This window comes from Pelecanus crispus, chromosome W (genome assembly GCF_030463565.1).
Source record: "Pelecanus crispus isolate bPelCri1 chromosome W, bPelCri1.pri, whole genome shotgun sequence".
NCBI classification, from domain to species: domain Eukaryota; kingdom Metazoa; phylum Chordata; class Aves; order Pelecaniformes; family Pelecanidae; genus Pelecanus; species Pelecanus crispus.
The window spans coordinates 6,440,837-6,512,925 of NC_134675.1; the positions used below are offsets into that span (position 1 = coordinate 6,440,837).

Consider the following 72,089-nt stretch of genomic DNA (forward strand, 5'->3'; position numbering starts at 1 on the left):
GCGTGCCAGCACACCATGAGATCCACTTGCAGTGGCAGTTTGCAGCTCTCCTAGACAGTCATGCAGTGAGAACAGCATGGGGGGGGACCGGACTGCTCTCACTCCCCAGAGAATTCCCCCACCCAAGGAAATCCCCCATTCATCAAGCTGTTTTATCAGGTGCAACGGAAGTGTACCAGAAGTACTAGTAATATTACTAGTATGACTAGTAATAACTAGAACTATTAAGATAATTTAATACTGTTACTATCTGTGATGATTTTATATGAAAATATGTGGGCAGGAAAATATACATTTTAAAATATAAAAAGCTTTATCTGCTTACAATGCTATTTCTATTCAAGTTACATTACAGAATTTCCCAATTCCTTTTAAACATTTTTTCAACTTACTCCTTGTATAGTTTTTTCTTTAATTAATCAGTAGAAGACTATTATGTAACATTTGGTTCAGTATATTTCCACTGTCTATTAATAATGATTTTATTTTGGCATACAGACATAGTTTAGTAATATCCAACTTCCTGGGTTGTTTTTCCTGAAAAATTTTATGTGTCAAAAGCATGACAGCTGAACAAAAATTAAGCAAAAAAGCAACAAGAAAGGTTTCCCATAGCCAAATTTAATAATAACAGTACAATATAATAATAACAGTAATAATAATATACAAAGCAAGTGATGCACAATGCAGTTGCTCACCACCCGCCGACCAATTCCCAGACAGCTCCCGAGCAGCGATCGCTGCTCCCCGGCCAACCCCCCCCAGTTTCTATACTGAGCATGACGTCACATGGTATGGAATAGCCCTTGGGGCAGTTTGGATCAACTATTCTGGCTGTGCCCCCTCCCAGCTTCTTGTGCACCTGGCAGAGCATGGGAAGCTGAAAAGTCCTTGACTAGCATAAGCAGTACTTAGCAACAACTAAACCATCAGTGTGTTATCAACATTATTGTCATCCTAAATCCAAAACACAGCACTATGCCAGCTACTAGGAAGAAAATTAACTCTATCCCAGCCGAAACCAGGACAACGCCAGCTTCAGCTCCTTCCTGATCATGGTCACTGTGATCTGCAACATCCTGGTGTGCGTGGCCCTAATTTGCATGCACCACCAGTTCATGCAGCACACGTCCTTGGGGACAGACACCACCTCCAGCCGTTTATCTGACTTTTGCAGACGCCGGAGCTTCCATCAGATGGCTGGAGCAGAGATCCAGATGGTTATTCTGCTCATTGCCACTTCCCTGGTGGTGGTGATCTGCTCTATTCCTCTGGTGGTGAGTAATGTTGTACAACCCTTCTTTTCCATCATCCGCACCACTGAGTCTTTTCTACTCCTAGTCTGTGCCTGTAGGACAGAATCCTATTTAGCTGGTGCTGCAAACTGTTGTAATAATTTAAATGCATTTAGCATACATACATGGTGAGATAAAGTTGTATCGATTTATATTTACAAGAAAAGAAACACTCTTATCCCAAGTCCTGGGCTCCTTTGGTTAAAATACAGCGCCAAAAATTCTTAATTAATTTTTCCACTGTTTAACTGGAATCCACAAAGCAAAAATCTTACCGAGAGCTAAAGGCACTTTAAAGTTCACTTCCAAAATGAATTTGTGATTGTGTACGGAAGGGTTAAAAGATGGAATTTTGGTCCGTGGATGGACACTGGGTGAGAAGTAGATAGCCGAGGAATGCAGTTAGCACAGGAGACAGATAATTTATTGTTTGAAATGCTGACCATAGAGATAAAAAGCTGAGAAATGTTAGGGAGGATGTGCAGCTGTAAAGATACAAGGCACAGCTCACGATTTTGCTTGCTTTGCAAGTATCCTGTTATTGGCTTGAGCATAGTCGATATGTGACTGCTGGATTATGGTAATATGCCGCGTGAACAAAGCCCATGAACCAATAGATGGGATGACTATGTCGTGTGCAGCGCGCCTGGCCAGCGGGCGCATGTGCCATAGTCTCCCTTTGTTGCAACTGAGGCGTGTTTCGGCACTCACTGGCCATGTGTGTCAAAACCCGTTTCCTCTGCCATATAAATACCGGGATTTCCTTGAAGAGGGGTGGGCCGGTGTACAGCGAGGTCACCGTTGCCTCTGTGGGGACGCCCACGTAAAGCTGGCACCTACCGACCGCTGGGCTGAGCTCGCAGCGCAAGACGGCACAAGACTGTACGGATGGACCATCTTCCTCACAGTCCTCGGGTTGGTAAGACTATTGATTTGCTGAATGCTTGTAGGGTAGTTAATAAAGTCTTTTGTGCTGCTAGATAGGCTGTGTGTGCGTGCCATTCTTTCCCCGGGAATCCTTGAAACCACTCTAAAACAGTGATAAGCGAGGTTTGGGTCTGGCCTGCACTTCTGGATGTTTCTTTTGTTTTTAAAATGTGCATGCTGTTGCTGAAGGGTACAGCAGTCCTTGATACGCTGAAGGAGGAGAGAGCTCTGTTCACTTGGTACCAGCAATGTGCAGAATGGTTCGCACCCAAAACCTGAGCTTCCCTTCCTGAAGGATTCACTGTCTTTGGGGTAGATTCCACATTCTTAGCATCCCTCAAGCAGCTCCCTGGTGTGGGAGGAGTAAACTCAGTGGAACCACTCATCGGTATAATTTTCAGTTAAATTAGAGTTGGAGGAATCTGGCCCACATAAACCTAGACATCATACCAAAATGTCAGACAACATTACCGCTAACCGTTTGCTAATTTTCTGAAATGGCTGATACAATTATTGTCATTGAATTGAACATGCAGGATCCACTTATTTCTATTCTTCCACCTTATCTCCAAGGAAGACAAAAAAACCCCACCAGCTCAAGGCTCAGTTCTTGCTTGCCGCCCACCATAATAAAACTTGGCAAACTTCTCTTCTGGCTCAGACATTAAACAAACAGTTGGCTTGCCTTATTTGCCACCTTCCAAAACACAGTGTAGGGAGCCAAGCAGTAGTTGCTAGACAAAAAGTGGGTTTAGAAGGATTGTTTTAAGGGGGTTTATTGTAGGTAGGGTGATCCCTCTGTTGTAGAGGGGTTACAATGTGTGTGAAATACAACTGGCCAGCTGGGGATGTGAAACAAATAGCATATACTGCAGTAAGGAAGTTTAGAGAAATACATATGGACAGGACTCAGAGAGGTCAGCGAGTCCATCCCCCTGCTTCAGAGGAGGGTGTAATCACAAGAGTCAGGCCAGTTTTGCCACGTTTCACTGGCTTCTGTTTATGTTAGTAGTGTGGCTTTGCTAGAGTACCAGCATGCTGGCTGTCAACGAAGGCAGTCTCCTGTCCTTCAGTGCTGTTACTTCACATTGTGCCGTGGCATAAATGAGCACAGTGCCATGTATTTGCTTGTCATCTAAAGGAAGTCAAAATGTGCTGTTTGAGTTGCACACAGGGTGTCTCTGAGAGGTGCACATGCATTGGACCTAGGAACCACACACAACCTGCCCTGCAGTCCAGCACCAGAAACTTAATGGTTAAGCAGACTTGCCGCACCAGGAGGCATCAGGTCATAGAGTGGCCAAAACTCCAACAGTACCTGTGGATTGACAGTACTTAATTTGATTAATCTAATATTATAACAGCTACTTCACAGAAGAACGATATTGCGATTTCAAAAGAGATGCTGGTAAATGCAGAGAACAGGTTCTGGGAATTAAATACAATGTTGTAACATGATATAGGGTATCAACTGATGGATTTCAGCAGTTTCAGAAAAAAAGCCAAAACCTTATCCTGTGGAGGAGCAGCTAGAGTAAGGCTGAGAAGTCTAATGTAAAATGCAAAATTAAATTGTTCATATCCATTTGGAGCTAGGGAGTCTTTTACAGAATATTAAAAAACAAAAAAAAAGGGAAAAATCAAGAGGGAGGGGTTACCAGAAAGGGAACTAGATTCTTGACAGTTAAAATTAATGAACCTGGGTGGGATAAAAGGTTTATTTTTTAAACAGTAGCTAGTGAAAAACTTGTACGTAGCAGAAGGTATGTGAATGTGCAGGCGCTGAAGTTGTGTAGCTCTTTCTGACCTTGATTTCGCTATTTACAAAGGCACAGTGTTACCTTGGGAGTGTTCACGTAAGTTAGCTTTTCCCAGCTAAAGCAGCACATCTTTTCTATATGTAAAATGAGGTAAAAGACTGTCATTTCACTTAGATGTGCGACTAAGAATAAAAGGAAGCTTTTTTTTTTATTAAAAAAAAAAACCCCAAACAAAACACACACATCATTAAAGTGTCCAGTATGGCTAAATTGCTTCATTATAAAAGTAGCTTTTATAAGTCATTTGCCTCCCCCTGTGGGAATAAGCTATAGCCATATATGCTTCTTTATATCGTGATGTACTGCTGTGTATACCGCTGTATTAAGCCCTCTGGTTGCATATAGACTGAGGTTAAGAATTCAGATATAAACTCAGAGAAGTGACACCTTTATGCTATAAATCCCTAGAAAGAGCCACTAGCAGAGATAGGTAAATCACTAATATACATGTACATTTTTATGACTCAGAGGAGTTCCTCAGAATTAAACTAGGGAGCTCTCACTGAGCAAGAGGCTCATTTATAACAGGATAGCCTGGCAGACATCAAGAACATGCAAGTGGTAAGGTGGTGGTGGCAGCATGATTCAGATACACAAAGCAGGCTCAGAGGGTGCTTTGTGACTGAAATTTTCTGATGAGCTGACTTCCTACTGATGATTTCAGCTGAATAAACCATCACTTGAGTCAAAGCAAAGCAACTCCTGAGAGAGACATAAACCTCTAACTTTTTAGAATGAATGCTTTCACAAGATAATAAAATAGCAGACAGAGGCAGTCCAGCAGGCTATATTTATTAGGGTTCAACAAAAATTTTCAAGTCTTAAAATATTAAATAGCCTTGAAATAATAAGCAAAGGCTTGTCTTGATTTAAAAAGCGGTTAAAGAACAGCAAGCTGAGTCACAGAGAACAGCAGTTTTTAATAATGAGATGCTCCAGCACTCTGTTTACAAGCAGGGTTGTTTAGTGCTTTAATGATTTATTTATAAAATCAGCAAAATTTTACAGTGACAACAAGTGCTATAATAACATTATGGAGGATTGTGTAAAATGCTGATGAACTTGACAACTGAAGGCTGATCAAAATTATCAAGGAAAGAAAAGTTGAATGAAAAACATTACTGAAAGTAAACTTTCAGTATAACCTGATGTGTTCTCAATGTGCAGAAAGTGATGTGAAAGGCATGAAGAAAAATCTGACAATAGCTTAAAAATTAAATACAGAGAAAAAAAAAACATAAATTGTGTGCTGACTCTTATCTGCACTCCACGCTGCTTATCTCATCTTTTAAAAAACTGTGAGTTTTTAGAAAATAGAATTGGATAGAGTTAAAAATAGGAAATAAGTTATATTAGGAGGGATTTTGTCAAGAATACAGTAGAAACTATTATCCAGCCTTTAACAAAAAACCCCAAACTCTTTCAAGAGTAAATAGGCACACACTACTTAAACTCTGTAATTCACTCCAGCAGTCTGTCAGATACTCTTAGACTTCTGAAGTGCATGACTTTTTTTTTTTTCCGATCCTGACGACTGAACATTATTGTTAAATTATGGTGAAATGGAAAATAAAATATCATGTTTCAGGGTATACATCTGGTTGAACACATGAAATAATCAGGAGTTTCTAACTTAATGTTTAATTGATCTAAAAGTTTGGAGGTTGGTTTTGACTTTTCTCTTAAGTATCAGGGACTGTCCACAGCAAACAGCAAGGTGGCAGACATGATTTTTGAGCAATGGAGCAGACATCAAGCCCTTGAAGGGCAAAGGTTATTGGCTTGTAGAGCTGAAAAACTTGTTCCTGCTTACTACTGTTGGTTTTTAAATTTATCCTATCACTATGTGGGGAGATTTTGAAGGCAGGTAGAAGCTATGAAGACAATTACCACTGTGACAGTAACTATACAAGTCACTTTATAGTATTTCATAGGAATAGAAATCATGATTTGCATTTGTATTTAGTAACAAGGAAAAGCACCAAACAGCACACAGGACTGGTCCTACAAGTACCTATCACTTGAGCATAAACTGAACACACCTTGGAGCTATGTGCTTCTTAACACAATTGCAAAACCAAACAGCTAATAATTTTAAGATCTGTTGCCTGAATTCTATAGCTACAAAGGTAACATACAAAACTCATTATTTTGAGATTTGAATTGTTCTAGTTTGCTTCTTTTTTTTAATTAGGATTTCAAATTGCACAAATTCAACCATCAGATTAGCTAACTTAGTAATGGATTCCACTTACTTGGCACTTACTTAGAAGATCATAGGATCACAGAATCATAGAATCGTTTAGGTTGGAAAAGACCTTTAAGATCATCCAGTCCAACTGTTAACCTAGCACTTCCAAGTCCACCAATAAACCATGTCCCTAAGCACCATGTCTACACGTCTTTTAAATACCTCCAGGGATGGTGACTCAACTACTTCCCTGGGCAGCCTGTTCCAATGCTTGACAGCCCTTTCCATAAAGAAATTTTTCCTAATATCCAATCTAAACCTCCCCTGACGCAGCTTGAGCCCATTTCCTCTTGTCCAATCGCTAGTTACTTGGGAGAAGAGACCAACACCCACCTCACTACGACCTCCTTTCAGGGAGTTGTAGAGAGCAATAAGGTCTCCCCTCAGCCTCCTCTTCTCCAGACTAAACAACCCCAGTTCCCTCAGCCGCTCCTCATAAGACCTGTGCTCCAGACTCTTCACCAGCTCCGTTGCCCTTCTCTGAACACACTCCAGCACCTCAATGTCCTTCTTGTAGTAAGGGGCCCAAAACTGAAAACAGTTGTGGTGGGTTGACTCTGGCTAGATGCCAGGTGCCCACCAAAGCTGCTCTATCACTCCCCTTCTCAACTGGACAGGGGAGAAAAAATATAACAAAAAGCTTGTGGGTCGAGATAAGGACAGGGAGATCACTCAACCAATTACCGTCACAGGCAAAACAGACTTCACTTGGGGAAAATCAGTTTAATTTATTGCCAATCAAATCAGAGTAGGATAATGAGAAATAAAAACCAAATCTTAAAACACCTTCCCCCCACCCCTCCCTTCTGCCCGGGCTCAACTTCACTCCTCATTTTCTCTACCTCCTCTCCCCCCGAGCAGCGCAGGGGGACAGGGAATGGGGGTTGCAGTCAGTTCATCACACATCGTCTCTGCTGCTCCTTCCTCCTCAAGGGGAGGACTCCTTACACTCTTCCCCTGCTCCAGTGTGGGGGCCTTCACACAGGAGACAGTCCTCCATGAACTTCTCCAATGTGGGTCCTTCCCATGGGCTACAGTTCTTCACGAACTGCTCCAGCGTGGGTCCCTTCCACGGGCTGCAGTCCTTCAGGAATAGACTGCTCCAGCGTGGGTCCCCCATGGGGTCACAGGTCCTGCCAGCAAACCTGCTCCAGTGTGGGCTTCCCAAGGGGTCACAGCCTCCTTCGGGCACATCCACTTGCTCTGGCATGGGGTCCTCCACAGGCTGCAGGTGGATATCTGCTCCACTGTGGACCTCCATGGGCTGCAGGGGGACAGCCTGCCTCACCATGGTCTTCACCACGGGCTGCAGGGGCATCTCTGCTCCGGTTCCTGGAGCACCTCCTCCCCCTCCTTCTTCACTGACCTTGGTGTCTGCAGAGTTGTTCCTCTCACATATTCTCACTCCTCACTCCAGCTGCAGTTTATGCCCCATTGGTTCCCCCCCCGCCTTCTTAAATATGTTATCACAGAGGTGCTACCAACATCACTGATTGGCTCGGCTTTGGCCAGTAGCGGGTCTGTCTTGGAGCCGGCTGGCTCTTTCAGATATAGGGGAAGCTTCTAGCAGCTTCTCACAGAAGCCACCCCTGTAGCCCCACTGCTACCAAAACCTTGCCATGCAAACCCAATACAACAGTATTCGAGATGCGGCCTCACCAGTGCCAAGCACAAAGGGACGATCACTTCCCTAGTCCTGCTGGCCACACTATTTCTGATACAAGCCAGGATGCCAGTGGCTTGGTGAGCTTCTTGTGCACCTGGCAGAGCCTGGGAAGCTGAAAAGTCCTTGACTAGCATAAGCAGTACTTAGCAACAACTAAACCATCAGTGTGTTATCAGCATTCTTCTCATCCTAAATCCAAAACACAGCACTATGCCTGCTACTAGGAAGAAAATTAACTCTACCCCAGCCAAAGCCAGGACACTTCCCTTGCACTTAATTACAAAATCCAATTGTGTAGGGCTTTTAGATCACCCTTATGGAAGCATCAACATTCCCCATGCAACATGTCAACAGCCTAACAGAATTTTAGACTTTATTCTGGGAGCCAGGAATAAAAGCTAAGTTTGTAGACTCCCAGATTCTCTACTGAATCAGTCCTTTTAACTTTTAAAATACATTTTTGCTTTAAATGAGATCAATCAGCAGACAGCAATAGGAAGAAGTCGAAGCAAAGACTGCCCATTTTTGCATCACACTCTGTACCCAAAGCATTCCATCAAAAATATATGGACTAGTAAAACACAATGAAAAATAAATTCAAGAAACAAGTTTCCCACCGGCTGAGAAGGGTTCCATACCAATGACCTGTACAGCCAAATTCAAGTTTTGGGAACTACCTTCTGTATTCTAAATGCACCTGTAGTTTTAATGGGATATAAACACAGAATGGCTGAGATTGGAAGGGACCTCTGGAGATCATCTAGTCCAAACCTTCTGCTCAAAGCAGGGTTAACTAAAGCAGGCTGCTTCGGACACTGTCAAGTCAGGTTCTGAGTATCAACAAGGATGGAAAGTCCACACCACCTTCTAGGCAACCTGTCATCTATCAGGTTGGTCAAGCAGGATTCCCCCTTCACTAATCAATGCCAGCTACTCCCAATAAGCTTTCATGGCCTTTCAAATACAGTTGAAGAGAACTTGCAATGACATCAACCAGCTCCCTCAGCATTCATGGATGCACCCCATCAGGTCCCATGGAGTCGTGCATGTCAGGTTTGTCTAAACATTTCCTTGTCTGATCCTCCTCCACCAAGGGTAAGTCTTCCTTTTTCCAGACTTTCCCTCTGGTCTCAGGGGCCTGAGGTTCCTGAAGGCAAGTCTTATCAATAAAGACAGAGGCAAAGGCAGCACTGAGTACTTCAGCCTGTTCTGCATCCTTTGCCACCAGATCCTCTGCCCCATTCAGCAGAGGACTCACATTTTTCCTAGTCTTCCTTTTGCTGATGATACACCTGTAAAAGCTGCTCTTGTTGCCCTTCACATCCCTTGGCAGATTCAGCTCCAGGTAGGCTTTGGCTTTCCTAACCCTATACCTACATACTCAGACAGGGTCTCTATAGTCCTCCTGGGTCACATGACCCTGCTTCCACCTCTTGTACATATCCATTTTTTGTTTGGATTTTGTCAGGAGCTCCCTGTGATAGGAGTCCTGCATAGATGTACCTCTTCTTCATTTCCTCCTCATTCTTGTGCTTGGAGGAGATAACTGGAAAAAAATATGCAACCAGCTCTCCTGAACCTCTCTTCTCTCTAACGTCCCCATGTCTCATCTACTGTGTAATGTAATTAAGCCTATTAAACTGCTGGAATGTTTCTGCCAAAGACAGCTGTTGGATCTTCTGAGAAACCTCTTTATTAACACTATAAATAACATCAATTTTATTGAATGAAAATTGAAAGGTAATGTGGACACAACAATCTTTGCCCTTTGCTATGTTAGTTGCATCAAAATGTATTATCAAGATAATCCGAAAGCAACTTTATTACTTTAGCACTTTCCTAACTCATTAGTAACCAAGTGCTTATCAAAATCTAAACCTGAACGACATGGGTAAATTGAACAGATACAAACATTATAAAAACATGACAGAAAGGCTTTTTTAACTGTTTAAAATAGGTATTATTCTTCTGCTCCATCTGCTAAATAGATTTTTATTTATTTATTTTATAACACTTACCTTACCACTACACTAAACACTTTTTAAAGGACTGTGCCTCTCATCATCTTACACTGACACCTTACTGTGTCTAGTGAGGAAGACAAACTCAATTACAGCTTAGGAATCCTTATAGCTAAGGATTCATAGGCTACACATGTTGAAGTGATGCTAGCATATTAGCATCAGGAGGAAAAAAAAAAAAGTCAATGTAAAATGTGGATGAAGTAGCATTTCACAAAAGTTGGATTTTTTTTTATATAATAGATTGGAAAATTAAATTGAGTAATTCTCAAAGATTTATTTCCCTAGAAAAGTAAACCACTTCATGAAGATTGACCTATTATCTAGTCTGTTCATAGCACTTTGATGTGTCCTTGTTTAATTTGCTGCTGCAAAAGCTAAAGGAAAGAGTAAAACCTTATAATCAGTCTAATTTACATATCAAGTGACAAAGTGACATCAACTATTTATTTTAACATAGGTGAATCTCTATAAGCTCAGCCAAAACAGAGCATTCCAGTTGAAACTATGATCTTCCCAAACAAGTACCAGCTTTAGAGAGGGAGATTTTTTTAGTGCAATATGGAATAATAAATAAGTATCATCAGAAGTGAGAGCAGTATTAACTTTTATTTAGAAAAATCAAAAAATTAAATGCAAATCAATAAGAACTTAAAACCAATAATGTCTATTTGCAAAAGAAAATGAAGTATTTGGATGAGCATTTTTTGCACATCTTCAGGGTATATTGAAGAGAACTCTATCTCCACCTACTGGATCAGCTACAAAAATGTTTGTAGCTTGAAAACAGCACGGGGGGGATTGCCAAACCATCTATATGAATATGTAAATCAATTATATTGAAGATACTAGTCTGACACAGAAGTTTTCCTCTCCTTGCTCTTAGCTCTTTATATACCACATGTTTGAAGACATTATACTCCAATATTTCATCTTGCCTAAAGCCATTCTTAAATGGACAAAGGCTACCTACCTACCAGTCAAAATACACTGTAATTGCAAACTGCTGTGTTCAAAATACTGAGGCTGAGCACATGAACCTTTATCCTTTTGGATTGTGCTGTATTTAAAACAGTATAGGACTATCAACAAAAAACTAACCTGGGTTATGTTGGGGTTTTTTTATTCCAGTGTTTGTGGGCACATCCATGCTGATATCTCAATTTGGATAATACGCCAGCATTATAAGTTTCATATAAGTAAAAACAATTTATCCTCTGGAATATTCTCGATTCTTTCCACCAACAGACAATATTCTGTTTCCCAAAAGAGTGTGTATGTTTGTACATGTATGTTTAATTGCTCCTTCCCACACATCCCAAGAGCATACAAATGTGACACTTCTTCCACATATCTGCCTTTTCTTTCTGTTCCGACAGCAAGATCACTCATTCACAAGTCATGTTCATAACTGCCTACTGATCAAGCTTCTAGGTCAGAATTTCCTAAACCATGTCTTTCACAACATTAGACCCACTGGGATAATCAACCTAGTTCAACACCTGTTTCTGGCAGTCTCCCCATCTTCCTTCCTATCCCACAAAAAGACTAAAATATAGATCAGAAATTGTTCTCCTCAGCACCTTTTTTCCTCTTTTTCTCTCTCAGCTTAAGAGGTTGTCCTGGTTTCAGCTGGGATAGAGTTAATTTTCTTCCTAGCAGCAGGCACAGTGCTGTGTTTTGGATTTAGTAGGAGAAGAATGTTGATAACACACTGATGTTTTTAGTTGTTGCTGAGAACTGCTTATGCTAGTCAAGGACTTTTCAGCTTCCCATGCTCTGCCAGGTGCACAAGAAGCTGGGAGGGGGCACAGCCAGAATAGTTGATCCAAACTGCCCAAAGGGCTATTCCATACCATGTGACGTCATGCTCAGTATAGAAACTGGGGGGGGGTTGGCCGGGGAGGAGCGATCGCTGCTCGGGAACTGTCTGGGTATTGGTCAGTGGGTGGTGAGCAATTGCATTGTGCATCACTTGCTTTGTATATTATTATATTGTTATTATTATCATTACTATTTTACTTTATTTCAATTATTAAACTGTTCTTATCTCAACCCAGGAGTGTTTCTCACTCTTACTCCTCCGATTCTCTCCCCCATCCCATCGGGGCAGGGGGAGTGAGCAAGCGGCTGTGTGGTGCTTAGTTGCTGGCTGGGGCTAAACCACAACAGAGGCTTAATGCACGCACATTACACTGGGTACATATAAACACTCCCCAAGCAGCTCCCACAAAAGCTGAAAACCCATAGAGGGTTGCCACCTCCAAAACAATTCACCCATGCCACACCTGAGTTCACCAGTGGGCAAAGAAAACAGGCTGTACAAATTCTTCCCCCTAAGCAGCCCATTATTCTTCCTCCCCAAGAAGCACTGAGACTCATTTTACAAGCAGAAGTCAGTCAGATCTCATTCATCCACAGAAACAGACTTACTGCATATGCAGAGACTAACAAAACCATGGTGGGGATGTAACACCATTACTGCCTTCCCTTACCAGAAAAAAAAACCTAATGGACTAACCAAACATAAAGGTGATAATTACTATTCTAGCTAAGTAATAGAGGATCCACTTGTAAAATTCATCTTTCATTGTATTAGTTTTGCCATGCACATTAACTTTGAGTCTCTTTTCTACAAAAAGTGAAGTTGAGTTTATTACTTAATCCTCTCTTATTTAGCCTCTTGCTCCTTCCCAAGTCTGTTTCCTTCCAGGATCCCCTTCTTCACAAGTAACACCAACTAAGACAACACCTTGATTTCCCTCTAGTGCTCAGTCTTTGTTTTTCTTCTTCTGAGTTTCTTCAATGCAATAAATACCATCCTTTTACCTGAATGCTACACCATCCACAACAAATCTTTCTTTAACTATTATTATGCTTTGATATTCCAGGAAACACTCTACATTAAGTATTTGATTCCTCACATGAGTCCGCTTATGTTGTATAAATCACAGAATCATAGAATCATTTAGGTTGGAAAAGACCTTTAAGATCATCCAGTCCAACCATTAACCTACACTACCAAGTCTACTCTAAGCCAATCAAGGGTAGACTACACTAAACCATGTCCCAAAGTGCCACATCTACCCATTTTTTGAACACTTCCAGGGATGGGGACTCCACCACCTCTCTGGGCAGCCTGTTCCAATTCTTGACAGCCCTTTCCGTAAAGAAATTTTTCCTAATTTCCAACCTAAACCTCCCCTGATGCAGCTTGAGCCCATTTCCTCTCGTCCTATCGCTAACTACATGGGAGGAGAGACCAACAGCCACCTCACTACAACCTCCCTTCAGGGAGTTGTAGAGAGCGATAAGGTCTCCCCTCAGCCTCCTCTTCTCCAGGCTAAACAACCCCAGTTCCCTCAGCCGCTCCTTATAAGGCCTGTGCTCCAGACCCTTCACCAGCTTCGTTGCCCTTCTCTGAACACGCTCCAGCACCTCAGTGTCCTTCCTGTATTGAGGGGCCCAAAACTGGACACAGTATTCCAGGTGCGGCCTCACCAGCGCCGAGTACAGGGGCACAATCACCTCCCTGCTCCTGCTGGCCGCACTATTCCTGATACAAGCCAGGATGCTGTTGGCCTTTTTGGCCAACACTTTCACTTTGAGTTGTTGGAACTCTCGGCACAGTTTTTCCACAGCCGAGACACAGGCCCGTAGGGAGGAAGAAATACTTTCTTCGTATTCCCAGAGTAGTCTAGCCACTTCATCCACCGTTGGTGCCTCGTCATCTTTCCAGGCCAGTATTGCCAATGAGTTGGCATACGATGCTGGTGCACTCTGTACCACCTTCCGCCACATGGATTGTGTGCACCTGACTTCATCTGGATCTTTGGGTAACTGCTCATCATTCAGGTCACTATAAATCACCTCCAGCACGCCTAATTCCCTCAGGTACTGGATACCTCTCTCCATGGTGGTCCATTTGCCTGGGCAATATATAACATCCTCCTTGAAGGGATACCTTTCCTTCATGCCTGACAGGAGTCGCCTCCAGAGGCTGAGGGCTTGTGCCCCTTTTCCAATCCCTTTGTCAATGCCCCCTTCCCTAGAAAGGGATCCCAGCTGCTTGGCTTCCTTACCCTCTAAATCCAGGCTACTGGCCCTGTTATCCCAGCATCGGAGCAGCCAGGTGATGATGTGCTCGCCTGGATGATGACTGAAATCTTTTCGCATATCTCGTGGCTCACTCAGGGATAGGGATCAGGTGGTTACCATCTCATTTTTGGGTTCTTTCTCCTGTGTTTCTCATGATGGCCCTGTTTCATCTTCATCTCTTACTAAACAATCTGATTTTCTTGTGTATTTTTTCTTTTATACAAGGGTGACTGATACCAGCACGGGTTGGTTCTCTGGTTCAGCCACAGTGCCTGTCGCTGGAGTTTGAGTAGCTGCAGTGTTTGTCACCGGGGTTGGAGTTACTGCAGTGCCTATTGCCAAGGTCCGAGTAGCTGCATTGCATATCGCGGGGGTTGGAGTGTCCGCAGCGCCCATCACGGGGGCAGATCTCTGGATGATATTCTTAAATAGTTGTTTAACCCTAAACAAGACCTGAAACACATTCAGGAGACATAGCAGTAGGGGGATGCTGGTTTGAACATCCCAAGGATATTCAAAATTCTCAAGAGCTGTTGTAAATAGCCTGAAGAAAAAAAAAAGGATGATGAAGGAGCAGGGGAAGTGTCCCCCTCTGTCTCCCCCATAGATCGGTTCTCCGAGGAGTAGAGAGAAAAAGTGTAATTATTAATAGTTTCCGAGAAATGGCTCTCGAAGCTACTGAAGTACGTGGATGATGACAGCACTGAGTACAATCTCATGACCGATAGTCTTATCGTACTGTAAGCCAGTGTTACACAGTACAGCAAAGCAATAACTTTAATCCAGCTCCCAGAGGTGATAAACAGTACCATACGGCAAGTAAGGCGTTACATAGCACAACTCTGGGAACAAGCACAACAACTCTGAGAGCAAATGAATCAACATTGCAACCAGTGACTATTAAACTAATATAATGAATGCTTATCACAAATTTGTTTTAACACGCTCTGGTCAGATCTGTCGTTATCTCAAACCCTTCGTGCCCCACATTGGGCACCAAAAAGGACTGTTGTGATTTAACCCAGTAGGCAGCTAGACACCACACAGCCATTTGCTCACTCCACCCCCTCCCCAGCGGGATGGGGGAGAGAATCGGAGAGGGGGGGGAAAGAGTAAAATCCATGGGTTGAGATAAAGACAGTTTAACAGAACAGGAAAGTAGGGGAAAATAATAACAACAACATACAAAGCAAGTAATGCAACTGCTCACCACCCGCTGACCAATACCCAGACAGTTCCCGAGCAGCGATCGCTGCCCCCTGGCCAACCCCCCCCCAGTTTCTATACTGAGCATGATGTCATATGGTATGGAATAGCCCTTTGGGCAGTTTGGATCAACTATTCTGGCTGTGCCCCCTCCCAGCTTCTTCTGCACCTGGCAGAGCATGGGAAGCTGAAAAGTCCTTGACTAGCATAAGCAGTACTTAGCAACAACTAAACCATCAGTGTGTTATCAGCATTCTTCTCATCCTAAATCCAAAACACAGCACTGTGCTTGCTACTAGGAAGAAAATTAACTCTATCCCAGTTAACGAAAAAAAAGAGTAAAATAATATTAGTACCTCCTATTTTTGGTGAAACTTGCACCTTCATCCTTCAGCTGCTTACTTTTCTTTACACAGTCTTCTAAGAGAATTTCATTTCTTTTTCTAGTTGCATGCACCTAGTTAACATCATCATTAACCAGTTCCTTGTCATCCCCAGCTTCTGCTTCAAATTGCTGGGAAGTAGCCTCTGAAACTTTCTCACCAATCTTTCTCTTCCACTCTAAAGAAGCCCTTTGAAGAGCTAGAGAAAAACATATATTCAATAGTTAAGTAGTTTAGTTTTTAAGTAAGTAGGAGAAAAAAAAGTGCAACTCACTTATTTTGATTCTAAAACAGTAATATGTAACAGACTGCCACCCATCCACACAAATTCTGCCCATCAGCTTCACTAGAGATGTTAGTCAGGCAATTTTAATTTTGATCCTAGCTAGAAAATATTCTCGAGCAGAAACACCCACCCCCCAAAAAAAAGAAAAAAAAACAAAGCAAAACCCTGAACCACAAAAACAACACAAACAAACAAAAAAAACCCCACCCCACACCACGAAGTTCTGACACACCAGAAAGCCTTGTAACGTTGAAGCCAACACACCAGAAACCAGACAGAAGGAAAAAGGAAACGACTCAGTCCAAGGTGATCAACGCATCACAGGCACGGCCACTAGCCCAAACCACTATGAGCTGCAACAGCCACACAGACCTCCCATTGCACAGCCCTAAATGCCTTCGGCCCGGCCACCTGCAGGGAAGTTTCCCCGCAGGGCCACTCCTCGGCCAGTGAGGCACCCCCACGGCCGGGAACAAGGCCCAGCACAATCAATAGGGAGGCGGCAGGAAACAAGCAGCTAGATGGGCTGAGGGAGACCACATCCTGCATCTGTGCCAACCCCATCCCACCCCAACCTCCCTGCAGCTCCCCCACGGTGCGAACCTTGAGCAGAGACCTACAGCAAGAGACCATTAACCACCGCTTTCCTCCGAGCACTTATCTTCCGGCTGGAAGGCCCACACGACCTTTGACCTCCAACCAGAAGGAAGCGGAAAGGCGGTGCGGGGCGATAGCAGCAGAAAAGGGAAGAAGTGGGGAAAGAAGAGCTTTTCTCTATTCACCTGGTGGGAATGGCAGGGCCTATCGTCTTCCCACAGCACAAGGGACAACCACCGCCATCAGCCCCACGAGGCATAGCGAGGGCTGTAGTCCCGGGGATGCCGCTGGGCACGCCGGGAGCTGTAGTTCCCCCGAAGACGGCTGGGGCGCCTTGGGCTCTCGCCCTAGAGACCACTCGGATGTGTATAAATGCAAGTGAACTGCAGCTTTAACGAGACGACTGGGACGCGTACGGACATTGCAGGGGGAGTGCCAGTTCGGTAAAGGAACACCCTGGGAGCGAGCCTAGCTGCCCTGTTCCATAGAATGCTGCAAGGCAGGAGCCACTTCTTTGAGGACCTTAATAACAGCAGTGCTAAGTACATCGCATAGTTAAGTACAGAAGTACTACTTGTGGGAATGCAAGGGGATGATAATATGCAAGTCTGGGTGGTTACCACCTGCTAGTGATGCTCAACTATAAAGGCAAGTACCACAAAGGGAGAGGTGAAGCAAGATGGGAATACCATGTGTCACACAAAACTCTGACAATATGTGGCTGTTACTTGTGAGAGCAGTCACCTCTTCACAAGGAACCTGTTAAGAGCAGGAAATACTACAAGGAAAAATGACCAAGAATGAAGATGAGGTGGTTGTTTTTCCTAAAAGAAAAAGACAGACTATAACGTTTTAAATTGCTCCCTAGTTATAGGAGCAAATATCAAGATAAAAGAACCATCCATGGTGCATGAAAAGAGCAAAGTGCAAGATGCTAGATGAGGCAAGTCACCATAGGGCAGTGCAAAAGGGGACTTTCCCAGCGTTCCTTCCATCTCAAATTCCATTTTGCTGTAAGAGGGTTTATAGGATCTAGGGAAAATAGTCAGTCACCAGGCTAGCAGTTGGTGGCTCCCAGCCTGCCTAGCTGGGAATTCTGCAATAATTTTAGTTGTCACATTGCTGCTTATTCTAAAATAGTAATTACTGTTGTTTTTAAAACAAGTGTAAGTTTATCTATTAATTTGTAACATGTATAACACTAGAAGACAGCATGCACAGTTTCAAACAAGATGGGTTAGTATTTTGTTTACTTAGTTTTAAGTTTTGACAGTTTAAAAAGCTATAGTTATGAACAAGCATTTGAGCCATTCAGCTTTGTCCAAAAAAAACCAAACCCCACAACACAGGAAGAAGGCACATCTTTGTTAAAGAACAGGACTTCATATCTTACAGTAGTAATCAACTGGTAAAATAAAATTTATTTCCAAGTTTGTATTAAACACACATATTAAAACAACCATGAAAGTTTTTTTTAATATTGTGACATGCGGAAACAGACTCCACAACCTGTAAGGTTGCAAAGTAGGGATGTTTATTCAGCGCTGGGCAGCACGGGGGGGGGTCATCCCACCAAAATCGCGCGCGCCTGCGTGGTAGCTTGTCTTGGATTTATACAGCAGTGTTACATATACGTGAGGTTTCTCAATACACCTATACATATGCATGACCTGTCCCCGCTTCGTATTACAATTAGCCCCAAGAAGTCGTTTCCATACACTCCCAACTGCGCTTGCGCAGTGTCTCCTGGTGGTGGTCGCGGGGGTCATGGGGATGAAGGCTGATGACTCCTCTTCATCACCACTAGTAACCCCTTGTTCTGACACAGACTCAGTTGCTCCTTGGCTCTTGTCCAAACAGCAGGGTCGGTTTCAGCTGGTTCTGGAGATAAGTTTCTGTTCTTATCAGGAACTGTCCTTTGTTGAGAGATTACAAGACTCCTTGCTTCAATCATCTTGCACAATAGTTAGATAAGCGTTAAGCAATAGCCAAACTTTTATAGTTACACCCTAAAGCCCCTTTTCAATCATACCACTGAGATGAAGTTTTTATCCATTACCTAGTGAGTTATATTGCACATGGACAATCAGGTTTATCCATGGTTTTGGAAAAATTACAATACAAATGCAAGATAATTCAACATACTCCAATTGGAGTAAGCTTGAGAATGTAGAGTAACATACTTGACCGATTTGTATATTTGCATAAGCTGCCTCTTTACAACCTTGGCAGATTTCTCAGTGAAGTTTTGTTTCACAAAACTACTGGCAGATACTGGTGCAATGCTTAAAAAAAAAAAAAGTCTGCAAGATTAGTAGGAACATCTGAAGAAAGCAGTTTCAATTGCAAGATCTACAGAGCATAGGAAAGTCACACAACAGACAACTGTTCTGGATTCAAATAGCTTGTCAGTTCCCCTTTCTCCCCCCCCCGTATCAAAAAAAACCCAACTCTGTTCCATCAGGAAACTTTTGGCCATCATAACTGATTTATCATACCAATAACATTTATTTAAAACTATGCATACAGTACAGTCCTGCCAGAAACTTACTTTAACTTTCAGATACCAAGACAAAGTAAAAACCATGGTTGTCTTAATGCACAAGAGGGCCAAAAAAAGTATATAAAGATTAAAAGCTATTTGCACCTTGATACCTTGCATTTGTGGTCAGCATTACAAATTTGCAAACCAGGAACAGATACCATTTGCAAATATTTAGTTTAACATATGCAAGAGACCCTTTCAGTGATCCTAAACCAGTTCCAGATGAGGAATCACTGCAATAAAAATCTGTGCATTTGTTATATTGTACAAGTGCAATATTTAACTTCAAAAGGGTAACAAAAATGAGTACACTGATTTATTCAGTACATCAGAACCAATTCTTACAAGGCTTTAAAAAAAAAAAAAACCACACACTTAAGTAAGATTTGCAGCTGGTCCCTCATGTTGACATCTCAGTCTCAGGAGTTTAAACCCAAAGCTTTATTTAAAAGAAATCTTCCACTTTGAGATACAGTAATACAACCTTGCATTACAGGGACCATGTGTGACACTTGAGGATAAAGAACCAAAATTGTAACTTGTACCTACATACTAGGCAGACCACACCATTGCCCAGTTCAGAACACAGTTACAGCAGCTCCAGAGCTTAAGCAGCTTTAAGTTTCTTCAAATTCTGTGCTGTGCATATTCATAACATGAATTTCTGAACTGAAGCCATCTGGCCTGGATTAGACTGTTCTTATAGCTGTAGCTAGCAGTTTTCAGCTAGTCATTGGCAAGAACCCCCATTCATTTTAAGAGTCCAGGTTTCACTGTTCATAGTAATGCCTTGATTTCCAATCTCTAAAGGGGAGAACAATCTTTGAAACAGAGTAGGTCATGAAGTTTATTTTGAAGAGAACGCTCATTCTTGAATGCAAAACTAAATGTTTTATGACATAGTTTAAGGATTACACCTATTAGTGCTAGATGAAAATGGAACTGTGGATAATTACATCCAGTTTACAAGAGATGAAATATTTTTGTGCAAGTGCTAGCTGTGATTTTAACATTTAAGGCTCAATTTTCTTCCCAAAACATTGCAAAAATCATAAATGCAGAAGGATTTATGTCATTGGTAATGACAATTTACCCTTGAAAACTTTTTGAAAATTAGCAGACAAGTTGTCATGATCAGTTTTAAATGTTCAACTGGACTATTAATGTCACAATTTAAACAGCAGAGTTCACTATAAAGATGGCTTGGGAAAACCTAAACATGTAGTTTCAACTGCAAAGTTAATTCTATATAATATATGCTAAGTTAACATACAATATAAACAGCTGTATCAAAGTATTAACATATTTTAAAAACTACATTTTAGATTCTGGAATAGCATGCAAGAGCCCTTAGGGCTGTGCTCTTAACGACATGCACACATTTATAAAGAACAGGATTCTCAGCCTGCAGTAGCAGTGGGGAGCTGCTGTGCTGCTATCACACTAAGGTATGAGCTAGCAAATCTGCACAGATCAGGAACCTACTGACAGTTCTCCTTCACAGAGCAACATTTTGTTTTGGCCCATGGGGTGCCAAGTCTTCTCAGCATTAAGTCTCTCACCACTGTTGTGGCCTCAATTGTTCTACTTACAGCCACAGAATTTCACCCTTACTGCATTACAGAGCACCTACATACATTTCCAACTGGTTGGATTTGCATGCATTTAATCAAATTTATCTGTTATTAAAAGTAGTACATTATAATGCATTAAACTATCATTTACTGTCAAATAAGGGGGAGGAAACACAGCAGTTTTAACACATTACTGTTAGATGTTGACAATTCTGATCAACTGAAGCACAATTGTAGATGGTAACCAACAAGTCATACTTAAGTCACTGAACTAGTAAGTGTACATTGTACAGCGCATCAGATGTATGCATTACCAATGAAAAAACCAAGAAGGTCCACGTAACTTAAATGTTATAAAGTCTAATGTGCAATCAATGTAAAGTGCTATGAACACTGCCCCAAGGGCATGTGACTTCCTGTACCTGTATTATGCTATTGGACAGCAATCAGAATTCACTCCAGCTTCAAAATATTATACATAACTGCCCATATTCATTCCAATCCCTCTGCAAATTGTATTCTGTGGCTAGTTTTTTCAGCACCTTAGTTAATTTAACTTGATTATAACTGGAAGCATCTGACTGATTTAGGCATGCTTATTGCTGTAAAATAAATAAGCCCATCTTCAGAATTATTGTGCAAGTATTTTAATAAGATTTGCACACATTTCAAAGAATTCTATTGTATGACTCCCTGGTCTTGGAGTTAAGTCAGCTTTAGAAAAGTCAAGCAAAGAGGTCACTGATGGAGTAATGGATATATCTGCAGATTTTCCTTGTGCATCAGCATCTGAATCTTTTTGACAGGATCTACAGTTGCTCACAGAACCTGATCTCCGTGGAGTTGCAATCCCAGATTTTGCTTCAGTAATTTCATCTGAGGGGCAAGTGGAGAGAGAAGGAAAATTAGTTATCAGTATCAAATCAGTCATAGGAACAACAAACATCTTCCCCTTCTCACACTTCTAATCATCTTTTTTAAATCTTGATTAATAAACAAACAGCTTTTGCAAACTGTATATAGTCGATACAAAATAAAAGCTTATACATATAGCAACACAGAATCAAATGTCCTTATGCAAATTATTCTTGTACTCTGAACTGTGCTCCAGGACTACCTGATCTAGTTTAGACCAGCACTCACCGAATTTTTCATGAACTAGTTTCAACAGCTAGCAGTTCAATTGATTTAGTTTACTTAACCTTATGATGCTATCCTGTTTCTGGTTTAAGTCAAATAACAGTTTGAACATTTTGTAGATACTTTTTGCTAGTATCTATTTTTATATTTGTTTTCTTTCTATTTGGTTGTTTATACTTTGCTATTTGTGAAAGGGCTAAACCTCTGACAATACCTGACTCAGTTTTAGTTATTTGCTGAAGCAGAGTAGATAAATAGGACAGATATTTTAAAGAATGTGACTCCTTGTCTGGCACAATTAAAACAGATCTTAAGCTTGTTAGGCTTACTGTGTAAAGCACTGATAACAGACTCAGGACACCTGTGCCAAGATGAGCACTCAAGGAACTGGTTTCATAACATTCCAAGGCCAAAGGACTGATGAGCTAATTCAATGACCATATATGGACAAAGGAGGCCCAAAGTTCAACCAGTGGACAAGTGAGGAGGACTATCGGAGACCACCGGAGGACCCCCGAAGACCACCAAAGAGGACGACTACAGCTGCGGATTGGACATTTGCATATGCTAATGAGTTCCAGGAAATCTCATGTTTATGTATATGAATCCTCGGAAATCCTGTTGTCCTGGTTTTGGCTGGGATAGAATTAATTTTCTTCCTAATAGCAGGCATAGTGCTGTGTTTTGGATTTAGTAGGAGAAGAATGCTGATAACACGCTGATGTTTTAGTTGTTGCTCAGTACTGCTTATGCTAGTCAAGGACTTTTCAGCTTCCCATGCTCTGCCAGGTGCGCAAGAAGCTGGGAGGGGGCACAGCCAGAATAGTTGATCCAAACTGCCCCAAGGGCTATTCCATACCATATGGCAACATGCTCACTATATAAACTGGGGGGAGTTGGCCGGGGGGCAGCAATCGCTGCTCGGGAACTGTCTGGGTATTAGTTGGCAGGTGGTGAGCAATTGCATTGTGCATCATTTGCTTTGTATATTATTATTACTATTATTATTATATTGTTGTTATTATTATTTTACTTTATTTTATTTCAATTCTTAAACTGTTCTTATCTCAACCCAGGAGTGTTTCTCACTCTTATTCCTCCAATTCTCTCCCCCATCCATCAGGGCAGGGGGAGTGAGCGAGCGGCTGTGTGGTGCTTGGTTGCTGGCTGGGGCTAAACCACAACAGTCCTTTTTGGCGCCCAACGTGGGGCCCGAAGGGTTTGAGATAATAACAGATTAACCAGAGTATATTAAGGAATCTGTTAACAGTTGCCAGTCACAATATTAGTTCATCGGATCTGCACCATGCTCCTGTTTTTGCTATACATGTTAAAGCTTGGTGGTGTTTTTTTCAGTCTGATGTGCTCTGCAGTGATAAGTGATGTTTTGCCTGGGAGATTTGTTATTAAAACACTGACCTTGAGCATTATCTGGTATTTGGGGTTTGTACTGAAGCCATTACTGTACTTTGGGTACCACCTCATGGAGAGAATTAGCAATTATACCTCTTCCTCCAAGACTTTTTTGTGGAGCAAATACAGAATGGTACCTTCACTACCTTCTTCTGTGATGTTTCTTCCTTCATTACAATAACTTTTCAGTATCTTGAACATCCTTGGGTAGAAAAACTTCTTCTGCTGTATTACCCCACACAAGGATGTCGATGACATCATTACAACTCCATTAACTTATGTCAGTCTTCACATACCATCAATGCTACGGAAGTCTAGCAAGTACGTCCTGCTGTCCACCTGATACAACTGTAGACTCATTTTGGAATATGCACTTGTCACTGGATTCTTCTTTCGAACACGCAGATAGTATGGATTTACAACCTAGTACAAAAGAGATTTGAGTTAGTAACTAGAACTGCTTGAGAAGCACTACATATTGTTTTTCTCGTTTCAACTCACTGGTACTATCAAGTGAGCTCTGACAGGTAAGCCTGAATTTTTTTTTTCCCCCAACAAAAAACCCCAAAACAAACAAACAAACAAACAATAATAAAAAAAACCCTCAACACATTCCCACAGCCCCAGTAGAAAGGTTAAACACCTTAGCAAGATTTTTCCTGTCAGCATAAATAGCCTCCTTCCTGCACAGCAAGCACAATCAGTCAGCACAGGCAGGAGAGATTATTTTCCAGCACAGGAGAACTTGGTTTCAGACTTCTAGGCTATGTAATTACACAGCTCAAACAAAAGTTTACTGTTGTCTGCTGTAAAGACCCTTTATTCTTTTACCTTCCATTCATAATCTAGTTGTTTAATTGCTCGACAAACTTCAGCCATGATATCATTGGGTCGACTCTGACTCCTTATTCCCAAGTGCCACTTGGCTCTTCTTACACCTTGGTGTTTTGACTTCTGTGGATTCAACTCATCAAGAGTATGGCGGGGAAGTGGTGCTTCAGCTACTAAGAATGGCACTCTTTCAGGATGAGGGCGAGACAGATTGTGATCATCAAGAAAAGAATCCGGTGGGCTTGTAGCCAAGTAGAAGTCTTTGGCCTCATTCATTATTCTTCTATTATCTATAATGAGGTGATAAGCAACCACTAAAGGGTCCTGATGATTTTGGCTGTATAGGCAACTTAGCACTTCCTCTTCAGTGCATTCAAACTTCTCACACACTTCTTTTAAGGCTTCAACATCAATCATGGTAGAACTATATGATGGGTCTTCAGGAAACAAGTATTTGGGAAGGTCCTGCTTAAACCATTCATGTTCCCTAGATTTAAAAATAAACAAAGTATGAGTATACATATATGTAAAGCAAGCCTTTTTAGTATTAAATTATTTAAAAAATAAAATTATTCTTAGTCTGTATAAAAAACCCACAGTTGTCAGTCCAAGTCCCCTTCTGTGCAGCACAACAGTACATAATGGAAAGTAATCACCTCCTCCCGAGAGTTTGTCCTTTAAATCGTGAGATGACATGCCTCATGGCTAACAGAACAAAATTGTTTAGGATTCAAAATCCATCCATGTTCTGTAGTCAAAGTTTTTCAACATCTTTTTCACATCACTTCTCTTCTGGACTTATTTAACATGACTTAGACAAGTGGATAGGAACTTAGCTTAAGTTTTAAAATGCTTAGTTCTCACAGTGCTTTGATTTCTGCAAGAAAATACTTCCCATTGTAATAAAGTAGCAAGGGATATGTGCACCACTTTCTTTTTTTTTTTCTACTGAAAGAACATGAACATTGCTGACTTCCAACCCTAAAAGGGGAAGCATTTTCACTAAGGTAGTATTTCAGAGCTCTCTCCTTAGAGCTTCTTACAAAGGAAACAGGAAAACTTAACTAAGCTACTGCACGAAGGACAGCTTTATCAGCTACTTTTTTTTATTTATTTTACCCACTGCACACTTGTCAAAGCAGTCACCCTCTCCAGAATCCTATCTTGGAATCTGTAGCCCATGATGGCTATCCATAGCTACAAGCTTTAACTTATCAGTATCCCATGTAGTAATTGTCACTCATACACAGGTTCATGCCAGGGTTTTGAAGCTAGAATAGAGAGTGCCATCTTACACATGGAATATTCAGCCTTAACAGATGATTTTTCAGAGTCTGCAGAAATATGAATAAAAGCAGTAGTTATCAGGTTAAAGAGTCATAACTTCCCCTCAGACATTTACAGTACAGAATAGCGGTTCTTAACAGCAAAGAATTTTTTTTCCCAGAGAAGCCAATACAGTGCAGTTTTTGCAAACCATTCTGCAGATAAACAGGTTTGCTTTAGCAGTCTTAAATCTAGAGTTTCTCAGAATTTCTATATGTAACATATATATTTGTTTTACTGTGACCTCCAATAGATACTTCATTGGCCACTGGAGTTTAGAGCCAGAGCTGAAGCCAAACAACCAGAAGTTGAATTTTTCACATCTCAGACTATAAAACAGGGACAAGGTATATGAATGATTTCTTTGTTCTGCATATTTTCACTTAGATTACCATTCCAGCATCCTGTGATCAGACATCGGTTAATGTTTTACCTAATGTTTCTGATTGTTGCTCTCTTCATTGGATCTACTTGCAGCATGTGTTTCAGAAGACTAATTACAGATGGATTCAGGTAATGAGGGGTATAAAAGATACCATCACATATCTTCTTAAAAAGGGTTGGCACGTGATCATCATCAAACGGAAGCGTTCCACATAACAAAGCATAGAGAATAACCCCACTGCTCCAAATATCTACTTCTGGACCTGCATATAATCTGGGAAAAAGTTATCTATTAGCAATTTGCGCTTAAATAGATTTTTTTTTTTCCTACTTTCTTACATTGTATCACATTAGAGTGTGTGAACTTGGAACAAATAATCTGCAATTACTATACCATTTCAGTACTATGCCTCCCTTGAACTCTAGTGTCCTTCCCCTTCAAATACGTAACAAAAGCTAGGGCACAAGTACTTAAGTTTTCCTCTCTACTGAATAAAAATAATCCACAGATACAATTTAAGACAATGGTAAACTGGAAGAAACTTTCACCTACTACCAAGAAAGCCCGTGTTATACATTGTTATCACTGTTTGAGTGGAATCTATGCAGTCATCTATCCTCCAAATCTTAGAGGCCGAGAAGTTTAAGACAAGTCCATATAGCAGAACTTGTCACATCTTCTATGCTACTGCCTGAATAAAACATACATTTGGCCTCCAATCAGCAAGAGATATTAGGGTGGGTAGCTGCAAGCAGCAGATTTGACAGAGTCAAAAAAAAAAAAGGGGGAAGTTACCTTAAGACTGAATATCTGTTCTGCAGCAGATATTTCACTGCTACTCAGCTTCACAGCAGACTTTGCCTGTATTTCTATCTGTACCTCTACTTCCAAAATCTGAGCTGTGAGACTTTTAAACCTATTCAGGCACACTGTACACACTGGATTTGGGACATTAGACATCACCTCCACCTTACAAAGCAAGTTCATCGAAGCCTTAAATACTTATGAAAAATTATCAAGGCAATTAAGAGTTCAGCCCACGGTTTCTCAGCATCAAGCTTGTCAATTACACTAGTTTTGTAGCCTTTAGAATTAAGCAGCAAAATGACTGAAGTACACGCACACACGCATCCAACAGAAAAGAAACTACCTTCCTGAAATTACTTCTGGTGCAGCATAGTTAGGGGAACCACAGCTTGTTCTTAAAAATTCTCCATCTGACATCATATTTGATAGACCTGAAAGTGTATAAGAGTAACTACTAAAGATTCAGGGAGCAAAATTATTTCACACTGCATATACCACCTAGAACAAATCACTAGTAATTCAAATTGGAAAGTTAACTAATTTATCTCAGTAAGGAAGCGACATTGTTTGGAATTATTGAAATTTTTATATGAGAATGCCACATGATCCTGCGTTTAGTTTACCAGAAATTTGAGTAATGTCAATCCAAGACAAAAACCAGTCCATTTTGGATTACACAGGCATAATAGAGAACAAAGTTGCTCTAAGGGATAGAGCAGCATAGCAAGATAGGATTTTAGTCATTAACAAGAAAGCGTCTTAAAAACCATATTTGCTTCTAAATGCCAAAGTGGAAGATGTGACCACAGAATTGCCCAAATTCTCTAAGAGGTTATATAGAATAAGGGAACTGAGGAGTGCACACAGCTTCGCCACAATTTAGACACCTACACTGCTTCAACTGGTTCCTGAATCACTGCAGTTTAGCATAGCTTGATTTTTAGATACTGTTAGTGATTAAAGCGTACTTTAGAACCATCTTCATTCACCAGCCCTCAGCATACCCTATGATCAGTAAAGAATTACTGTTTCTAGAATAGCTGTAGAAAATATCTTCTAGTTTCCTCAGTGGAGGCTGCATAATCAAGATTACTACAGGCCAGAGAATTCAGTCTCAGAAAAGGAATTATGCCCTTTTACCGGGGGGGAAGAATATGAAAGAACACGACTTGGCTAGCTTTCATACTCTAATATACAAAAGCTTTTATTAAGTTCTTATTAAATAAGCTTGTCACGATTAACCAAGTGCTACAGCTTTGCTGATACTTAAGTTACAGGAAGATATTTTATAAGTTACTGTACTTCATTTCTTCACCAGGTAAGCCATTTCACCCAAAGCATTTTCTATTTCTACACTTGAGAAATCACTATGAATCCCAGCACCCACATACTTGAAACACCATACTTTTAAGATATACTTAGAATACTCAGCATTACCTAGCATCTTTCAGAGACCTCCAAGCGCTTTACAAGGGCAGGTATTATATACTATGCCTACAAGAAATATATCATGATCATGTAGCAGTACAGATACCTTACTATGCTTATATGTTCAGATTTCCTGATTCAGATAGTTCCAAGAACTTGCTACCAGTCTTCTCAGCAGCCGTATTAAAAAGCCAGTATAAACAATTAAGCTTTCTGATTAGTTAGGCAACTATATAGCAAAAACCACAGGAGTTTGCAAAATTAACTGTTCTTATTTTACCTTTTATGCTTTAATTACATTTTTTTTCAATCACATCTTTAGAGTTTTTAAAGTGAATTTAGAGTAGTTTTGTAGGAGGAGTAGTGTATTTTACTAGAGCAATGCGGTTCTTAAATACGATGAACTGTCCTTGCACTGTACTTCTAAGAGCTAAGCATCTGCATTTTACAGATGGAGAAAAAGGCAATAAGAGAGTCAATTTTGAAGTGGCAAGGTGGGGAACTAAGTCTATTTAGTATTTCAGAGAAAATATTGTTAAGCAAGACCGAACAAGGCAGTTCACAATTTCACCCAGTCACAGAAAATACCCGACTTGAAGAGAAAGCTTTAGAGGAAAACAAATTCTACACATGTGCAAGAACACCATTTTGTTTTACATTCATACTCTTCAGGTTTTCTTGTATTATATCCCACCACCAGGATATTCAAGTATACACATTTTATTAATTATTTTCTACAGTAATTAACAGGATCTAAATAAAACCAGAAATGTGATCAGATATAAAATAGCAATGCTTACCAAAGTCAGCTATCTTGGCATTCATGTGTGCATCAAGCAGCACATTTTCAGGCTTCAGATCTCTATGTACTACCATATGCCTGTGACAGTAATCCACACCAGAAAGTATTTGCTGGAACAGACATCTACTTTCCTTCTCATCAAGCTAAGACAAACAAAGGTTTTAAACAATTTTGAGACAGTGGAAGATAACTTGGTTTTCCTCTATATGAATTAAAGGAAGTTTTCCCATGACCTAAAGTTATCATTCATAGTTTTGATACTTTATACAGAAGATGATCAGAACTTGTAGCAGAAAGCTTCATTGCTTACATCATTTTGTTTGTACCACAGCTCTAAAATGACTAAACCAAAACAATATCCACCAACTCAAGAGTCACTGAAATTTCTCAATCACACTTTTGAAATTGGTTAGGCAGATGTTATATACTCAGTAATTAGAGATATTAGCACCCAAACATTAACTTTGTCTAATTAGAATATCAATGAACTTTGATATTTAAGCACAGTGAAATATTTAAGTCAACAAAAGCTGCTGACACTCAGTACAGAAGTGATACATTTTAGATGCTACTTATGCTCCTATTAGCAGCTAGACCCAAACAGCAGACTTAGCTGGGCATTTCCTATAAACACACCCTAATCCATGTCAAAGTTTGCTCAGTCTAACAACTAACTAAAAGTATCCTGGCTATCTAGATGGTTTGTCAAAAGTGACTTTAGGACTTTCACAGAAACCATCCTATTAGTAGAAGAGGGTAATAAGGGCACAACAGTAGCTTTCCAATAATAGGTTATACTGAAGAAATAGTCTTCAGCTACTCCAACTGGATACATGTCCATCCAGTTTGTACACAGTAATTGTAAATTAACACATCAGTATCATTTATTCTCCAGTAGAGTGGAAAAATGCTACAAAGTCATACATAAAGATCTGAAATGTGTTAACATAACCATTTTTACTTTCAAAACAAGATGTAGTCATAAAGTATATTTTAATTGCTAACCGCAAAATTAATGCTGAATACATAAAAAACAAACCTCAACAGGAATGTTGCAAAAGCAATAACAGAATGCAAGTCATTGATTTGTAGAGCTGGACTACTTCTTACCCTTCCATTTTTACAGATATAATCAAACAGTTCTCCTCCTGAAACATATTCCATCACCATGAAAATATCAGTTGGTGTACTGATGACCTGGTACCTGAGAAGAGAAGGTATCCGTTAGTCAGATACTCAGTAAAAGAAGCTAGTTACATTTAGTTAAAACCAAAGTTGTGCAGAGTCTCATATAAATTTTTTTAAAGTATACTTTTATCAGCCAATTTACAGCTACTGGAATGATAATATTTTTCAGAAGCTGTTTCCTCTCCTTTCACTATGTAATGCCATCATTGCCAAGACTAGCAGGGAACTTTTATTTCCCACCAGAAAGATCAGTCTTCATACTTTCAGAGGACTATTCTTAGTCTTCTATGAAGCCATTTACAGTGCTGCCTCACAGACATCTTAGTGCAGTGAGGAAGGAATTAAAAAAGACTTTGCTAGTGTCTCAAAAGCATAGACCTTTCAATCTTAACAGGCAAAAAAACCCTGCCTTGTCATAAACAAAAAGAAAATGTACTTCAAGACTTGAAAAACTATTCATGATGATTAAGAGCAATTATCTTTTACAGAGACACCTAAATTTGTCATTAGCGTTTAAGAGTATTGACACCCTGGTTACTATATTTATCGTTATACTTTAAGTTTGAAAAAAGCTTTGAGGTTTTGAAATAACTAGTTTATGGCCAAACTCCCCACTTAAGAGACTGATGTTTTCTACATATCCTTACCTAAAAGTTGTTTAATTTTTCCCCCCTTACAGCAGTCAGAAGTGATCAATTTTCAATGTAACAAGAAAACGCACACTGATAAGCCTTCAGTCAAAATTCAGATACTATATTGAGAATACAGGAGGTAGCAATTGGATGAAAACAAATGTTTCAAGGTACTACACTTAGACATACAAGTATCCCAATTGTAAAAAAATAATTGAATTCACACATACACTACAGAACTGAAATGTTCTTAAAAATGCTAATTCTAAGACAAGGGGGAAAACCAGACACACTTCAGCTTGCTGGGACAAGTTATTCTTGAACTGCATAGACAGCAATGAGTTCAGATTATCCAGGTGAATGTATGTGTGCACATATATATATACGTGTGTGTATCTATTTTAACAGCTTAGTATTATAGTGTAATATTCCAATAACCTGAATACTACTCAGAGGCAGTTATCAGCATGAGATCTTCAAAGTTAACTTTACCTAACATCTTATAGTCCAAGATGTTTTACCTTTACTAATTTTCTCCCAAATACCTTGGTTGAAAGTATGTCATGTACTTAAACATGAACATTCTGAAGCCATGGCTAAGACACTCTACAGAAACAGTATTTTAATCCTTTTAATCCAAAAGTTACAGTGCAACCTCATTTCTAACAGCATTATTGTTAATGACCTTTCCCATAGTTGTGAAATCAATGAGCTCCATGCTTCAGGCAAACATGAGCAACAGTTTAGTTTAGACCTTCACAGTGATTTTCCATCCACTGGATAGTGAGATAGTGAACAATGCTGGGAGATAAACCTCTCGGCATCACTGAAAAGAATGAGCCATTCTGCTCCTCATGTTTTCAGCCTCTTGGAAGACTCAGCCTTTCTAGTTATGGAAAGGAGGTTGTGGAATAGTGACATACCTATAATATAAATAAGGTTATCAAACCACACAGCATAGATGACCAGAATGCACAAAGATGCAATTTTATATAGGAAAACAAAAAGCATTCTATTGCTAGAGGACAAAAAAAAACCACAAGAGAAGATGCTCCAAAGGTTTTTATTTAAAGCATGGTATATAAATAAAATCTTATTGAGGCAGGCTTGCAACTGTATATACTGCTAAATCATTGTATGAAATTTTTAAATAAAGCACAGCAATGTTCCAAATTAGACATTGTCTAATTTGGAACATTCAGCTGAAGGAACCCATTTACCTTTATCCCAAATATCTTAAGCTGCCATCCAGCAATTCCCCAATCCAACTAATAGCATGACCAGCACGATCCTAAGTTACCAGCAAGTCTACCTACACAACAGTATCAATTATAGCTCAAATGCTATTTACACACAGGCTAATAACCCTTCTGCTTTGGAAATGCAGGCTGACCAACTGAAAAGTTGGAAAAACTGATGGATCCCCATCATCTCCTACATCTTGTCCCTCCTCTCCACATGCAGGAGAAAAAATTCTCCCCATAATTCCCCAAAAAAGAAATTGTCACCTGAAACATGTTAAGCTGACCTAAAAGTTTAGCAGCACCAGAAATACACATTCCTGTTTATCCTGGTTTCGGCTGGGATAGAGTTAATTTTCTTCCTAGTAGCAGGCATAGTGCTGTGTTTTGGATTTAGTAGGAGAAGAATGTTGATAACACACTGATGTTTTTAGTTGTTGCTAAGTACTGCTTATGCCAGTCAAGGACTTTTTCAGCTTCCCATGCTCTGCCAGGCGCACAAGAAACTGGGAGGGGGCACAGCCAGAATAGTTGATCCAAACTGACCAAAGGGCTATTCCATACCATATGACATCATGCTCAGTATATAAACTGGGGGGGGGGGGTGGCCAGGGAGCAGCGATCGCTGCTCGGGAACTGTCTGAGTATCGGTCGGCGGGTGGTGAGCAATTGCATTGTGCATCACTTGCTTTGTATACTATTATTATTATTATCATTATTATACTGTTACTGTTAGCATTACTATCTTACTTTATTTCAATTATTAAACTGTTCTTATCTCAACCCAGGAGTGTTTCTCACTCTTACTCCTCCAATTCTCTCCCCCATCCCATCGGCAAGCGGCTGCGTGGTGCTTAGTTGCTGGCTGGGGCTAAACCACGACACTGTTCCACCCGTATATCTCAGTTGGTACACTGACACTTCCTGTTTTGTTTTGGCTACAGGTGTGTGCTTTGGACTCGTTCATGAATTCTAACTGGCAGCACTAGCAGTTCTGCAGCCAGACAAATCAGCTCAATAGTCTTCTGAAAACTGACCCACTGAAGAAGTTAGAGTGATGATCTGATGCAATCTGGTTTAGCTCCAGTATAAGTGCTGTTGCCAAATGAAAGGAGTGTATAGGGATGGCATCTGTCAGTGGCAGCATGGTTTTAAGAAAAGACTCTACCAATTAAAAAAAAAAAAAAAAAAAACCACCACTAAACTCCAACACCACAATTAACAGTGAGTCACCCACACTCTAGATGTGCCCTGCTAGACATGCAGGTTCACTTTATAGGAAAATTAAAAGTCAACAGCATTTATAACTTATTTCCTCAGACCAGATTAAGGGGTCTACTCTGGGACATATTTAATTGTACTCCAAACTCTACTGATGAACTATTGATCAAACAGATGTAAATAGGCATGCTGTAAATATCACATTTATTTAGACAAGTGGTAGCAGCTATATCAAAGAACTCCAAAATATCAGATCACATTTAACAGAATGCATATCTTTCATTCAGAAAAACTTTGCAGAGCGCCATCTACATAGGGAAAACATAGGTCACTGACCAACGCATCCCTAAAAAATATTTTGAGAAGACACAATAAACTTTCTATAGAAATTCCCTTTACAATCTTGTTCTTAACTCAGTTTCTAAGCAGAAAAAAGATCAAATATAACCAGAAAACAGAATACAGTAGCAGCAGCTAAAAAACTGAGATGGATGTTACTACAAGTATCCATCATGCCACTACCTTTTATATACCTGCCCAAAGAATTTGTAAGTAAAGATTGAATGGAAGCTCTCTAACCTGCAGAGAAGATCAGTTTTGTGAAAATGCATTACATGGTATACTGAAAATGGTTGCATACTTGGAAACTAGTTACTTTCCTAACAATATATTGCTAATAGTACTGCCCTTTAAAAATGTTTCAGATCAGTGAGAGCAAGAGATTACTGCTTAAACAGATTTGATTATAGCAAGCAAAACTTACAGCTTAATTATATGAGGATGTCTGAAGAGTTTGAGGTTCTGAATTTCCCTGCGGATTTTTCCTACAACATCAAGGCTGCGAATCTTCTGGCGATTCAGGATCTTCACTGCAACTTTATGCCCAGTTAACTCATGTTTACCAACTGCAAGGAACAAGGAAGCATTTAGTCATGAGTTCTTAATTGCTCTGTAAAGACATTAATTGGACCATTTCAACTATAGCCAAGAAATACCACAGTTAAGATGTTAGCCTTCCACATAACCCCATTATCTTTGGGGAGGTTGAAAACCAGATGGCACAACATTTCTTCTGCCCTACCCTAACTCCTACCACAATTCTATCATTAGAAGAAGAATTGGATATGTAGAAACAAACCTTAAAACTAACCCTCAGAAGTCTTGCAGCATGACTACATTTTTGCACTACTGCAAACAAAGAAAACATTTTGCATCCCCAAAATACTGCCATACTTTATAATCAGGGTGAACATTTTCTTCTCCTGTACAAGTCACTCCAAGCTTTTGGCTCACTTGGTAACTGTCCTGGTTTCAGCTGGGATAGAGTTAATTTTCTTCCCAGTAGCTGGCATAGTGCTGTATTTTGGATTTAGCATGAGAAGAACGCTGATAACACACTGATAGTTTAGTTGTTGCTAAGTACTGCTTATGCTAGTCAAGGACTTTTCAGCTTCCCATGCTCTGCCAGGTACACAAGAAGCTGGGAGGGGGCACAGCCAGAATAGTTGATCCAAAATGACCAAAGGGCTATTCCATACCATGTGACATCATGGGCAGTATAGAAACTGAGGGGAGTTGGCCGGGGAGCAGTAATCGCTGCTCGGGAACTGTCCGGGTATCGGTCGTCGGGTGGTGAGCAATTGCATTGTGCATCACTTGCTTTGTATAGTATTATTACTGTTGTTATTATTATATTGTTATTGTCATTACTATTTTACTTCATTTCAATTATTAAACTGTTCTTATCTCAAGCCAGGAGTTTTCTCACTCTTACTCCTCCGATTCTCTCCCCCATCCCACCGGGGCAGGGGGAGTGAGCGAACAGCTGCGTGGTGCTTAGTTGCTGGCTGGGGCTAAACCACACAGTCCTTTTTGGCGCCCAACGTGGGGAACAAAAGGTTTGAGATAAAAACAGATTAACCAGAGTGTATTAAGGAATCTGTTAACAGTTGCCTGTCACAATATTAGTTCATCTGATCTGCACCATGTGCTTTTTTTTGCAGCACGCGTTAAAGCTTGTTGTTAGTTTGTGTAGTGTGCTATGCTCTGCAGTGATTAATGATGTTTTACTTGGGAGGTTCCTTATTAAAACACTGACCTTGAGCATTCTTTGGTATTTGGGTTTCATGCACAAGTCATTACTGTACTTCGGGTACCACCTGATGGAGAGAGTTAGCAATTATACCTCTTCCTCTGAGAGGTTTGCTGTGGAGGAAATACAGAATGGCACCTTTGCTACCTTCTTCTATGATGTTTCCTCCTTCATTACAACAACTTTTCAGTATCTTGAACACCCCTGGGCAGTTAAGATACTTCTATTGATACTTCTTGGGAATATTGTTTCAGTTTTGACAAAGGTTAGTAAGCAATTTAAGAATATCATCCAGAGATCTGCCCCAAGGCTGGAGAGTTATGAGTGGCAGGGTGTGTGGGATAGTATGGGCAAGTACCTAGGGCAGCGGGCACCTCCAGTGTTTTGGAACTTCACCCCTGAACAAGTGCAGAATCCTGAAGAACTAGTAAAGTATTTGGAAAAAGTATGTTGTCACCCTGGCAACTCCAGAGACACACAAATCACTGCAACATGCTGGGGGCTGGCCCATGCCTATCGAGCCGTGGTCAACACTATTCAGTACACTCAAGGGAAAGAGAAGGTCTCTGGATCTGATGACAAAATGACAGGCACTGCGGCCACTCCAAACCCCAGTGACAGGCACCATGTCTGAAGCAGAGAACCAACCCGCGCCAGTATCAGTTGCCCCTATACAGAAGAAAAAATACACAACAAAATCAGCTTGTTTACTAAGGGATGAAGATGAACCAGGGCCATCACGAGAACCAGAGGAGGAAGAACCCATAAATGAGATGGTGACCACCCGATCCCTATCCCTGAGTGAGCTGCGAGATACGCAAAAAGATTTCAGTCATCGTCCAGGCGAGCACATGATCACCTGGCTGCTCCAATGCTGGGATAACGGGGCCAGTAGCCTGGATTTAGAGGGTAAGGAAGCCAAGCAGCTGGGATCCCTTTCCAGGGAAGGGGGCATTGACAAAGCAATTGGAAAAGGGGCACAAGCCCTCAGCCTCTGGAGGCGACTTCTGTCAAGCGTGAAGGAAAGGTATCCCTCCAAGGAGGGTGTTATATACCGCCCAGGCAAATGGACCACCATAGAGAAGGGTATCCAGTACCCGAGGGAATTAGGCGTGCTGGAGGTGATTTATAGTGACCTGAATGATGAGCAGTTACCCAGAGATCCAGATGAAGTCAGGTGCACACGACCCATGTGGTGGAAGGTGGTACAGAGTGCACCAGCATCGTATGCCAACTCGTTGGCAATACTGGCCTGGAAAGATGACAAGGCACCAACGGTGGATGACATGGCTAGACTACTCTGGGAATACAAAGAAAGTATCTCTTCCTCTCTACGGGCCTGTGTCTCAGCTGTGGAAAAACTCTCTGAAAAACTGTCCTGGGAGTTCCAGCAACTCAAAGACGATATGTCCGACTCGCCACGTGTACAGACCAGTATCTCTACCATTAGGAGTAAGGGTCCCTCTACTCAAGAGAGAGGATACAGTAAATACATGCCACGGGCCACAAAAGGCAGTTCTAGCAGGAAAACTGCAGCTTACACATTGCTGACCGAGAAAAGTGGCCAGTCCTTTATCTCTATACTGACTCATGGATGGTGGCAAATGCCCTGTGGGGGTGGCTGCAGCAATGGAAGCAGAGCAACTGGCAGCGCAGAGGCAAACCCATCTGGGCTGCCACATTGTGGCAAGATATTGCTGCCCGGGTAGAGAACCTGGTTGTAAAAGTGTGTCACGTCGATGCTCATGTACCCAAGAGTCGGGCCACTGAAGAACATCAAAACAACCAGCAGGTGGATCAGGCTGCTAAGATTGAAGTGGCTCAGGTGGGTCTGGACTGGCAACATAAGGGTGAATTATTTATAGCTCAGTGGGCCCATGACGCCTCAGGCCATCAAGGAAGGGATGCAACATATAAATGGGCTCGTGATCGAGGGGTGGACTTAACTATGGACAGTATTGCACAGGTTATTCATGAGTGTGAAATATGTGCTGCCATCAAGAAAGCCAAGCGGTTCAAGCCTCTCTGGTATGGAGGACAATAGCTGAAATATAAATATGGGGAGGCCTGGCAGACTGATTATATCACACTCCCACAAACCCGCCAAGGCAAGCGCTATGTGCTCACCATGGTGGAAGCAACCACCAGATGGCTGGAAACATATCCCGTGCCCCATGCCACCGCCCGGAACACCATCCTGGGCCTTGAAAAGCAAGTCCTGTGGAGACATGGCACCCCAGAAAGAATTGAGTAAGACAACGGGACTCATTTCCAAAACAACCTCATAGACACCTGGGCCAAAGAGCATGGCATTGAGTGGGTGTATCACATCCCTTACCATGCACCAGCCTCCGGGAAAATGGAACGATACAATGGACTCTTAAAGCCTCCCCTGAGAGCAATGGGTGGTGGGACATTCAAACATTGGGATACGCATTTAGCAAAACCCACCTGGTTAGTCAACACCAGGGGATCTGCCAATCGAGCTGGCCCTGCCCAATCAAAACTTCTACGTACTGTAGAAGGGGATAAAGTCCCTGTAGTGCACATAAAAATTATGCTGGGGAAGACAGTCTGGGTTACTTCCCCCTCTGGCAAAGGCAAACCCATTTGTGGGACTGCTTTTGCTCAAGGACCTGGGTGCACTTGGTGGGTGATGCGGAAGGATGGGGAAGCCCGATGTGTACCTCAAGGGAATTTGATTTTGGGTGAAAATAGCCAATGAACTGAACTGTATGATGTTAATTGCTATATAATACTGTATGTCATCTCTTTTATGATTGCTGTATGCCACATCAATGGTATAATAGTAGGAATTGCCCAGATTAATGAAGAATGAACTTTGATGAAACCGAGTGAAGTGCAGCAGTGTTGGGACCAGAACTGGCTTCAGCATGCAACAGTCCAACACTGCACACCATCTCTCCTGCCCTGAAGGACTGTTATCACAGATGGAAACCAAAGTCATGGACTAAATGGACATTTTAGAGGGATGGTCCATAGATAAAGGCAATGATATCTGTATGTATATATCAAGACAGGGAAAGTGGTGGTGATTAATTAGAATGCATTGGAAAGGGGAGGGCCTGGGCATGACACAGACAGTATAGAATAAGGGGTGCATACTGTCCTGTTTTCAGCTGGGATAGAGTTAACTTTCTTTCTAGTAGCAGGCATAGTGCTGTGTTTTGGATTTAGGATGACAATAATGCTGATAACACACTGTTGTTTTAGTTGTTGCCAAGTACTGCTTATACTAGTCAAGGACTTTTCAGCTTCCCATGCTCTGCCAGGTGCACAAGAAGCTGGGAGGGGGCACAGCCAGAACAGTTGACCCAAACTGCCCAAAGGGCTATTCCGTACCATATGATGTCATGCTCCATATATAAGCTGTGGGGAGTTGGCTGGGGGGTGGCAATCACTGCTTGTGAACTGTCTGGGTATCGGTCGGCAGGTGGCGAGCAACTGCATTGTGCATCACTTGCTTTGTAAATTATTATCATTACTATTTTATTTCAATTATTAAACTGTTCTTATCTCAACCCAGGAGTGTTTCTCACTCTTACTCCTCCAATTCTCTCCCCCATCCCACCGCGGTAGGGGGAGTGAGGGAGCAGCTGTGTGGTGCTTTGTTACTGGCTGGTGTTAAACCACAACAGCAGTGCACTGGAGAGGGAAAAAACCAACCAACCAACCAAACCCACACGACCACTTTGAGTCCCCCCCTCAGCCATGTAGTCCCTCCATGAGCAAAGAGAATCTGATGCCTGTCTTCTGAAACTGTTCTGAAACTTCTGAAAATGAAGAGTTTTTCACCTGTGGTGAACAGCATCAAGGGATAGTTTAATTTCTATTTTATTTCTACTAGGCTACACGTTTGCTGCATGGTATCTGCACTCCTACTAGGAAAAGTTGTTTAAGTGTGAGCTGAAGAAAAACTTAGATAACTGCTGGTCAATTGTTTTTAGTGCAAAGTCTTTGCATATCTGTCAGCTGTGTTGCCAGTTAATGCAGTAATCTCAGGCCCAGTGAGTTTGCAGATAACACCAAGTTGGGCGGGAGTGTTCATCTGCTCGAGGGTAGGATGGCCCTGCAGAGGGACCTGGACAGGCTGGACTGATGGGCCGAGGCCAATTGGATGAGGTTCAACAAGGCCAAGTGCCGGGTCCTGCACTTGGGTCAGAACAACCCCATGCAACGCTACAGGCTTGGGGAGGAGTGGCTGGAAAGCTGCCTGGCTGAAAAGGACCTGGGGGTGCTGGTCAACAGCTGGCTGAACATGAGCCAGCAGTGTGCCCAGGTGGCCAAGAAGGCAAACCGCATCCTGGCTTGTGTCAGGAATAGTGTGGCCAGCAGGAGCAGGGAGGTGATTGTGCCCCTGTACTCGGCACTGGTGAGGCTGCACCTGGAATACTGTGTCCAGTTTTGGGCCCCTCAATACAAGAAAGACATTGAGGTGCTGGAGCGTGTTCAGAGAAGGGCAACAAAGCTGGTGAAGGGTCTGGAGCACAGGCCTTATGAGGAGCGGCTGAGGGCACTGGGGTTGTTTAGCCTGGAGAAGAGGAGGCTGAGGGGAGACCTTATTGCTCTCTACAACTCCCTGAAGGGAGGTTGTAGTGAGGTGGGTGTTGGTCTCTTCTCCCAAGTAGTTAGCGATAGGACGAGAGGAAGTGGGCTCAAGCTGCACCAGGGGAGGTTTAGATTGGATATTAGGAGAAATTTCTTCACGGAAAGTGTAGTCAAGCATTGGAACAGGCTGCCCAGAGAGGTGGTGGAGTCACCATCCCTGGAAGTGTTCAAAAAACAGGTAGATGTGGCACTCTGGGACATGGTTTAGTCTAGTCTACCCTTGATTGGTTTAGTGTGGACTTGGTAGTGTAGGTTAATGGTTGGACTGGATGATCTTAAAGGTCTTTTCCAACCTATTCGATTCTAGGATTCTATGTTTATTTTTCTCCCTGTAGAGGGAGAAAGCTTCCCTTCCTTATAAGGGCATCAAGTATTAGTAGTTGTGCTAAATAAAACGTACAGACAGCTCAAGAATTACGAATACCTACTTTCATTACATATCCAGTGATGTTTTAAATAAATGCAGCATAATTAGCTTCCAGGAATTATTTCCATAAATACAGAAAATAAAGCTTTTGCTCCTTCAGCGATTACTTCCCGCTGCATAACTGCAAGTCCCACCCCCCAAGAAGTTAGCTAATACAACTCCTCTTTCCTTAAAGACGTTCACAGCATACCAGGCACTATTTCCACAACAACACACTCGATCGGCGGCATTCAGACCGTAGCCCCAGGCCCCCACTCTGCAGCCACCGCGGCTAGGGCCGAGGCTCCAGCTAACGGCCCGTGAAACGCCTTCTCGCGACTGCTCCAACGACACGTCAGCCCTGCAGTCACTCCCCCGGCCTCTCTCCCGCCACCCCCGTCGGCCCGCGGTGCTAGCGCCTCCACAGCCCGGTGACTCACCCGGCCCGGCGGATAACGGCCGGGCAGCGCCCAGCAGCTGAGATTTCCCAGCGTCGTCCCCGGTGAAGCTCAGACACCCCCCCCCCCCCCCCCCAACACTCTGAGCGGGAAACAGAGCGGGGCAAAGCTCAGGCTAAGGGCGGCGGCCCGGCCCCAACACGCCCCCCCAGCCCCGGTCAGGCGTCGACGACCGCCTAGCCCCAGCCCTAGGGGACCAACCGCCGTAAGGCGACCGCAGACGGCCGCATCCCTCAGCCGGCAACGGAGACTCCGCTGCTCAGCCTGACACACCCGCCCGGCACGCTACCCCCCCACCCCGACTAGGCCACGCCGCTCCGCGAGGCAGGCGGCGGCCTGACTACCCGCCACTCACCCTTAACTTTGCCGAAGGTGCCAACACCAAGCGTGTCACCCAAGATGTAGTGCCCAATCTTCACCCACCCATGCTCGTGCTTCTGTTTATCCGCCGCAGCCATCTTGAGCCAAGGACCGAGTCTGCGCGCTAGCGGGGGAGGAGCAACCACACAGCACCCGCCCGCACCGAAACCCGGAAGTGAACCCCGCACTTATCGCCTTCATCCTTCCCCAGGGACAAACCATTGCTGTTCGGGGGGGAAGGGCTGGGTCGATTCAGCGGCGCCCTGAGGGGCGCGGCTCCTGCAGGTGTGCCCTGCCGGTGGGGCGAGGCGGCGGAATGGGAGAAACAGCCCCCGAAGGCTGCAGGGTGGAGTGAGGTGGCAGGGGCGTTTTTACACCATCACCTCCCCCGAGGAGCACTGGGGACTCACACGGATTTCGGGACCGGGGGGGAAGGCGGGTGCAGGACGCTTCTCAGTGGCGGTGACGGTTCCCCTCAGCGCCGGCGCGGTGCGAGGGGCTGGCCTGGGCCCACCGGTGTCGGAAGCGGCACCGCCTCGAAGCTGAAGCTCCCCCGCGTTGCCGGCTGGTACCGCTATCGCCTGCGGGTCCTGTGCCCACAGATAGTGAGAAGCTAGGGCTAAGTGCTCCCCACAGCACGGGTTGTCCCTCTTGATGCCAAAGTGAGGAGATGCGTCGAACATACGCATACTTTTAATTGAGAAATCGTGCTATCACGAGATCGCTAGGCTGTCTGCATTGCCACAGCCGCGGGGTGCCATGCAATGTGCTGCTTCATGCTGCAAGGCCTAACTGTGGAGAGCATGCAGCAGCTTTCGCTGGGGCAGCAGCTGAACGCCCACATGCAGGCAGGGTTTCAGGTGCTAATAATGCACTGTGTTGCGTATCACAATTTAAAGGTCCATTCAAGATGCAGTTGTTGCTGATATGCTTGGCTCTGCCAGCAATGCTGAGAGGGCTGATGGCCAGCAAACCCATTTTGCCATGCCACATGAGGAGTGGCATCCAGGCACAGGGAGCATACCGTTTCGAAACCACCCGTGCTCAGCAGTGAAGAAAGGTCTGTGACAGTTTAAGATGAAGCAAGCTGGTGAAGCCATGTTTCTGCCTCCCTGCCTTGCTCTGACATAAGCAAACACCAGTCTGATCCTTCAGTAAGGTAATTCAGGAGCATAAGCTGCCAGAAGACCAGTCCTACTAAAAAATTAGTATTGGGATCCTATGACAGAAAGCATAGCCACTCACAAAAACCAGACATGTCAAGTCTCTGTATTTCCAATCAACCTTGTAAATTAAATCTGTTAGTTCTCCTCCCCCTTCTCCCTTCCTCTACCTGGGTCCAAATCCAGACCCTATTGTGGGAATATGAAGAGAAGTAGGACCCTCTTAACTCCTACTACCTTGACCAGATAACCTGTCCTCCAGTTTGTCTTGCCAACTCATTCATTCACATTGCATTTAGGGCAGTATCCTTCCTTCCATTCATGCACTGTGTGATTTCTACATACCAAAGAGTGACAATTGGATGGATATTTTTGCATGGAGAGATCATCAACTAAAGAGGAAGGTTACTGGCAACTCCCGTCCCTTCACCTCCTTTCCCCAGTTCTCCAGGCTAAGTGAATGATATAAACTAAAATGCTTTCTCTTGCCTACCCTAAGCACAGCCCCTGAATGTGTTTGCAAACAGATAAATATATTACAGAAACAATATAAAGGTTTTTAAATGTGCAGACATCAGGAAGTTAAAAACCATTTTTTTCTAGTAATGGTCCTAAATCTGATTCAGAGAACATTCAGTATTGCTTATGTTACAGTCATGAATTTAACAGAAAGTTGGAAAACAGAAATTCCCTGGAAAATCTTTATATTTTAAAACATCCCTCTAACCCAATGGAATAAAAAATTAAAACCCATCTGTTCATTACTATGGAAGAAAAAATCTGAAACATTTCATAGGAAACATAAAGAATCTTTTTTTTTTTAAATTTTATAAAACCAAGTAATTTATTCAGCCAGTGCCAAAACATAGGCTGGTAAGTAATGTAGGGACTACTCATAATATCTACCCTGTTAAAATTTGCATGACATGAAATAAAATAATATTGTAAATGGTAAAATAGTAAAAACAAGGAAAATAAAACTAATACTTAATTTTTGAGTAATTTAGAATTTTCATTTCAAACATTTTCATGAGGATCATCTTTGAGCAGGAAATGTGAGAAGCTTTCAGCCTGCACTAATTGACCAGTATAAAGTTTCAATATAAACATAATAAATTAATATTAAAAGATTGTATCTAGTGCAGGAAAAGCAGGTACTAGTGTTCCTCAGTAAGCCTACATTAATGTGTAAAGGTGCCAGATTTTTCACTTCCTGACTTCTGAATTCATATATGTTAAAGCATGGGGGGGAAACGTGCAGGCATCAGACTTTGTATCCATCTGTATCCATGTGATTTCCTACAGTTCTGCTTAAATGTACATGGCATCCCCTATTTTTAGGGAAAAACAGAACAAGTTCAGAGCTATTAGCTTCCATAAACATGGCTTTTAAATTACTGTCATGGTTTAACCCCGGTCGGCAACTAAACACCACACAGTCGCTCGCTCACCCCCTCTCCCCCCAGTGGGATGTGGGAGAGAATCAGAAAAAAAAAGTAAAACCCGTGGGCTGAGATAAAGGCAGTTTAATAGGACAGCAGAGGAAGAGAAAGTAATAATAATAATAATAATAATGAATAAAAGAATATACAAAACAAGTGATGCACAATGCAATTGCTCACCACCCGCCGACCAGTCCCTGAGTAGCAATCGCTGCTCCCCGGCCAACTCCCCCCAGTTTCTATACTGAGCATGGTGTCATATGGTATGGAATAGCCCTTTGGTCAGTTTGGGTCAGCTGTTCTGGCTGTGCCCCCTCCCAGCTTCTTGTGCACCTGGCAGAGCATGGGAAGCTGAAAAGTCCTTGACTAGCATAAGCACTACTCAGCAACTAAAACATCAGTGTGTTATCAGCATTCTTCTCCTACTAAATCCAAAACACAGCACTATGCCAGCTACTAGGAAGAAAATTAACTCTGTCCCAGCTGAAACCAGGAAAATTACTTAAATTTCAATTCTAAAATAAAATGAGGCCTTAGCTTTAAAAATGGTAACATTAAAAGGTATTTGACATTGGCTAACATAAACTCACCAACTTTTTACTTTGTGGCATATTTTATCCACCAATGCTCTGTCTCCCATATCCCACAGCAGAAAAATAGTAAGCATCAGGGCCAGACATTGTTTTATTGAAAATGTTTTCTGTAGAAGGTCAGTTAGTAGATTCATATCTGAGAAACCTCCAGTGGTGCCCTTGAAGAAACCACACAAGATAGAACCAAGAACAGTTGATAGAAGCCACAGAAATACAAAACCAAGCATGTAAATAAAAACAAAAGTTCAGTTCCAGGAGTTTAATGCTGCTCAATAGGATGTGTTTGAACCAAGTGATAGCTGGGACCATCTGCAACTACTTGAGTCAGCAAAAAAGCCTGAAATAGTCTACCAGTATTTCCAGGATATATGGGGAATATATAGTAAGAATGCACCTATTTGATAAAATAGCTGAAAACAGTTCCTATAAGTGTACCTGAGCAGATGACAGGATTCCGGTGATTAATTACATTTCAAATTCTAAAGAGAGGTCAGACCTTTATAGGCCCTAGTCCATAACAAACGTATCAAGGCATGCAAGGCTGCATGGGCTTTTTCCCATGTTATTGCTTACTGTTAGTAAAAACAAAATACAAGCTGAGACCACTAACATTTTTTTCTTCAGTTATTGATCTGTTGGGGAAGTACATTATCACAGTCAGATGGGAATCAGGGTTTGAGTTTTGCTTTTATTTTTTCCCTTTTCTTTTTCTCCCTTCATCTTCCTGTAAAATGCTTGTATTTACAAAACAAAGTGACCTAATACTCAGGCAAGATACAGCCCCATCAACTGGTCAGTGATTGCTCTTGCCTTCCTCCAGGCTATTGTAGACTGGCTGGGTTAAGTCCAGTACAGAAGAAAGGTAAAGTTGAAGTATCTCTATAAGAGTACTTAGCAAGGGGCACTGGCTCCAAGGTAGAGGCCGTGTCTAATGTCTCAAGCATTTCAGCACTCATCTAAAGTATCTAAACGCTTACATTCTGTATAGGATCCTATCTATGGCTTTGTGGAAAGGCTAATGTGTAACATTGTAGGAAAAGCAGTGTACTTTTAAAAATACATACTTAGGATCTACAGTTTAGTACTACACACTGATTTGATTTAGCTGCTTTGGCAAACTGAAAAATAAATTATATATTGGTCCATGCACATTAGCTAGCTATTTATTCACCATTTTCTCCTTGGAGCATCACCCAATAGGCAACATGCTTTCTGTTTTAACAGGTCCATTCCCTTTTGTGGCCCCTTTTGCTTCATCAAGATTCTCCTTTTCATACTTTCTAGAAGGTGCTTATGGATTTTTACAAGTTCTGATTCATTGTTCTATTGCAAAGTGTATGAGCTTTCATGTGTTAATGTGTTCTTGTGTTCCTTTTATGGTCTTTCCTCATTATATGTGGAAGAGGGAGAGTGTTATAGTCAGGGTAGTAACCAGCGATTTCAGATGTGCTTTCAAACACCTGTCCTGTTCTTGAAGACGTGGCATCCCAAAAATCTTAGTCTCACTTCCTCTTTTGTAACTCCTATCTGGTAACATTTTGCTGCTTCAGTGCAGTATTGCAACAACTGCAACAGTGATCGCTTGAAACAGTTGCAGTGGTATTTACTGATACAGTAGGCAACATACTGTACCTTGTGCCATGACTACAGTACACCGGTCCCTTTGCATACCACAGTTTAACAGTAGCAATCAAATAGGCAAAGATTTGTACTAAGTTCAGCTAATTATTATTTTGCATATACACCATTAGAGGATCATTAGGTAAGTTTACCATAAAAAAACCCCCAGGATTAAATGCATTATTTATCCCAGCTTTACTGCAACTGGAAAATTCTGTCCTTTGTCCTCTAGCATCTTTCCCTATAAATAAATATAAGATCTGTATTACCTACATATAAAATATCTTATCAGAAAGCATAGTCCCCAGTTTGCTGGCACCCAAGAGATGACACTACTAAGAAAGCAGTGCTCTCTGGAAAGCCCTGGAACTTTGATCTCCCCATTAGTCAAGAAATATGACTTTGTTTCCATGATCAAATTGCATTTTTGCCAGCTTGCCCACAACCTGTATTGAGGACTGCTGCCTTAACATGTTCATTAACCTGTTTACCTCATGAAACACCTAAAAAACCATATTTAAGTTGGAATTTTCCTTCCTTTATCTACATGTTTTTATGAACGCAGCCTATGCCAACTGCCCCATGAGGTGGGGGAGTTTATACACATTCTGAGTAAAACAAACAGCATCACTTAATCAAGTTATTTGATATTTTGAGTAAAAAAGCCTCCACATTTATAGTGTAAGGCCAAGACCTCAAAGGTTCTCATTTAGGGCTCTGAATCAAATTTTAATAGAGCAGAGAAGCTTAAGAATCTAGTCTAGTAGTTATGGCTGTGTATAGGAAAGTAACTTACTCTTAGGAGAGGTCTTCAAATCATTGTCATGAATCAAATCATGAATCTTTTTCATGTAAATTCATGAGGAAAAGTGACTAACACCCTTCTTCCCCCAACATTTTCTTCTTAGAGCATCCCATGACATATCCCACCTCTCCCCTTTCCAGGGGTCACAAAAATCTAGTGGGTTTTGTTTGCTTGCATCATTGTGGAGAAAGTAGCTAGACTGATCTCTATACTACAGCAATAGAGGAGTTAATCTCAACTCATAGGTAAAGTGAAATTAGCACCACTTTATGCTAGCACATTGGATGGTAGAAACAGCTAGGGGTAAGAAAGTGTGAAACACCTCGTTCAGCTGTTCCTGCTGTGGAGTCAACAATCTCACACTGATAGAGGTGTAGCTCATTCACCCCATTGGGTTTGCTAGTTCACACACACAACCTACCTAAAGCAGGTACTGTTATTTACATGTCTTTGCAGGAAGTACAATGGTACTAGAAGTCTAAATTACCTTTGAGAGACTGCATTAGTTTTATTAACTGCAACATACAACCATTAGTACTGGTATAGGCATTTGTTCTTTCTTACCCTCAATAGCCCATACATAAGAAAAAAAAGAAAAAAAAACCACAAAAAAACCCCACTCTACTATAAACCCAGAACTCTGGATTTAAAGTAATGTCGTGGTTTAGCCCCAGCCAGCAACTAAGCACCATGCAGCCGCTCGCTCACTCCTCCTACCCCAATGGGATGGGGGAGAGAATCGGAGGAGCAAGAGTGAGAAACACTCCTGGGTTGAGATAAGAACAGTTTAATAGTTGAAATAAAATAAAGTAAAATAATAATAATAACAATATAATAATAATAGTAATAATAATATACAAAGCAAGTGATGCACAATGCAATTGCTCACCACCCGACGACCGATACCCAGACAGTTCCCGAGCAGCGATCGCTGCTCCCCGGCCAACCCCCCCCCAGTTTCTATACTGAGCATGACATCACATGGTATGGAATAGCCCTTTGGTCAGTTTGGATCAACTATTCTGGCTGTGCCCCCTCCCAGCTTCTTGTGTACCTGGCAGAGCATGGGAAGCTGAAAAGTCCTTGACTAGCATAAGCAGTACTCAGCAACAACTAAAAACATCAGTGTGTTATCAACATTCTTCTCCTACTAAATCCAAAACACAGCACTGTGCCTGCTACTAGGAAGAAAATTAACTCTATCCCAGCCGAAACCAGGACAAGTAACTCTCTGGTTAGTTGCCTGATACCTATGGCTCGCTATGCATTGAACAGCTGTGTTAGGTCTTGTCATCCGTTCAATATGAACCAACTGTATTGGGTTTGTGTGGTAAGGTTTTGGTAGCAGGGGGGCTACAGGGGTGGCTTCTGTGAGAAGATGCTAGAAGCTTCCCCTATGTCCGACAGAGCCAATGCCAGACAGCTCCAAAATGGACCCACTGCTGGCCAAGGCTGAGCCAATCAGCAACAGTGGTAGCGCCTCTGTGATAACATATTTAAGAAGGGGGGGAAAAACCAAACTGTACACCACCAGCAGCAGTCAGAAGAGAGGAGTGAGAATATGTGAGAGGAACAACTCTGCAGACACCAAGGTCAGTGAAGAAGGAGGGGGAGGAGGTGCTCCAGGAACCGGAGCAGAGATGCCCCTGCAGCCCGTGGTGAAGACCATGGTGAGGCAGGCTGTCCCCCTGCAGCCCATGGAGGACCCCACGCCAGAGCCGATATCCACCTGCAGCCCGTGGAGGACCTCATGCCAGAGCAGGTGGATGCGCCCGAAGTAGGCTGTGACACCATGGGAAGCCCATGCTGGAGCAGGCTCCTGGCAGGACCTGTGACCCTGTGGAGAGAGAGGAGCCCACGCTGGCAGGACTTGTGACTCTGGGGGGGACCCATGCTGGAGCAGTTTGTGAAGAACTGTAGCCCGTGGGAAGGACTCATGTTGGAGAAGTTTGTGGAGGACTGTCTCCCGTGGGAGGGACCCCATGCTGGAGCAGGGGAAGAGTGTGAGGAGTCCTCCCCCTTAGGAGGAAGGAGCAGCAGAAACAGTGTGTGATGAACTGACTGCAATTCTGGAGTGAAGTTGAGTCTGGGAAGAAGAGAGGGGTGGGGGGAAGGTGTTTTTAAGATTTGGTTTTATTTCTCATTATCCTACTCTGATTTGATTGGTAGTAAATTAAATTAATTTTCCCCAAGTCGAGTCTGTTTTGCCCATGACGGTAATTGCTGAGTGATCTCCCTGTCCTTATCTCGTCCCACAAGCCTTTTGTTATATTTTCCCTCCCCTGTCCAGCTGAGGAGGGGGAGTGATAGAGTGGCTTGGTGGGCACCTGGTGTCTAGCCACAGTCAACCCACCACACCAACACAGATGAAATACTGCTTCATGGCAATAAGCAGAATTCCCACTTACAAGGTTGAGACTGAAGAAAAGCTCTAACCCTCAAGTCAAGCTGATGAGGATCCTTTTTTTTTTTTTTTAAACTCTGTCATGCAGTTACACTTTTGGAGCTAGACACACCAAATCTGATCAATCTTCCACCACCACAATCACTTGAACAACACCTCTCTGCCTTTGAGAAACCTTAATCTGATACACTTTTGTCTAAAAAGTGAGACTTGCTACACTGGATATGAAATGTAATAATTTCTGATATAATTTAGACTGTACCATCTAATGGTCTCTTGGATTAACTGTGCAATATGTATCAGTCTGAAGAATGCAAAAATCAAACATATTACAGACTGTGTATGGTAATAGTTCTATACATAAAGGGGCTGATCTAAACTACCAGTCAACACTGTGCAGAGGTTCAATTCTTAGTGATAACCCTTGAGTTAAGATTATTATAACAAGATCTCAACAAAAGATTATTTATATACTGAAAAACCATCGAGGCAGTCTAGCTTTCAACATTTAAGAAAACACTACAAAAAACCGAAGCGCTTCAGAATCTATATCCAGTAAAGCTTTTAGTCCAACTATGACTGACATGTAATGGTGAACTACCTGAGCTCTTCTGCATAGGTTTAACATAACCCAAATTAACTGATTTCCTGCCCCTCACCAAGAATTTTAAAATAGTTGAAAATGCAGTGGCTGTCAAACTGCTTGTACATAAAATTCATTCTTGCTGTAGGTAAAATTCCCCCTGAAATGAAGTTTGTAAGTTTTCAAAGTTACTGCAAGCCACTGCAAGTTTCAATTGCTATTACCTTGATATGTTGTATATTATACAAATGCTTGTTTTTCAGGAGCATGGTACAGCATAATATAATTCATGCTGAGGAGCTAACAGGCAGCAGCAGCAAATAGCTAAGCACTTGCCTTTGCAGTATTATATCATGTTTGTGGGTCAGTGTAACAGGCCGCTCAAAACAAAAATCCCACGTTACACAAAAAACATCATATAAGACTTTGCAAAGCAAAGGCTTTCATTCCCACCCATAGTCAGAATACCTGCCGTACCACTGTCCAACTGTACCATTGTTCAACAAGCCCTTATGCCTTGCTGACCTGTTTTAAGATGCTCTGAGGGGTTATTCTCACTCTGAGAGTAACAAAACAAACATTTATGATTACTTCTTCCTACATTTGTTTCCCAGTATATCATCAAAAAACACATTTTAGATGCACTCCTGAGCCCTGTGAATACATAGATGTGTGATATGTGCAAAATGTATTTTTAATTTAAGAGCTTCAACACCACTTACTTTCAGACTCTCTCAGGAGGACCAATTGAAAGCAGAGTGAGTACAGTATATTTGTTACATGCTAAGAGAACAGCAGGGCAAGATTTCTCTTTTTGTTTAGAAACAGCCTAAGTAGATACACTCAATTATCCAAAAGCATTAACTATACTTCATTTAAAATATAAGAAAGTGCAGTCAGGAGCATGCCAATTTCAAACCTGGCTGAAAATTTCTTCAGTGATTTGCACAAGCTGATATATTTGTTGACTGCTGATCCTTCAGTACTGACAAAGCAGTATGCTAGTTCTGGAAATTCATGATGAAACCAAAGGAATCATAGAACAGCCTCAGAAGCTTAAAGTAACAAGTTTTTGGTGGTTTGTTTTTTTAAGTATTTTCTCTTCAAGGCATCTGAAAATCCTCTAAACCCTTGCAGTGATTACTATCTTCTAAATTCCCAAAACTTTCATAACAGCATCTTATGATCACTTTTTTTAAAGCTGAGCTTGAGAGACAGCTGAGTGACCCAGTAACACACCACATAGGGTGCAAGTTTATCAGGTATCAATCCATAATGATTCATCGCAGATGAAATATTCTATAAGCAGCTGGGAGAAGTCTCACAATCACTAGCCCTTGTTCTCATGGGGGACTTCAACTTACCAGATGTCTGCTGGAAATACAATACAGCAGAGAAGAAACAGTCTAGGAGGTTCCTGGAGTGTGTGGAAGATAACTTCCTGACACAGCTGGTGAGTGAGCCAACTAGGGAAGGTGCCCCGCTGGACGTGTTGTTTGCAAACAGAGAAGGACTTGTGGGTGATGTGTCGTTGCAGGCTGTCTTGGGCACAGTGATCATGAAATGATAGTTTTCGATTCTCGGAGAAGTAGGGACAGGGGGTCAGCAGAACTGCTACCTTGGACTTCTGGAGGGCAGACTTTGGCCTGTTTAGGAGACTGGTTGACAGAGTCCTTTGGGAGGCAGTCCTGAAGGGCAAAGGGGTCCAGGAAGGCTGGGCCTTCTTCAAGAGCGAAATCTTAGAGGCGCAGGAGCAGGCCATCCCCATGTGCCGAATGGCAAGCCGACAGGGAAGACCAGCCTGGCTGAAGAGAGAGCTTTGGCTGGAACTCAGGAAAAAAAGGAGAGTTTATGACCTTTGGAAGGAGGGGCAGGCAACTCAGGAGGACTACAAGGATGTCGTGAGGTTATGCAGGGAGAAAATTAGAAGGGCCAAAGCCCAACTAGAATTTAATCTGGCTACTGCTGTAAAAGACAAGTAAAAATGTTTCTATAAATACATTAACAACAAAAGGAGGGCTAAGGAGAATCTCCATCCTTTATTTGATGCAGGGGGAAACATAGTGACAAAGGATGAGGAAAAGGCTGAGGTACTTAATGCCTTCTTTGCCTCGGTCTTTAATAGTAAGACCAGTTGTTCTTGGGGTACCCAGCCCCCTGAGCTGGAAGACAGGGACAGGGAGCAGAATGAAGCCCCCATAATCCAAGGGGAAATGGTTAGCGACCTGCTATACCACTTAGACACACACACAAGTCTATGGGGCTGGATGGGGTCCACCCAAGGGTACTGAGGGAGCTGGTGGAAGTGCTCACCAAGCCACTTTCCATCATCTATCAGCAGTCCTGGCTAACCGGGGAAGTCCCAGTTGACTGGAGGTTAGCAAATGTGACGCCCATCTACAAGAAGGGCCAGAAGGAGGACCCAGGGAACTACAGGCCTGTCAGTCTGACCTCGGTGCTGGGGAAGGTTATGGAGCAGATCATCCTGAGTGCCATCACGCAGCATGTACAGGACAACCAGGTGATCAGGCCCAGCCAGCATGGGTTTATGAAAGGCAGGTCCTGCTTGATTAACCTGATCTCCTTCTATGACAAGGTGACCCACTTAGTGGATGAGGGAAAGGCTGTGGATGTTGTCTACCTGGACTTTAGTAAAGCCTTTGACATCGTTTCCCACAGCATTCTCCTGGAGAACCTGGCTGCTCATGCTTTGGACGGGCATACTCTTTGCTGGGTAAAAAACTGGTTGGGTGGCCAGGCCCAAAGAGTTCTGAATGGAGTTAAATCCAGTTGGTGGCTGGTCACGAGCGGTGTTCCCCAGGGCTCTGTTTTGGGGCCAGCCTTGTTTAATATCTTTATCAATGATCTGGATGAGGGGATCGAGTGCACCCTAAGTAAGTTTGCAGATGACACCAAATTGGGTGGCAGTGTTCATCTGCTCGAGGGTAGAAAGGCCCTGCAGAGGGATCTGGACAGGCTGGATCAATGGGCCGAGGCCAACTGTATGAGGTTCAACAAGGCCAAGTGCCCGGTCCTGCACTTGGGTCACAACAACCCCATGCAACGCTACAGGCTTGGGGAGGAGTGGCTGGAAAGCTGCCTGGCTGAAAAGGACCTGGGGGTGCTGGTCAACAGCTGGCTGAACATGAGCCAGCAGTGTGCCCAGGTGGCCAACAAGGCCAACAGCATCCTGACTTGTCTCAGGAATAGTGTGGCCAGCAGGAGCAGGGAGGCGATTGTCCCCCTGTACTGGGCACTGGTGGGGCCGCACCTGGAATACTGTGTCCAGTTTTGGGCCTGTCCTGGTTACGGCTGGGATAGAGTTAATTTTCTTCCTAGTAGCTGGAATAGTGCTGTGTTTTGGATTTAGTAGGAGAAGAATGCTAATAACACGCTGATGTTTTTAGTTGTTGCTGAGTACTGCTTATGCTAGTCAAGGACTTTTCAGCTTCCCAGGCTCTGCCAGTTGCATAAGAAACTGGGAGGGGGCACAGCCAGAATAGTTGATCCAAACTGACCAAAGGGCTATTCCATACCATATGACATCATGCTCAGTATATAAACTGGGGGGGTTGGCCGGGGAGCAGCAATCGCTGCTCGGGAACTGTCTGGGTATCGGTCGGGGGGTGGTGAGCAATTGCATTGTGCATCACTTGCTTTGTATATTGTTATTGTTATTATAATCATTATATTGTTATTATTATCATTACCATTTTACTTTATTTCAATTATTAAACTGTTCTTATCTCAACCCAGGAGTGTTTCTCACTCTTACTCCTCTGATTCTCTCCCCCATCCCATCGGGGTAGGGGGAGTGAGCAAGCGGCTGCGTGGTGCTTAGTTGCTGGCTGGGGCTAAACCACAACAGGGCCCCTCACTACAAGAAAGACATTGAGGTGCTGGAGCATGTTCAGAGAAGGGCAACAAAGCTGGTGAAGGGTCTGGAGCACAGGCCTTATGAGGAGCAGCTGAGGGCACTGGGGTTGTTTAGTCTGGAGAAGAGGAGGCTGAGGGGAGACCTTATCGCTCTCTACAGCTACCTGAAAGGAGGTTGTAGTGAGGTGGGTGTTGGTCTCTTCTCCCATGTAGTTAGCGATAGGACGAGAGGAAATGGGCTCAAGTTGTGCCAGGGGAGGTTTAGATTGGATTTTAGGAAAAGTTTCTTCACAGAAAGGGTAGTCAAGCATTGGAACAGGCTGCCCAGGGAAGCGTTTCAGTCACCATCCCTGGAGGTATTTAAAAGACATGTAGATGTGGCACTTCAGGACACGGTTTAGTGGTGGACTTGGCAGCATTAGGTTTACAGTTGGACTCGATGATCTTAAGGGTCTTTTCCAACCTAAATGATTCTATAATTCAAATGTACCCCCAAGTCACTGACTTCTGTATCATACTACCAGTTAGTTAGTGTTTACACCCAGCATAATTAACTCTAATCTATTTGTGTGTCAACTTTCCACACTGACCTTCCCAGACCATTTGTGTAACTTCTGTCTCAACTACAGCAGATCTTTAGTCCCTTCATGTCTTGCAGTATGCGTGCTCCAGACTTGGGAGTTTCTTTTTACCCAAGAAGCAATGACACACTGAATAGGCAATATTTTTGCAGGCCTTTCACAGCCACAGAACAGTGAACAATGGCTAAGACCGGGAATCCCTCTTAAACTATTCCCTCCCAGAACAGCACTTAGAGCCATTATTCAAGTTACTATCTTTGAGATAAATTCTGACTCTCCGTGCTAGGGTACAATGAAACTCAGTCCATAGTGCAAATATTCCATTTCTCTTGCAGGCGAGTTCTTTTGAGTAACACATACAAGCCTCTTTTTAAGTTCAGCACAGAGATAATGATCCTTTTCAAGGTGGAGTTGCTATCAAATGAAAAGTTAATTAAAGGATTATTTTTAATGAATTGCTTCAGTGCATACCATCAAGAATTTGTGTGTGTAAGTATATGTATTTTCAGAAATCCTGTATTTCACTGAAGTAAAACATTTATAAAAGGTAACATTTTCTGGATAAGACCGTTTATTTTAACGAATAGATGAGTCTTTATGATGAACTGGAGGCTGCAACAGCTGCTCTCTTGGGCTTCGGCGTAGTTCCCTCACGGAATCCATTCCTACAAGTAGAAATATCGTTACCATTTTTTGAAAGGGTGGTTTCTGCTCCAGGTTATTTTCTAACAAGTAATGTTTTAGATCAAGTTCACCAGCTTTTTTCAGCTTCTCTCAGTAATGCACTGAAATCACTATGGAGTTCAGACATTATTAATAAGAAACATCATTGACAAGCTGTTTGGAACAAGCAGTATGGTTTTCTCTCTCTTCTGCTGAAGTAAATTTTACTTCTTCAAACAGGAAGATCTCAGTAACTGAGTAAACACTGCAAGACTGAATCAGATACAGCACACCCACTGAAGGCACTCCTTTATGTTCCTAAGCAACTAAGCAACTCAGCAAAAGATTTCACATTTGTTAGTACTGAAGTGCAAATCAACTTCTTAGAGAAATCCTCCATGTCTCCAACCAGAGATTAAGACAGGCATGACAAAAGAAGAGCCAGCCCCAAGCTTGATTTTGGATATGACATTTCTGCTTCAGTAACACTTGTTGGAAATCAGGCTGCAGTTGCATATCGTAAGATATTTTCTGGTTGCTGCTGAGAAAGACTGCGCTCACAAAAAAATCCCCAAACAAAACAAAAACCCCACAACCCCAGATAAATGGATCCCTCAACTACACCTAGGTCCAGGATTTAAAAGACTCCTACTTTTCACTATTAAATCCAGTCTACATTTTTAGGAAAAGACTCTTGAATTGCTTGGTATTTTTCATCCAGCTTTCTGGTGTATTAGGCCAGAAGTTACAGAGCTCCATTTTAGACCATGGCGGTCATACAAAATAAATTCTTAATGAGTTTAACAGTACAGTACCTCGTAAGTACAACTCAAAGCTTTATAACATATTTTAGAAACCTGTAACTCCAAATCTAATGTTACAGTTACTTACTGCTAACTGAATTCCAAATTAGAGTGACTACTGAAGTATTTCAATCCTGAACTTTTTTTGTGGGCAAGAGGGGATTAGAATGCATTTCAAGAATTGTCTCGTACAAAAACCCACACTTCAGTGCAACCAGCAATTTCACTGACTCACAAATAGAGGCAATGCTACACAAAGCATACCTTTTCAAATGCGGGCATTTTATTACAATACCCTCTGTGTTTCTGTTAAGTGTAGATAGTACAGAACATCAGAGCTTGCTATACATCCTATGTATTAACAGTGAGTGAGGTTTTTATAAGTGGCAGAATATTCCTTTGAAGATATAAGGCATCATTTATTTCCACAATATATTTAAAAAGAAAGACGATACCACATTAAGCGTACTAAATAAGAGTGTTAACTTTGAATGATGAATTTTATAATTCAGTGAAATCCATGCAAGGTTTCACATTACACTAGTTTGTAATAAAATGTCATACCTGAATCGACGGTAGACCCTTTTCAGGTGCCTCATGCGACCAGTACCAGTGGTGTTGCGTCTTTTAGCCTTTGCACTCCAGTTATCTAGAACACAGAAGTTACTGTTACTTATCAGTACCAAATAATTAGTTGCACAGTACGTTTGAATAGCACAACTATTCAATCTGACAGAAGCAAAAGAAAAAATTATAAATTAAGTCAATTTCTATGCAGTAATACTGCACATGTTAGCTGAAATACAGTTAAATCAGTATTAATTTCAAAAAAGCTCCAAACACTGCAAGATGTCACAGTATTCTTCCTTGGTTGGAAAAAAGCTAGGCTATTAAAGATAGCACAAGTTTTTAAAACACAAGTTTTTAAACTCAAGTCTGTTACTTACACTTTCTCTTACGCTTAGCGGGGTAACCACATTTCCCACAGGTAGATTTCTGCAGATGGTATGCCTTGGATCCACATCGACGACACAAGGTGTGTGTCTTATTGCGTCGCTTACCAAATGACGATGTACCCTTCGTCTGAAAAACATTTCAAGACATTGCACATTATAAACATCACTAGCACTTGCAAGTCACACAACTCAAAGCATAATAACCTCCTCTAAAAAACATGCACAAATTCACAAAGTCCAATAAAGATGTCAGAGGTACACTGAACTCTGAAACACAAACTCAGTTTCACCTACAGGTATCCTCTATCTTTTGAAATCAGTTCCTTACCTCTCTTCACCATTCCCACCCCCCCCCGGCCCAGTGCTGAAATAAAACGAAGCCACCAAGTGGCTTCTCCAACTCCCTTCTCATCTCCCCCAAATTCATCAGTGATAAACAGTAATCTGCTTTTTCCTGAGGAAAAGTATTTATTTCACGCAGATCAACCGCACACTCACCACAAGAAGCTTTGGCGACCAAACCCTCTCTTTGCTACGTTATCTGAAAGGCTGCTTCATCCCCGGGGAGAGCACCAGCCCGGCCAGGCCCGCAGCAAGCATGGAGGAGACCCCGAAGGAGGCCCCGGCGGCAGCACGACCCTGCACCCCACCGCGGCCTCCCCGCCCAGGACGAGACGCCCCGCGCCCCCACCCGGGCCAGGAGCGGCGCCCACCGCCAGGCCCTCAGGCTCAGACTCAAGACTCCAGCTCCGGCTCCGGCTCAGACTCAAGACTCCGGCTCAGACTCAAGACTCCGGCCGCCCCGCAGCGCCATCCCGCCACCGAGCCCGGCCACAGCAGTACGAGGTCCGCGGCCCAACAGGCCACAGAGCCCGGCGCGACGACAGATGACAACGGATATCCCGCGCCCGGGCCCCAGCACTCACCATCTTCTCCGGGCGCCAGCACCAAAGAGGCCAGAACCCGCCCCACTTCCGCTACGGCCCGGCAAGCGCTTCCGGGTGCGTGCCGGGAGTGTCTGGTTGGGCGCGGCGGAGGGGTCGGGTCCGGTCCGGTCCGGTGGCCCGGCTGGGGAGGCCCGGCGCAGCAGAGAGAGAGTGCTCTCCTTGGCTTGGCCTCGCCACGCCACAGGTTGTGCTCAGGAGTCCCCTCCGTGTGGTGGCCCCTTCCCGCCAGGCCCGGCCTGCCGGGACAGACTGGGGTCCCTGAAAGCCCTGGTGTCCCGTGTGAGACCCTCGGGGGCCCGGGCCCCAAAAGCTTGGTTGTCCCCGGTGACACCACCCCAAAACTGGTGCTTATTAGGGCATCGCAATGTGTCCTAGGCCATGGTGCGACTGATCCCGGAAATAATGACTAAGGGGTATCTACGTGTAAATATATCTCTACCTGCTCAAGAAAATATTTAACACACCTACGTTGCCTTACTGGCACATAATTTTTAACTCTAATGCATCTTCTCTGCAATAGTGTCCATGCTGCTATTCACAGGTACCTACAGCTCCACTTCAGGCTGCAGAGTCAAGTCCTTGCCCTATTTCCATGTTCAGTGAAAACTATTTTCATGACTGAAATTCAGGGACAGGATACTCTTGGCTGTAATACATACTTTCAAAGTGAACTGCCTTAAAAAATAGGCAGCCCGTACTGCACACTCTGCTTGTCCATGTCCCCCCCAACCCCCCACATGCCATGTGACAGTCTGCCTGCAGTCTAAAGCATTGCAACTGACACCATTAATGCAAAATCGTTTTTTATTCAGATGCACCATTTAAATTCTCACATGCCAGCCTACCACGCATCTTCAGTAGACTCACAATCTTAGAAGAGCTAATTTTGGGGAAATAACATGTACAGAGAGAACTTGAAGAAATATGTGTTTATCTTATCACCAGTTCAACACCTACTTGTCTCAAACAAAGTCAGAAATTGATGATAAAAGCAATTTGTTTAACCTTGATTGTAGAATTATATAACCTTGTCTAACAGCTCTTGATAAAAGTATGTATCTGGCAGGCTAGATCTCATTCCTTCTGCTTCTGGTTTACTGAAGCTGACTAAAAATGCAGTTATTCCAAAATGCAGCTGTCTGGGCCTGTCACAAGCCAGCAAACTGTGAGGAACTCTTCCATGATGAACGTGAGGACAGTTGAACCCCTGTAACATGGAGCTCATTGTCCAGAAAAAGGGATCATGCCATGGCACAATCCCCAAAGCAATTAAGCCATGTCTGATTGCTGCATTTTCACTCCTGGACAAACCAGCCTTGTACGGTTGTCTCACTTGTTTCCTGAGCGTGGCCTCTCACTGAATTCCTTTGGCGCTGATTTACGTGCTGGGAGGCTTTTGACTTCTGCTAAGGTTGAGGGATGGGGCAAAAAGCCATTTTGACTTCAGCTGCATTGTTTCCAGACACACAAATGTGTGGCACAGGCTGTTCACTCAGCTCTTTCATTTTGATTGGCAATTTCTATCCCTGGAATAACACCTAAGGCAGAGGTCTTTGCTCATATTCATTTTACCTCACCTGAAAATCCAGGCATTTAGTCCATCCATGGTCCTGCTGTAGTTAAAGGAGAGAGATAAATGGTTCCAAAGGGTAAATCATCCCATCTTAAATTAGGTGTCTAGAGTAGGCTGGATAAATCATCCTTGGGAGGAACCCTTCTCTTTCCATTAATTCTAACAAGAGGCTAGACAGGGACTGACTTAATGAAAATATTTTTATAGCAATAGACCAGCCGGGTTAGCTCAGTTGGTTAGAACACGGTGCTAATAACGCCAAGTTCACAGGTTCAATCCCTGCTTACTGCAGGGGGGTTGGGCTCGATGATCTCTCAAGGTCACTTCCAACCCAAAGCATTCTATGATTCTAATTCTGTCTTCCTTGCCAAAAATAAAAAGAGAAAACTCAGTGTCCTACGGATGAAAAGCAACACAGAAAAAAATCCCAGTTAATTCAAAGTATGAATACATCCTACAGGCTGGACTGGGCCATATTTCTCCCAGCAACCTTGCTGTGTGTCTTTTAACTAGTGTCTCTTTTCCTCTTTCTTTCTCATTAGAACTCAGAAATCTGGAAGATGCTGTGAAGACATTGGACAGATGCCATGGCAACAGCCTCCAAAGGAAGTATGTTGGTTTGGCTGCCTGCAAGGATACACTGCCAGAGGAATTATTCTTGTCCTTTGTGGGATAATAATAATCTTATTCATTTACATGTCTTCAAACCTGTTAGGAAAGAAAGATTTTTTTTATATCATCATGCAATCGTCTTCAGTATTGAGGAGCACTGGATACTTCTAGGGTAGGGAATGGGCAGAGTTGTGGCTGATCCAGTACAATCCCAGAAGCTCTTAGCCCCCATGCAGGTCATGGGTGAGGATAGAGTTCACTGCAAATAGTGAACTCCAGCCTGCTCAAAACCCACAGACTCATGTAATACCAACTGCTGAATGGCACCACCCTAAATTCATCACTGCTGTCCTGGTTTCGGCTGGGATAGAGTTAATTTTCTTCCTAGTAGCTGGCATAGTGCTGTGCTTTGGATTTAGGATGAGAAGAATGCTGATAACACACTGATGGTTTAGTTGTTGCTAAGTACTGCTTATGCTAGTCAAGGACTTTTCAGCTTCCCATGCTCTGCCAGGTACACAAGAAGCTGGGAGGGGATACAGCCAGAATAGTTGATCCAAACTGCCCAAAGGGCTATTCCATACCATGTGACGTCATGCTCAGTATATAAGCTGGGGGGGGTTGGCCGGGGAGCAGCGATCACTGCTCGGGAACTGTCTGGGTATCGGTCGGGGGGTGGTGAGCAATTGCATTGTGCATCACTTGCTTTGTATATTGCTATCATTATTATCATTATTGTTTTGTTATTATTATCATTACTATTTTACTTTATTTCAATTATTAAACTGTTCTTATCTCAACCCAGGAGTGTTTCTCACTCTTACTCCTCCGATTCTCTCCCCCATCCCATCGGGGTAGGGGGAGTGAGCGAGCGGCTGGGTGATGCTTAGTTGCTGGCTGGGGCTAAACCACGACAGTGCTCAGAAAAGCAAATCACAGTAGGGATCATGAGGAATCACTGTGTTCATCTAAGCAGCGTCTGCATCTCAAATACTGAGTGCAGTTTGGTTAGCCAGTCCTAAGGAGGATGTGACAGTTCTGAAAAAGACTCAGAGAAGTGCAACAAGGATGAGTAAAGTTGCGACTAACTTCCACCTCAGGACAAAGGCAGGACTCTTCAGGCTGGAAAAGCAGCCGATATGAGGAAGTATGATAGACAACTGTGAAAACATGAGTGGCATGGAAAGGATGGACTGCAGTTGGTGGCCCACAAGAAGGAGGAGGCATCAGCTGAATCTTGCTGGAGGCACGTCCAGAGCAAACAAAAAGGAGGGGGTTCACCCACTGCATAGTTACACCTGCGAGCTCCTTGCCGCAGGATGCTGGGCTGGGTATTGACTTTTTCATCAGCCTAAAGGGAGACTAGGCAAGATCATGAAAAAGAAATTTACTACTAAATACACAGATACTGGATTAATGTCAGGGAGTTCCTAAACTGAGAACAGTTAGGAGATGGGAGGGTGCTTAGGAGATATTGTTCCATAACAGAAGGAAAAGTTATTATTTTGACTGGTAAATTGCTGTGGTTTAAGCCAGCAGACAGCAAAACACCACACAGCCCTTTGCTCACTCCACCCCCTCCCCAGTGGGATGGGTAGACAATCAGGGGAAAGTAAAAAACAAGAAAAAAAATAAAATTCAAGCGTTGAGATAAAGGCAGTTTAATAGGACAGAAAAGGAGGGGAAAATCATAGAATCATAGAATCATAGAATCGTTTAGGTTGGAAAAGACCTTTAAGATCATCCAGTCCAACCATTAACCTAACATTACCAAGTCCACCACTAAACCAATTCAGGGTAGAGTAGCAATTTCATGTTTCCTGGCTTGGTGGCTGGATCATTTATAATGAAAGTAAAAACTAGGAATCATTAAGATTGGATAGGACTTCTAAGACCATCACTCCAACCATCAACCCAACCATGGCCACTAAACCATGTCCCAAAGTGCCACGTCTACATGTTTTTTGAACACTTCCAGGGATGGGGACTCCACCACCTCTCTGGGCAGCCTGTTCCAATGCTTGACTACACTTTCCGTGAAGAAATATTTCCTAATATCCAATCTAAACCTCCCCTGGCACAGCTTGAGCCCATTTCCTCTTGTCCTATCGCTAACTACATGGGAGAAGAGACCAACACCCACCTCTCTACAACCTCCTTTCACGTACTTGTAGAGAGCGATAAGGTCTCCCCTCAGCCTCCTCTTCTCCAGGCTAAACAACCCCAGTTCCCTCAGCCGCTCCTCATAAGGCCTGTGCTCCAGACCCTTCACCAGCTTTGTTGCCCTTCTCTGAACACGCTCCAGCACCTCAATGTCTTTCTTGTATTGAGGGGCCCAAAACTGGACACAGTATTCCAGGTGCGGCCTCACCAGCGCCGAGTACAGGGGGACAATCACCTCCCTGCTCCTGCTGGCCACACTATTCCTGATACAAGCCAGGATGCTGTTGGCCTTCTTGGCCACCTGGGCACACTGCTGGCTCATGTTCAACCGGCTGTCTACCAACTCCCCCAGGTCCTTTTCAGCCAGGCAGCTTTCCAGCCACTCTTCCCCAAGCCTGTAGCTTTGCATGGGGTTGTTGTGACCCAAGTGCAGGACCTGGCACTTGGCCTTGTTGAATCTCATACAGTTCGCCTCGGCCCATCGGTCCAGCCTGTCCAGGTCCCTCTGTAGGGCCATCCTACCCTCGAGCAGATCGACACTCCCGCCCAACTTGGTGTCATCTGCAAACTTACTTAGGGTGCACTCAATCCCCTCATCCAGATCGTTGATAAAGATATCAAACAAGACTGGCCCCAAAACAGAGCCCTGGGGAACACTGCTCGTGACTGGCCGCCAACTGGACTTAACTCCATTCACCACAACTCTCTGGCCTCGGCCACCCAGCCAGTTTTTTACCCAGCGAAGACTACGCCCGTCCAAGCCATGAGCTGCCAGCTTCCCAAGGAGAATATTATGGGAGACTGTGTCAAAGGCTTTACTGAAGTCCAGGTAGATGACATCCACAGCCTTCCCTTCATCCACCAGGCGGGTCACCAGGTCATAGAAGGAGATCAGGTTGGTCAAGCAGGACCTGCCTGTCATGAACCCATGCTGGCTGGGCCTGATCCCCTGGTTGACCTGCACATGCCTGTTGAGTTCACTCAATATGAAACGCTCCATAATCTTTCCCGGCACCGAGTTCAGGCTGACAGGCCTTTAGTTCCCCGGGTCCTCCTTCCAGCCCTTCTTGTAGATGGGCGTCACATTGGCAAGCCTCCAGTCACCAGGGACCTCCCCTGTTAACCAGGACTGCTGATAGATGATGGAAAGTGGCTTGGTGAGCTCCTCTGCCAGCTCCCTCAGTACTCTCGGGTGGATCCCATCTGGCCCCATAGACTTGTGAGCATCCAGGTGGCATAGCAGGTGATTAACTGCTTCCTCCTGGATTATGAGGGCTCCATACTGCTCCCTGTCCCTATCCTCCAGCTTAGGGGGCTGAGTACCCTGGGGATAACTGGTCTGGCTGTTAAAGACAGAGGCAAAGAAGGCATTAAGTACCTCAGCCTTTTCCTCATCCTTGGTGACAATGTTCCCCCCGGCATCCAGCAAAGGATGAAGATTCTCCTTGGCTCTGTTTTTGTTCTTAATGTACTGACAAAAACATTTTTTATTATCTTTTACAACTGTGGCCATACTGAGTTCTAGCTGGGCTTTTGCCTTTCTAATTTCCTCTCTGCATGACCTAACAAGAACCCTGTACTCCTCCTGAGTTGCCTGCCCCTTCTTCCAAAGGCAGTAGGCTCTCCTTTTTTCCCTGAGTCCCCGCAAAAGCTCCCTATTCAGCCAGGCCGGTCATCTTCCCTGCTGGTTGGTCTTATGGCACAGGGGGACAGCCCGCTCCTGCCCCTTAAGACTTCCTTCTTGAAGAAGGCCCAGCCTTCCTGGACCCCTTTGCCTTTCAGGACTGCCTCCCAAGGGACTTTCCCAACCAGCGTCCTGAAGAGGCCAAAGTCTGCCCTCCGGAAGTCCATGGTAACAGTTTTGCTGCCCCTCCTCTTTACATTACCAAAATAATAATAATAAAAATAATAATCAATAAAAGAATATGCAAAGAAGTGATGCACAATGCAATTGCTCACCACCTGCTGACCGAGGCCCAGCCAGTTCCTGAGCAGCAGTCAGTGGCCCCATCCAACCCCCCCTAGTTTCTATACTGAGCATGACATCATATGGTATGGAATAGCCCTTTGGCCAGTTTGGGTCAGCTGTTCTGGCTGTGCCCCCTCCCAGTTTCTTGTGCAGCTGCCAGAGCATGGGAAGCTGAAAAGTCCCTGACTAGCATAAGCAGTACTTAGCAACAACTAAACCATCAGTGTGTTATCAGCATTCTTCTCATCCTAAATCCAAAACACAGCACTATGCCAGCTACTAGAAAGAAAGTTAACTCTATCCCAGCTGAAACCAGGACAGTATCCACCCCTTATTCTGTACCATCTATGTCATGACCAGGTCCTACACTTTCCAATACATTCCAGTTAATCACCACCACTTTCCCTGTCTTTTGATATATACAGACAGATATCATTCCCTTTGTGTATGGGCCATCGTCTAAAACGTCCGTTGAGTTCATTTAGTCCAAGACTTTGTGTTCCATCTGTCATAACAGTCCTTCAAAGCAGTAGAGGTGGTGTGCGGAGTTGGATTGTTGCATGCTGAAGCCAGTTCTGGTCCCAACACTGCTGCACTTCACTCGGTTTCATCAAAGTTCATTCTTCATTAATCTGGGCAATTCCTACTATTATACCATTGATGTGGCATACAGCAATCATAAAAGAGATGACATACAGTATTATATAGCAATTAACATCATACAGTTCAGTTCATTGGCTATTTTCACCCAAAATCAAATTCCCTTGAGGTACACATCGGGCTTCCCCATCCTTCTGCATCACCCACCAAGTGCACCCAGGTCCTTGAGCAAAAGCAGTCCCACAAATGGGTTTGCCTTTGCCAGAGGGGGAAGTAACCCAGACTGTCTTCCCCAGCATAATTTTTATGTGCACTACAGGGACTTTATCCCCTTCTACAGTACGTAGAAGTTTTGATTGGGCAGGGCCAGCTTGATTGGCAGATCCCCTGGTGTTGACTAACCAGGTGGGTTTTGCTAAATGCGTATCCCAATGTTTGAATGTCCCACCACCCATTGCTCTCAGGGGAGGCTTTAAGAGTCCATTGTATCGTTCCATTTTCCCGGAGGCTGGTGCATGGTAAGGGATGTGATACACCCACTCAATGCCATGCTCTTTGGCCCAGGTGTCTATGAGGTTGTTTTGGAAATGAGTCCCGTTGTCTTACTCAATTCTTTCTGGGGTGCCATGTCTCCACAGGACTTGCTTTTCAAGGCCCAGGATGGTGTTCCGGGCGGTGGCATGGGGCACGGGATATGTTTCCAGCCATCTGGTGGTTGCTTCCACCATGGTGAGCACATAGCGCTTGCCTTGGCGGGTTTGTGGGAGTGTGATATAATCAGTCTGCCAGGCCTCCCCATATTTATATTTCAGCTATTGTCCTCCATACCAGAGAGGCTTGAACCGCTTGGCTTTCTTGATGGCAGCACATATTTCACACTCATGAATAACCTGTGCAATACTGTCCATAGTTAAGTCCACCCCTCGATCACGAGCCCATTTATATGTTGCATCCCTTCCTTGATGGCCTGAGGCGTCATGGGCCCACTGAGCTATAAATAATTCACCCTTATGTTGCCAGTCCAGACCCACCTGAGCCACTTCAATCTTAGCAGCCTGATCCACCTGCTGGTTGTTTTGATGTTCTTCAGTGGCCCGACTCTTGGGTACATGAGCATCGACGTGACACACTTTTACAACCAGGTTCTCTACCCGGGCAGCAATATCTTGCCACAATGTGGCAGCCCAGATGGGTTTGCCTCTGCGCTGCCAGTTGCTCTGCTTCCATTGCTGCAGCCACCCCCACAGGGCATTTGCCACCATCCATGAGTCAGTATAGAGATAAAGGACTGGCCACTTTTCTCGGTCAGCAATGTGTAAAGCCAGCTGGATGGCTTTCACCTCTGCAAACTGACTCGACTCCCCTTCTCCTTCAGCAGCTTCTGCGACTTGTCGTATAGGACTCCATACAGCAGCTTTCCACCTCCGATGCTTTCCCACAAGACGACAGGACCCATCAGTGAACAGGGCATATTGCTTTTCATTTTCTGGCAATTTATTATACAGTGGGGCCTCTTCAGCACGTGTCACCTCCTCCTCTGGTGATATTCTGAAATCTTTGCCTTCTGGCCCGTCCATGATCACTTCCAAGATTCCTGGGCGACTGGGGTTTCCTATTCGAGCCCGTTGTGTGATCAATGCAACCCACTTACTCCATGTAGCATCAGTTGCATGATGTGTAGAGGGGACCCTCCCTTTGAACATCCAGCCCAGCACCGGCAGTCGGGGTGCCAGCAGGAGCTGTGCTTCAGTACCAACCACTTCTGAAGCAGCTCGAACCCCTTCATGTGCTGCCAGTATCTCTTTCTCAGTTGGAGTATAGCGGGCTTCGGATCCTCTGTATCCCCGACTCCAAAACCCTAGGGGTCGACCTCGAGTCTCCCCTGGTGCTTTCTGCCAGAGGCTCCAGGTAGGGCCATTCTCCCCGGCTGCAGTGTAGAGCACATTTTCTACATCATTTCCTGCCCGGACTGGCCCAAGTGCTACTGCATGAACTATCTCACGTTTAATTTGTTCAAAGGCTTGTTGTTGCTCAGGGCCCCATTTGAAATTGTTGTTCTTCTGTGTCACTTGATAGAGAGGGCTTACGATCTGGCTGTAATTTAGAATATGCATTCTCCAAAAACCCACAATGCCCAAGAAAGCTTGTGTTTCCTTTTTGCTAGTTGGTGGGGACATAGCTGTTATTTTGTTGATCACATCCATTGGGATCTGATGACGTCCATCTTGCCATTTTATTCCTAAAAACTGGATGTCCTGTGCAGGTCCCTTGACCTTATGGTTTTATGGCAAAACCGTCCTTCAGAAGGATTTGGACTATCTTCTTTCCCTTCTCAAAAACTTCTTCTGCTGTGTTGCCCCACACAATGATGTCATCCATGTACTGCAGATGTTCTGGAGCTTCACCCTGTTCCAGTGCTGTCTGGATCAGTCCATGGCAAATGGTGGGGCTGTGCTTCCACCCCTGGGGCAGTCGGTTCCAGGTGTACTGAACACCCCTCCAGGTAAAAGCAAACTGGGGTCTGTACTCTGCTGCCAAAGGGATGGAGAAAAATGCATTAGCAATATCGATTGTGGCACACCACTTGGCTGCCTTTGACTCCAGTTCATATTGAAGTTCTAGCATGTCTGGCACGGCAGCACTCAGCAGCCCTGTAACTTCGTTCAGGCCACGATAGCCCACTGTTAGTCTCCACTCCCCATTAGACTTTCGCACTGGCCATATGGGACTGTTAAAGGGTGAGCGAGTCTTGCTGATCACTCCTTGGCTCTCCAGTCAACGAATCAGGTTATGGATGGGAATCAGGGAGTCTCGGTTGGTGCAATATTGCCGCCTGTGCACAGTTGTGGTAGCGATCGGCACCTGTTGTTCTTTGACCCACAGCAACCCCACAACAGAAGGGTACTCTGAGACACCGGGCAAGTTGGACAGCTGTTTCATTTCCTCCGTCTCCAAGGCAGCTATGCCAAAGGCCCACCGGTACCATTTTGGGACCTTGAAATACCCTCTCCTGAGGTAATCTATGCCAAGGATGCACGGAGCGTCTGGGCCAGTCACAATGGGGTGCTTCTGCCACTCATTCCCAGTTAGGCTCACTTAGGCCTCCAATACAGTGAGCTGTTGGGATCCCCCTGTCACTCCAGAAATACAGATGGGTTCTGCCCCTCTATAGCTTGATGGCATTAGGGTGCACCAGTGTCCGCTAGAGCCTTCTACTCCTGTGGGTCTGATGTACCAGGCCATCGAATCCGCACAGTCCAGTAAACCCAGTTGTACCTTTCCTCCACCTGGCTGGAGGCAGGGCCCCTCTAGTCCTGGTCATAGTATTTGTTGTTCACTTTTTGTAAATGTGAATCAGGAGTCCCTTGATTAAGATTGGAAGTAAAATTAGCCCTCTTACTCTTTCTGGGGAACTGCTCACTGGAAACTGGAACAGCAGTTTTCCTGGAAGAACCCCCTTGTGTGATTGTTTTTCCTTGCCACGGAAAGGGTAGTCAAGCATTGGAACAGGCTGCCCAGAGAGGTGGTGGAGTCACCATCCCTGGAAGCGTTCAAAAAATGGGTAGACGTGGCAGTCTGGGACATGGTTTAGACTAGTCTACCCTTAATTGGTTTAGTGTGGACTTGGTAATGTAAGGTTAATGGTTGGACCGGATAATCTCAAAGATCTTTTCCAACCTAAACGATTCTATGATTGTATCATTCTATCTACGTGACGTACTTTTACATCCAGGTTCTCTGCCTGGGCAGCAATATCTTGCCACAATGTGGCAGCCCAGATGGGTTTGCCTCTGCACTGCCAGTTGCTCTGCTTCCATTGCTGCAACCACCCCCACAGGGCGTTTGCCACCATCCATGAGTCAGTATAGAGATAAAGGACTGGTCAGGTACTGGATACCTCTCTCCATGGTGGTCCATTTGCCTCAGTGATATTTAACATCCTCCTTGAAGGGATACCTTTCCTTCACACCTGACAGGAGTCGCCTCCAGAGGCTAAGGACTTGTGCCCCTTTTCCAATCGCTTTGTCAATGCCCCCTTCCCTAGAAAGGGATCCCAGCTGTTTGGCTTCCCTACTCTCTAATTCCAAGCTACTGGCCCTGTTATCCCAGCATCGGAGCAGCCAGGTGACAATGTGCTCGCCTGGATGATGGCTGAAATCTTTTCGCATATCTCGCAGCTCACTCAAGGATAAAGATCGGGTGGTTTCCGTCTCGTTTACGAGTTCTTCCTCTTCCTCCTCCTCTCCTTGTGATGGCCCTGGTTTTTCATCATCCCTTTCTAAACGTGCTGGCTTTCGTTTCCAAGTTTTCTTCTTGTGTATAGGGGTGACTGATAACCGGCACGGGTTGTTTCCCTGGAGTAGCCATTTGCAACCCTGGCAAACTGACGTGCCACCTGATAGAAGGGTGCGTTGCCTACCCCAATGAAAACCAGCAGCTTCTAGCACTGTACTGGGGCCTGGCCTGTGCCTATCGAGCTGCAGTTCAGTACTCTCAGAGGACTGTGGTTGAAGCAGGGACCCAAACTGCATCTGAGGACACCATGGTTGAGATAGGGACCCAAACAACAACAACTACAGTAATTGCCCCAGTAGTGAAAGAGAAACAGTGGACAAGGAGAACAATGGGTCCATATCATCGATTAGTAAGGGAGGAGGAAGAAGAGGAAGGGTTTGATCAAGAAGTGGTCCTTTGACACAGAAATTGGAGGAAGGAGTGAGAGAATTCAAACAGGAAGCAGAAACTACCCAGCCCCTGACCTCATCAGAACTTCGAGACATGCGGAAAGATTACAGCCGCCAGCCAGGTGAGCGGATTGCTGCCTGGCTGCTCCGATGATGGGATAACAGGGGTGACAGTCAGCAATTGGAAGGTAAGGAAGCCCAACAGCTGGGATCCCTTGCTAGAAACTGGGGAACTGAGAGAGGAATTGAAAAAAAGGCAGCAATTTGCAGTCTCTGGAGACGGCTCCTCTCAAGTGTGAGGGCAAGATATCCATTCAAGGAAGATCTTGTGAACTACCCAGGAAAGTGGACTACCGCAGATGAAGGCATCCAGTACCTGAGAGAATTAGCGGTGCTGGAAGTCATCTACAGTGATCTAGACAATGATGAGGTCTCCAAAGATCCAGAGGATGTCCTGTGCACATGGGCCATGTGGAAGAAGGGGATTCAAAGTGCCCCAGCATCATATCTTAACAGCTTGGCAGCGATGTATTGCCCGGATATGGATACACCAACTGTGGAGAGAGTGTCTTCTTGGCTCCAAAACTTTGAAGAAAATCTCTGTACCTCCTCATCTCTATGGGCCAGCGCCTTGACTGTCAGGGGCACCCCAAGAAGTTAGTCTCCTCCTGCCCCAGTCAGAGGGAAAGGGAGCCCCAGGTGCATGCCACGTGGCACACTCTGGTTCTTCCTGCGTGTCCAGGGTGAGGACATGAGGGAGTGGGATGGTGAACCCACCTTTAAGCTGGAAGCCCGTGTACACAAACTGAGAGGGAAGACAGCTGTTAAGAAGGGGCCACCCAAGAAGGCTGTCAGCTTAGTTGCTGTAGAGACACAAGGCAGCAATCAGCGATCTCCCAGACATAGAAGGACTGAGATCACCTCCCTTGACCCTGGTGAGGGGACTTCTGGTCTGGCACTGCAAGGGTCAGACAGTGAATACTCTGATGAGGAACAGGAATAGAGGGTCCCTGCCTTTGGCCAGGAGGAGGAAAGGGATGACTGGGTATACTGGACTGTGTGGATGCGATGGCCTGGCACATCAGACCCACAGAAGTATAAGGCTTTGGTAGACACTGGTGCACAGTGTACATTGGTGCCATCAGGGTATAGGGGCACAGAACCCATCTGGATCTCTGGAGTGACAGGGGGATGCCAAGAATTGTCTGTACTGGAGGCTGAGGTGACCTTAACAGGGGACAAGTGGGAAAAGCACCCCATTGTGACTGGCCCAGAGGCCCCTTGTATCCTTGGCATAGACTACCTCAGGAGAGGGTATGTCAAGGACCCAAAGGGGTACCGATGGGCTTTTGGTGTAGCCACTGTGAACACAGAGAAGATCAAACAGTTATCTACACTGCCTGGCCTCTCGGAAGATCCCTTCTATTGTGGAATTACTGCGAGCTGAAGAACAGCAGGTGCCAGTTGCTACCAGGATGGTGCACTGGTGGAAATATTGCACAAACCAAGACTCTTGGCTCCCATCTGTGAGCTGATTCATCAACTCGAGAGCTGTGCTGGTTTTGGCTGGGATAGAGTTAATTTTCTTTATAGTAGCTAGTATGGGGCTATGTTTTGTATTTGTGCTGAAAACAGTGTTGACAATACAGAGATGTTTTTGTTGTTGCTGAGCAGTGCTTACACACAGTCAAGGCCTTTTCTGCTTCTGTCACAACCCGAACTGGGCTATCCAAAGAGGATCATGGAGGTTCTGTGATTCCCTTGGGCTAAATTAAGGTGAAACAACACCAAGCAATCAATTAAACACTTTATTGATGGTAAACCCCAACCTGAATTTGGAAAGCATAACGGTAGGCAACCTGAAAGCACAATGATAAGCCACGTGGGTTCTAATTCAAATACTTGTAAGAGGAAAGGAAAAGGAAGAAAGAGGAGAGAGAGAGAGATATCACTACCCTTGGATCCTGCGATGTCGATGGTAAACATGGCAGTCCTCCGGTGGTGGGCATGCTGCTCTCAGAGTGCAGGGCCTCCGGCTGCGCCAGGGCGGGTGGGGGAGGCAGGTCCGAGACGGCGGCAGGCAGCGGGCGGCAGCCCTCTGATGGTAGGGGTGCACACGTGGCTCCTCGAAGTTGTGTCTTTTATAGGCCAGTCCCCACCTCTAGCCTCACCCACCTTGAGGCTTGTTCCAGAATGTTCTTCAACTTCTGCGCAGGCGCCACTGTGGGGGGAGGGGTGGTCGCGAGGGGTCTTTCGGGTGGTGTGAGCCCCTTCCTCAAATGAACTCTGCATGACCTTTGGCCATCACAGGGCGGAACTTCGAATCCCCCGACAGACCTCCCAGCTTGGTGCTAGTGGCTTCTCACCTGTGGTGCTATGCAGACCCCAATTTATTGCTATGGAGACCTTAACTTGTCTCTATGCAGACCTTAACTCGCCTCACCACAATGTTTGAGACATTAACTCTTTCAGTCCCTCACAGCTTCTCACCCCACCCCACCAGTGAGTAGGCTGGGGGTGCACAAGAAGTTGGGAGGGGACACAGCTGGGACAGCTGACCCCAACTGACCAAAGGGATATTCCATACCATATGACGTCATGCGAGGTTCATGAAAGGCAGGTCCTGCTTGACCAACCTGATCTCCTTCTATGGCCTGGTGACCCACCTAGTGGATGAGGGAAAGGCTGTGGATGTCATCTACCTGGACTTTAGTAAAGCCTTTGACAGTCTCCCACAGCATTTTCCTAGGGAAGCTGGCGGCTTATGGCTTAGGCAGGTGTACTCGCTTGCATTTGCCACACACAAGTCCTTTCAGCAGTGTTAAAGTTTCGTAGAACCAATACAACTACTCTATTTTGGAGCAAATCCCACCATAGTCACATCAGGGGCTGTATGGCTGTACTGCACCCTGGTGATGGTGCTACGTAGTATGACACCAAACCTATGCAAAATAAATGCCACTGAGGTTATTTGGTGCTCATACCCACCTTCCTCTGTATTGCCTAGACAGCCATGAGTGCTC

General features: G+C 43.8%; 2 protein-coding genes and 1 non-coding gene across 3 annotated transcripts; all 3 read right to left on the reverse strand.

Annotated features, from left to right (window-relative positions):
• Nucleotides 1-21,300: 21,300 nt before the first annotated feature.
• On the reverse strand, nucleotides 21,301-41,141 carry LOC142596462 (5'-AMP-activated protein kinase catalytic subunit alpha-1-like). Its single transcript, XM_075725573.1, has 9 exons — nucleotides 41,024-41,141; nucleotides 33,847-33,988; nucleotides 29,912-30,005; nucleotides 28,800-28,944; nucleotides 26,915-27,002; nucleotides 25,813-26,037; nucleotides 24,054-24,540; nucleotides 23,519-23,645; nucleotides 21,301-21,545 (listed from the first exon to the last, which is right to left on the reverse strand). Exons 1-9 carry the CDS (start codon nucleotides 41,124-41,126, stop codon nucleotides 21,301-21,303), a joined length of 1,656 nt encoding a protein of 551 aa, XP_075581688.1. The 5' UTR covers nucleotides 41,127-41,141.
• A 13,549-nt stretch (nucleotides 41,142-54,690) lies between these two features.
• LOC142596577 (large ribosomal subunit protein eL37-like) lies at nucleotides 54,691-56,858 on the reverse strand. The gene is made up of 5 exons (XM_075725758.1): nucleotides 56,846-56,858; nucleotides 56,722-56,726; nucleotides 56,509-56,644; nucleotides 56,126-56,210; nucleotides 54,691-54,760 (listed from the first exon to the last, which is right to left on the reverse strand). The coding sequence occupies exons 1-5, from the start codon at nucleotides 56,856-56,858 to the stop codon at nucleotides 54,691-54,693; spliced, it is 309 nt and encodes a 102-aa protein (XP_075581873.1).
• On the reverse strand, nucleotides 54,862-54,934 carry LOC142596590 (small nucleolar RNA SNORD72). Its single transcript, XR_012831839.1, has one exon. It is a non-coding gene; the product is annotated as a small nucleolar RNA SNORD72 (small nucleolar RNA).
• Nucleotides 56,859-72,089: the final 15,231 nt, after the last annotated feature.

Bases quoted from the DNA above. Each gene is read 5' to 3' on its own strand.
- LOC142596462 (XM_075725573.1), bottom strand. From the start codon at position 41,126: ATGGCTGCGGCGGATAAACAGAAGCACGAGCATGGGTGGGTGAAGATT. The intron at 30,006-33,846 runs GTAAGTTTTGCT...TTCTCTTCTCAG, and splicing joins CATCCTCATATAATTAAGCT to GTACCAGGTCATCAGTACAC. The intron at 23,646-24,053 runs GTAAAAGAATAA...CTTTTGTACTAG, and splicing joins AACTAGATTATGAATGGAAG to GTTGTAAATCCATACTATCT.
- LOC142596577 (XM_075725758.1), bottom strand. The intron at 56,211-56,508 runs GTAAGTAACAGA...TCTGTGTTCTAG, and splicing joins CGCTAAGCGTAAGAGAAAGT to ATAACTGGAGTGCAAAGGCT. The intron at 54,761-56,125 runs GTATGACATTTT...TTCTACTTGTAG, and splicing joins AGGGTCTACCGTCGATTCAG to GAATGGATTCCGTGAGGGAA.